We start from the raw sequence: 72,089 nt of genomic DNA on the forward strand, positions 1-72,089 counted from the left end.
CTGTTAAGGCATTCGATTTCTTATTTATTCAAGTTAATCGACGGTTGGCTCACGCATGCGCTACCGCTATTATCGATATGGCATGCATCAACCATTAGACGCGCTTCTTCTTTCCTGTGAATGAATGAAGTTGGCGAGAGCACGAGCAAGTTTGCAAGCCGTCTTCTGATGTTGTTGTTTGTGGTTATGTAGAGGAAGATACGCTTATTTCTGCAGCCCAGTCGGGAGCACGGCGCAGCGTCTGTCAAGATAGTGCGCGTCCTTCGAACGACACAACCCTCCCCCCTCCCTATAGCGTCCCTTCATGCTCCTGACGAGAGACGGACGGGCGTTTCCTCTCTGCATGAGGAGCAATCGAAGGCAGGCCTCGCACGCGGGGTGATGTTATCGCATGCGCCCTCCGTGTGAAGAAGATTGCGTGCTCGTTTCATCTCTGCTTCAGCCGCGTTCGTCGCCAGCGCTCGCGAGCTTGTACTCGCGGGTAGAACATACGATGCGCGGGGTGGTGTTATCAATTTGGACTTTATGTGGAAAATGACGGCAACGACGACGCCAACATTGATGTCACAAACCCGTCGAGAGTGGCCATATAATTGCTATCGCAATAAAAAATGTTCAAATGTACTGTAGTTGGACAAAACGTCACAACATGTCGTTACCCGCTATGTTACTGCCATCGACGGCTCCGGCATTCGCAAACATTAAGAAGTTTGCGGACGAACTACATCACTCTAACGTTTTAGCAGCAGTTGAAAGGGCATTTCTCAAAAGTGATTTTTCGGCAATTGTATCCATGGTCTCCGAACGTGCGAAGGCATCTGGGACAGAACGACGGCTGTGGTTATTTTCACAATTTGTTATTGCATTCTGTTCATCAGAAGTCTTTGTACTAAGAATTGCATGTAGCCATCACGAAAACAAACATTATCTACCATTCTTTTAAACACGCTGTTAATCCACCCGGTCTTGCTAACTTGCTTTTTTGAACTACGCTAGATCTGCGGTAGATACGAGCTTCTTTTTGTGAAGTGCTTATTTTGTAGTGAATTGGCGTACACTTCAAGTTTGATGTTTCAGAATGCGCGATACATGCGTGGCACTTGTGATTGCGTCTTATGTCCATACATTTTTTAATGTCCCAAATGATAATCACTGCAAACATGAGTCTTCGTTGACGTGCTCGCTGGAAAGAGGGTATATTCTGCACCAAATACTCTCTGGAAATATAACTCAACAACGTTGCATGTTGGGCGAGTTGGAATAGGTCAGTCATAATGGTATTCAGCGCAAACACTAGACAACAGACAAAGGAGAGAACCTCGACGCAGCGCCTCTCCTTTGTTTGTTGTCCTCTCCTTTGTAGACGTCTTCTCCTTTGTCTGTTGTCTAGTGTTTGCGCTAAATACCATTATGACTCACTGGAAAGCAGCACTGACGTCAGCCTAAATTGCCATTTCTAAACTGTCACTGCGCTGCTGTTTAGCGAGATAGATCACGTAGCCGCGATGTCAACAAAGAGCAGATGGAACGACGTGTACGACCGCCGAGACAGTTTTTTTTCCCAACATGGGGACACTTTTAGCAAGGCGAAGCAGCGCCGAGGGGCCGAGGTTTTCTTATTGATACACAGAAAGGAAATATATTCACACGCAACGTTAAAGCACGTGTCAGCACCTAGATACCTTCCTTCCAAAGAGCATTTCTCAATTCTCTTTTCGAGAGTGATAATGGAGTCTGGCTTATACAGTTAGTACATTTGCCTACGGACTAGGGACTGCCACTCAGGCACACGGCAGCTCTCTTGTGCGTTTCTTGAATAAAATGTTTACCACCACCTCCTACGCCCCCCCTCCCTCTCGCGCGCCTCATTCTCTCCTGCGCAACGCCGCGATGAGCGCCAGTGCATGCGTGTCCCCTCCCCCTCTCTCTCCTCTCCTACGCCCCCCCCCCTTCTCGCGCGCCTGTCGACCGCTTTCCCCGCTCGTCCTGTGAGAATTAACGGCCTGGCTAGAGGGAAGACACGACGCGCGTAGCGTTCCTCTTCGCGTTCCACGACGCTTTGAATGGATGGATGCAGCTTACGGCGCGGGACATCGCCCCAGCTTAAGAACCTGGCGAGCCAGCTCCTAAAAAAAATTACACCATCTCTCGCTCAAGCGAACTATTTCCCCGCTGCTTCGCATCCACGCATGGTTCTCTTTAGTGGGAGATGGTGTAATTTTTTTATTTTATTGCGTGCAAAGGCTGTCCGGCAGCCTAGGGAAACACGTGTGTGTGTGTGTCTGCGCGTGCGTGCGTGCGTGTGTGGTCTCACAACGTCAACATGCGCCGTGCGTGCATGTGTGGTCTCACAACGTCAACATCTCACAACGTCAACAGTCAGGTCTCACAACGTCAACATGCGCGACCGTTGAGGTCGCACTCGTGCGGGAACGGCCGTAAAACTCCCAAAGAACATCCCCAACACCTCCGCGATAACAAAATCATAACACAGGACCGTGGTTCTGCAATTTTGTGGTCTTGATACATCGCGTCAAAGCGCTTCTTTTGTTACTTTCACTGCAGTACTCCCCTGTCATGCAAAAAAGGTTACTAAAATTTGGAAGGGGCTACCGCTGTAATGGGTCAAAACGCACGTGGTTCATTAATTAAATACGCGCTTAAGGGCCGTATATTTACGAGCGCTGGTATGATTGTCGACATCTAAAAACTTAACTGACAATCATTCAGGGTTCTTCCTGACGTTAGAGCGGTCCTGAAAAACAATAAATGAAAATGTACGCCAGCTTTCTTTTGCCGCATGCTAATTTTCCATGCTTTCTGGTGATACGAATTTTGGATGATACGAATATTTTCGGTGGTCCCGTGAGATTCGTATCACCGAGATTTCACTGTACATCTTTTTTTTTTTTTTTTGACGCGATAGCGTCAAAGAGCTCGTTTCGCATAAATTCCGCTGTCGGCGGCGTCGGCGTCATTGGTTCTGAGCGAAAGAGCAGCGTTGGTCGTGAGCGAAAATTCGAGGTAGATGCAAAGAGAGAGAGGGCGTTTGCACTTTGGCTTTCCTTGCGGCACTGTGTATACGTCTCCATCGAGAAGCGAAGGCAAGCTAGCAATTGAAAAAACGATAGCGCGCGCGCGCGTGTGTGTGTGCGTGTGTGTGTGTGTGTGTGTGTGTGTGTGTGTGCGTGTGTGTGTGTGTGTGTGTGTGTGTGTGTGTGTGTGTGTGTGTGTGTGTGTGTGTGTGTGCGTGCGTGCGTGCGTGCGTGCGTGCGTGCGTGCGTGCGTGCGTGCGTGCGCGCGCACGAGTCTGTTTTCGCAATCAGGGATCATATTCACAATGCTTGTCTTGGATAACAGCGCTTTTGGACCGGGCAGCGCTTGAATGCTAGCCAGCCATGATGCGATCGGTGCAACAGCGAGACGACCATCTTGGCAGTGACCAAATGGGCGTCCCACTTACGCAATAGAAACGTTGAGAATAAGGACCGCGAATTCTTTCGTAATATCTTTTAAGCAAATAGGCTTCCAAAACAACGTCCAGCGGCGCCACTGCTCTTATTGCAACTGGGGGCATCCACGACCACAACACTGCCGCACGCGCCAAGCTCTCGGATTGCATCTGTGGTGCGTCACAATGTAACTATTGCCGACTAGCAGTGCTCTGGGCCGAATGAGGAGCGAATGCGCGCACGTGTCCTGCGACAAATCCGGCGACAAACCGCCTTCGCGGACAGCGTCTGCCCCGTCTGCCCCTACCAACGCATAGCTCAGCCGCGCAAACGTCGCGCCCTAACTTGAGCTTGGTACAATTTAGAAACAAGCTTTTATACTAGCATATTGAGATACAGTTACTGCTTTTTTACTTGTATCTGCTGAATATGTTGCAATGATGCCCCTGTTTGCATAACTTGAATTTGTAATGAGTACGTTTCTTATAACGTTGTCGGTCTGTTTTCTTTTTTTTTTTTTTTTTGTCGATGAAGCAGTGGGCCTGCATTCACAAAAACGTCTTTTGCAGGAATTTTAAGGGGAAATTTCGCGCAATCCAGATGCTGGGCACATCATTACAGAAACCGGCTGACCAATGGCAAAGAACACATACGAACTAAGAGCTTTGTGACTTTTATCCCTGATGTGAGCGAGTTGAAATTGCGAATCCATTGTAACTTTGAGCGCAGACATTAGAGTTTCAGTACAGCGTACGTAACGTCCGTAACGGCGTAAGAACGCCACGTTTAGCACAGAACGCGTACGCAGCTCTTCTGCACATGCGCACTATGTGAAACGCAGCGTTCTTAAGTACGCAACGCCTTTACGGACGCTACGTACACAGTACTAAAGCTCGCTATTTACTCGAGAACGCACACTGGCCGCCCGCTAGGCGTGTTTTTACTTGTGGGACTTTTCTTTGTGGGAGCTACAATGAATTTTAACCGCGGAACTGTTAAAGCCGGGCGTAAGGTGTAATCCGCGGACAAGAAAAACCATTTGGCGGGTATGCGCCACAGGAATCGGGCACGCCCCACTACAGAGTACAAGCATTTGTGGGAACCATACACTCTAAAAAATCCCACGCTGAATATCACGCCAAACTGTTATTTGAAGCGTGATGCTCATGTAAATGAGCTGTGGATGACGTTTCAAGCACCACGTGACCGAAAATAAGCGTGAGGTCCCTTCAGGTCAGCGTGGAAGCAAGGCTGCATGCCGTGGTTCAGTCATGTGCAAGCGTGAGCGAGCCGTGTACGCGTGAGGAGCGGAAATCGCACGCTTACAATCCCGCGGAGCTCACGCGTAGATACTCACCATCACGCGAAGTCGCGATATGCCACGACAAGCCGCCGCCGCGCCGTCGCCACGAAGCGCAAGCATGCGCAGTCTCAACGACGAACGTGGCGGGGCGCATGCGCATACGCGTTCTCCCCGCGGTCGTCGCGCCTGTTGCGAGGAATACCGAACTTTATTTCGCGAGGCTGCCTCGCCAGCCACACTGCCGAAGAGCGTCTGTATCGCCATGTTCACTTCAGAAGATATTCTCGGCGTGCAACGCGGGCAGTGCAAGTACACGGACTGTGACTGTTCCGAGTTTATGAGAAAAAATCCACCGAGGTCCGACGGGTCAGGAGCGGCCTTTCCATTCGGATGGTGTATTTACTGTGGCCACGCACCTGCCGTTCATGGGCGACTGGAATATATAGGTAAGAACGTTAGTCACGCTTCGCTCGTATTCAATGGGAGCAAACAAATGACTTACAACGCCTTCTCGTGTCTGCTTGTCACATGTGAGTTGCGAATTGTGCCTTAACGACGCATTTTGTTTAGCGGAGTGCGACAACCATTTAGGGGAGCATCAACTGTGTTGAAAAAAGAATATTAATAATATCTGGGGTTTAACGTCCCAAAACCAGAAAAAAAGAAGAATATTCGCCCTTATGTTACAAACATCTTTTGAGCCAGACCATGCAGTGAATTTCTCAGAGCATTTTGTGTTTGTTGTGGTGAAGTACCGAACGGAAAATTATATTAACAGCGCGTTAAAGCAATTCATTTTCGAAAACGTGTGCCTCTTTTCTTTTGACAGCTTCGTTTTTCGTGCTCGTCACCTGCATCCTCGCTTATTTACAGCTGCGCTTTCAATGATGACTCGTCTCTTGAAAGGCATTCCTTGCTTGTGCATCTTTCATGTGTAGTTTATGACGCGAACATAACGACATCTCTTTCATTAGTTTCACCCTCCAGTTCTCCGCACCGAGTGACATTTAAAAACGGGTTTCAGTGGCGAGCTCAGAGTTACCATTGTGCTTTCTACACCGTGCATATTTTCAAGATTTATAACGTGGTTACTGGAGTATTAAGGTTCTTACGCCGTATTGGTTCGAACTTGTAACAACACAATCGACGCTGTCGTGCAAAAGACCGCTCTTCATGTCGCGCGGTGCACGGCCACTCCATCCGTGGAAGCCTTGCCGTGTTCGATTGTGACACGGGCATTTCTGAATGATGTGTATACTCTTGGGCGAGTTGGGAATCCATTTTTCTATTTTAGCGCGCTTGTTAACAAAACAGAGCTTTGAAAAACGACACAGACACAGCCCATGTGTGGACATATCGCTGTGTCTGTGTCGTTCTTCTGTCCTCTGTTTTGTTATCTGCTGTAAAAGCAAGCGATCATTGGTTACCTTAACAGTGTAGTTGAAGTGTCTTTTCCACCTATAGCACTGAGGTTTGGTTAAGGAAATATTTTTTTTTTTTACAGACGCCCCCAAGTGATTACATTGGACCGTGCATTGTTTGGGGTGAAAGAAAGCCCCTTATCTGCGGCAGCGAACAGGAGACCATTCAAATGAGGGCAGAGACCTCTCCAGAGAAGGCACTAGTCATGTGCTTATGCATGTATTACATGAAAGACCTAACGTATCCGGCAGTGTATGGCCAATTGCTTGGCTTCGTCCAATCAGTCGTCAAGCCGGGCTCGAGCAAGGAAGTGTCATGGGCCCACACAAGATTGAAGAACTTGCTTACCGCGTTGCGGATTTAAAGAAACGACGTCTTAAGCACTATGAAAATATTTCAGGTGTCAGCTCTGCAACTTCTTTGAGCCATTGCTTCGTTCCATCGCATTTTGAGGGAGTTTATATTTCACAAGTAAAAGGAAAAAATATATGGGTCGTATTTCTTTTGCTGCTTACAATCTTCGTGTTTGCTTGATAGAACGCCACGGAAAAATAATATGAAAATGTATTTTGGACAACGCGGAAACCTAAATTCTGGGAATGCTGTCCTATCATTTAATATAGGGTGGTCATGGTTCACTATCTTCGAACGCAAGGCGCGGCACAGCGTTTTTGAGAGGGCATTACCCCTTTGTGCGAAGAAATAGGTATAGGGCTTGTTTACAGACGAAATTGTCGATCAGGGCTTACCCAAACCGCTTGTTAATGAATTAGTTTCAGTGTCAACGGCGGGAGTGTCTTGCGCAATCTCTATGCAGAACATTCAGCACCTACTTCGCCTGCCTACTGCCAAGGTCTAGAGGAAAGGACAGGTTTGTGAGCAAAGCTCGCTTCGGGGAAGCGACCGAAGCCGACAGCGACCGCTGCTTCAAGCTGGCTAGTATCTGCGCCCAAGGAGAGACAGGAGAGGGAGTGGGGCTCGCCCCACTCCGTCTCTTTCCTCCTCTGGCGCAGATCCTCGGCGCCGTCTTTAAGCGTGAACAACGGTCACGCCAATATAAACGTGGGAAAAGCGGCCCATGTGACGCCTGGCATGCGTGAAGAGGATGTCGCCGGTCAACGCTTATAGGCGTTGTCCGTAAGCGTGTAAAAATTTCGAAAATTCACGCTTAGGTAAGCATGGGATTTTTAGAGTGTATAAATGCGTTGCTGGGGGGAAAGGGGAGTGAGGGTGAGGATGATGACAAGACGGAAGGAAAGAGGGTGAAGCACAGTATAGTATTTTGATAGTATAGTACAGCAAGGGGGTGGGAAAGGGAAGTGACAGTGAGGATGAGTGATGTGAGGAGCAGGAAAAGGATGAGGGGAGAGGATGAAGCCCTGCATAGCCATGTACAGAATGCTAAAGTAAGAGGATGTGGGGAATGGAAGTGAGAGTGAGGAGGACTGAATATGAGGGTCAGGTGGAGAGAAAAAAGGGGGAACCATAGGCGTGCGCAGGGTTCCCCATTAGGGGGGGGCAAAGGTTCGTCGCACCGCCCCCCCCACCCTACTAAGTCAATGTGTGGGGCAGATTTTGCGCCCCCCCCCCCTCTTAGGTGACTAGAAGGGTCAATGTAAGGGGCAGATTTTGCGCCCCCCCCCCCTCATGGGTGATTAGGGGGGGCGGCCGCCCCCCCTGCCCCCCCCCCCCCCCTGTGCGCACGCCTATGGGGGGGAGCGCGACCAGCTACGCTGTTTCCTCAGTCTTCGCACCACTAGTGCTTAGCTGCCCCAAATTTTTTTATGTCGCTTTTGAGGTACGTATTTAGTGAGAACGCCTGCAGCAACAGTGCGACGTCTTGACTGCTGCCATGGCCGGGTGCGTGGGTGGGAACAAATCATGCCTGCATGTCATGTACGGAGTGCTGCCGTACGATGCGTTCCTTCAAGCACAATGGAACGAGGTCAAAGACCCTCTCGGCGCTGCCAATCTCCCTCCGTGGGGCCTTCTCTGCGTCCTCGTAATCGTTCAGCTGCACTGAAAAAAGAAGGCCTTCGAAAAAGACACGAAACCAGATGGTTTCTTATCTTCCTTCTTTACAGTACCTACAGGGCAGGGGCGTAGGCAGAAATTTTTTTCGGGGAGGGGGGGGGGGGGCACCTCCTTGATTTGAAGTGGGGGCCAGGCAGGCAGATGTGGTCATTTGTCATTTTGGGCTGTGTATGCCATAGCAAAAAAAATTTCGGGGGGGGGGGGGGGGACCGGGCCCGGGCACGGGCTCGTCGACGTGTGGCCCAAAGGGGTTTGTTGGCAATCAAGGCAATTAAACGTATAGACGATCACAAGCGAAGTAGGCTAAGAAACAGAAACGCTGTATAGTACTCGGGAGGGCACTTACTGCTGTCGAACACGTCCGGCGTAGACATACAAGGACTACGGAGGGGAATAAACCATCTTGCTGACCTCGGAGCAGGAGACGGAATGAGGTGCGCCGAAAAAGGCCACCGTATCGATGAGCTGAATACGTCCAAGCTAAAGTAAGGAGCGAGGCATAATGACGCTATTGTTTGCAGTTTGCAGTGATGAAGGCAAGATAACATTCTCACGAAGGAATAAGCAATTATTTAAAAAGGTGGCATAGCTTAATCAGGATACTCTAAACACCGAAAAGTTCAAAGTTACTGTGTTTTCAGCAATGAGCGGTCTGTCACCGGAATTGCCAACACCGTCTATCTGGGCGTAAGTGTGCGAAGAAAGTTTCACTTCGGCATAACGACGGCTTTATAATCTGAAAGCAAGTGCGATCTAAACAAAACAGCAGCATGAGCAGGGGTAGAGGGAAGAAGGTTAGAGGCACTTAAGTCTGCTTACGTGCACTGAATTCGAAAGCAGCACGGAACGTACGAAACAGAGAGGCGCGGCTGGCGAGGTCATACTACACCGTTGCCCATGCCATGTGACATTGTCGCATCGCTTGAGAACTCGGTCATGCTCTCTAATTGAAAAAAAAAACAATTTTGAGGCTAGGCTGCCGAAATTTTTGGTGTGGACCAAGCCAACTTTGCGATAGGATCAGGTCGGCTTTAAACGTGGGTCAACTAAATTTTCGAAATGATCCCAAAACCTACGTCATCACTTTGTCACGTGAATTTTCATGCCATCTAATAATGTTAAAGCCGACGAACACCGGACGGACGCTGGATTTCCGGCGTCATGAGCGTATAATGCTTCAGTAATAAATTCAACAGCTTACGTGAGTTCTTGAATGGTAATCCGGGCAGTAATCGCAGCAACAGGGATAGTTGGTTGGTAGCGCACTCGTATACGGAGTAACAGCGGAGCCAAGGGCGCCATTACTTTTCCAGCAAGTGACAAAGTTCCACGGAAACTAATGAGACTCATTAATGGAACGCGTGCTCTGCATGATGTTCCGAATATTGTGCGCCTCAGTCAACACGTTGATTAGATGCAAATTCTGTCTCACAACGCAGACATCGCGATACATTTGCTCCCAGGAGATTCGCCAGCTTTCGCTTTGAAGTGTCGAGCCATGTTTTCTAATGCAATCCACCTTTCTGAACAAAGCCGCGGGGGCTCAAAGAGCGCTCCCAGGTAGCCAGGTTTTGAGACGGCTTCATTACTACAACTTTGATAATGCGCTTGTACTTATCTGCAGTAAGCCACTCTTATACGCATCATTCTCTTCGAAAACGAGTACTATGGAAAAGTAGGTATACGTCCAACATTGCGTTCGTTCGAAAAAGCTACAGGTGATCCGACAAAATACGAATCATCCCATCAGAGAAAAGCTTCATAGTTGTTCTCTGCAGTGATGCGCCATTCAACTGGTCGTGATGAGATGCGTTGCAGCACGGAAGAAGGCCAGGTCGCTTTCACTGGGATGAAAATGTGCCACCATACCGTAATTACATTTCTATGAACTTTCATCGCTTCACTCAATACACGTAGTTATTGTATTTTCTCGGCCACACTCGCAGAGGTCCTACACGGCCCGTATAAAGCACGGACACGCATTAGGTACGCCAACTGCGACATGTTCTTCCGTCCCTCAGCCATCGCTAGATAGTGGTATATTGCATTATCAATGCAGGGGCAGTTTTCTACGCTTCGTTTAATCTCGCCTGTGATGAATAGGTGCTTTATATATATATATATATATATATATATATATATATATATATATATATATATATATATATATATATATATATATATATATATATATATATATATATGGGTGATGCGTGGGTAAGCCATTTGGCGACCATCACAAATGTGCTCGAAAAACATCGCGCTGATTTAGAATATTTCCGAGTGAAAAAAAATTTTGGCCACGCGGGAGCCTCCCGAATTTCGCGAAATATCACCCGAGTATTGTTTGTCAGAAAAATTATTCTGAGAGTATCGTTTCTTGTTTCAATAACAAATTTGGCTTCGATATTAAGAAAAGGGTACGTTTGTGTAAGGTGTTCGCAACTCAGTAATACTTTTATAGTTTTTCAGTCATACGCACCTCCAGCAAATATACCAAAAGGTTCAATGTTTGCATTTTTCGCCTTATAAGATTATGCTCTGCATGAATATCTGAGTAATGAATATTTACTCTACATACCGTATATCTTGCGTTAAAAAATATTTTAAGACCGCTGATGCTTCTAAATTTTACGAGAAAAAAATCACAAATTAGAGAAAATCATCATTTTGGTCCACATTGACACGCGATTTACACCACGTGGAGCTACAATTAAAAATCTCCTTTATATCTCAATCGAAAGGAAATAAATAGTTCTTTTTATATGGGAAGCTTTATCATTACAATTTTCGCTTTAAGGAAGAAAATAATTTTTGAAGGACCACACAGCGTTGCCTTGTTTTAGAGGCAACGAAGTCTTGCGCAAATAAAGTTTTGTTCTTTCTTCTTCCCCATTGCTGTCATTGCGGTAGTTCAACGAGGAATCTGCCGTACGACCAAATGTGAACGCAGCTATCAATAAGGAATTTCAAAAATTATTTTCGAAAATTATTTTTTTTTTTGGGGGGGGGGGGGGGCACGGGCCCGGTGTGCCACCCCTTTGGCTATGCCACTGGCTAGACGTGTCGCTCGACGGGGAGTACGAGTGGCGAAGGGCCCGTGCTTCGCTGTACCAAGCTTCGCGCGACTTAGTGCGAACTGCCCGCATTTTTTTATTTTTTTATTTGTCCCAAGCGTTCCTGAGCTGCGGCCATCGACCTGTGAGCCATGAATGCGCCCTCCTAGTCATTTCTGTACAGCATATGCTGAATGCCGTAGAGCATGTCATACATATGATGTAGTCTAGCATTTATGGCTCCTATTACTTTACTAACACGTTGTCCCGTCTAGCTGCGCCACCAAGAAATCCGCGCATAGCGCTCGTGTAAACACATATATAACGCGGGCTCAATTTCGACCTGCACCGGAACACTTTTTTTTTTCCCTCGAAGTGCGACGCATACCCAGTGACGCATAGGCCGTGAAGTAAGGTGGTTTGATTGTTGTTTATCATAACGACATTATGGTGTCGTCATAGACTCTGTTCCTCTCTCATTCTGTTACATTATTTCATAACCACTTTCCCCTCCTCATGTATAGGGTAACCGAGGTCCGGACTAATCAACCTTCGTGTCTGTCGTTTTCCTTTCTTTCGATATTTCTCTCCCTTTCTAAGCCGGTTTTCTGAGCACAGCGACTTGTCTTTTCTGAGGCCAAATGGTCATGGTCTGATGACCCATTAGACCATGACTGAAGTTGGCAGGAAATGCCGTTGAACGAGACAGGCATTCATATGAAGTATTTTACTATAAACACGTTCATAATCACTGCTGTACTCAAAGGCGCACTGCGTATGACCGAGCTTGCCCCGCCACGGTGGCCTAGTGGTTATGGCGCTCGACTGCTGACCCGAAGGTCGCGGGATCGAATCCCGGTCGCGGCGGCTGCATTTTGGATGGAGGCGGAAATGTTTGAGGCCCGTGTACTTAGATTTAGGTGCACGTTAAAGAACCCCAGGTGGTCGAAATTTCCGGAGCCCTCCACTACGGCGTCCCTCATAATCATATCGTGGTTTTGGAACGTTAAACCCCAGATATTATTATTATATGACCGAGCTTATTTTTCGACAAAATACGCCCAAATAGATACGAAGATAAGTTTTGGTACAGAGAGAGGGCGACGACCAAGAGATGAGATGGAAGATTTTAATGCTGTGGGTTAGCCGCCACACTCGCAATTAGCTGGCATAGATTACACATGCGCATTTGGCCAATTAAATCATGGTAATTCGCAACGCGATTAAATTTGCATGCTTAATGTTATGCCCACATATACAAAATTGTTATTGCCTTACGTGAATAACAATTAAGTGCTGTTTAATAGTTTTAGGCAGTTCAGTTACGCGATTACTATATGAATAATTACTCGACCATTTACAATTTACCTTCGACCATTTACAGAACACCCGTATACGCTGCATAGTTTCTGGTGCAGGTTGCGGCGTGCCTCCTGATCACATCGTGGCATTCGCGCGTAAAGCCCCTTGATTTAATTAATTTAATGAGGTTAAGCCTACCAGAGGTGCCAACATGTATGTATACGTGTAACACTTCATATTCTCCCCGAAAAGTTCCGTTCACGATGTTTACAAAAGCCATCACGCAAACAAGTCCCAATAGTGATCTAATGAAAAACATACATTAACTCTTAAAAAGAAAAAGGGGGACACCGACCACGAAAAAGAAAAGGAAGAAGACGTTTCAGCTCCCTTAGGGGAACCTTGTTCACAATCTGGATTGTGGACAAAGCTCTGGTCAAGGCAGCCTAAACGTCTTTTTCGTATTCTTTTTCGTGGTCGGTGTCCCTCTCTCACTTTTTAAGACGTTACTTCTCGACCAGACGGGCTTTCCGTCAAAACATCGACTTCATGCATTAACTCTGCAAGCAAGCTGATGAGCAGTTGTGTCGTTTAGAGTATCATCAATAAAACGGGCATCGAGTTCGGTGATATTGCCTCTTATTTATCTTCTGCAGCCGTTCCTAATGCGGCGGGGAAAAAACGCCCCGAAAAGCTAGTTTTTCGAAAGAATGAATTTTCGAGATTCCGGCGAGAAATTTCAAAAAGAAAATCTAGCAAAGGTCGTATTTTCCTTTGTGTGCCGTCTATTGACCGTTAGAGCAGATTTTTGATCAGCAATTCGTTACGGCTCCATTTGGAAAGTCCTTGGAAGCGAAAAGAGGCGTTCACTTATTGGCAAACGAAACCGCAATAATCTGCTGCTTTCGCCGCTCTCCCCAGTGCTTCTTCGTCTTATCCCAGCGCGAAGTTCCGACGCCGTTGCCGCGTCCTACAAAACCTCTTTCTTGGAGCTAAATAAGAACAGACGCAGCAAGTAAAGCAGGAAAATAATTGTAGGAGTAAAAACAGGATACGACTGCACGGTAGGTCAGGCGCGTTCTTTCAATGAGTGCATTTGTGCTGACTGCAAATGTGGCGAAAGGGCATTACGCATGGGCGCCCGGTTTTCTAAGTGCTTTGATCTTGTGGGGCGTTATAGAAATCCAAGTGGGCGTTGTCGTGCATACGTAAGCTTAGCTTAAAAATACCAAGCCGGGGTTTCTTTTCTTCTTCTTCTTCTTGAATCCTTGCTTTGATGACAACAAAATAGCGAAATAGGATAATTCCATCATAATTTACACAAATGGTAAATAATTCGCCATTTGTGAATGCGACAATCTATTTGCTTGTTTCACAAAAGTCTTCTTCTTCGCGGCTGGACTGAAACCCGCAAAAGTGACGTACGCACTGCTGCATTTCAAAGCGCGCTTTGAAATGCACCAGTTGCACCAGTGCGTACGTCTCATTTGCGGGTTTCAGTCCAGCGTGCGTGCGTTCATCCGTGTGTGTGTGTGTGTGTGTGTGTGCGTGTGTGTGTGTGTGTGTGTGTGTGTGTGCGCGTGCGTGCGTGCGTGCGCACGCGTCACTTTTTTTTTACACCGATGGCGTATTATCGACGCCCGCGCAAGCAGACGTTGCGGCATGACCACATAGGATGACAGTGCAATTTGGCCCGACTCCGCAGCCATTTCGCCAGAATAGACCTATATATATGGCCGTTCATCAATTCAAGATACATGGAAGGGCACAGTACGTGGATTACGTGTTCAGTGACTTAGCTTATAGCGCCACCGACTGATTGCGCGATAACGCACAGGATGACAGCTTAATTTGGCACGATGCCGCAGCCATTTTGACAGAATAGATTTATATGGCAGCTCATTGATTCGAAATACATAAAATGGCACAGGCACGTGGATTACGTGTTTAGTTAGCGGCAGCTTACGGCGTCACCGACTGACTGCACGATAACGTATTACCTGACCAGCCTATGGTTTTTACGAGGGCCACAGCACTCGCAGACATTCCATTACCAGTCTATGTGCTAGCTTTGCTATAAGGCAGGGAAAATATGTCACGTTCTGCTGATATTCGAAGCCAAATCACGCTGCATGGGGGCGTAAAGGCTCAAAAGTTTTGAAATATTGCGGTATGGTCTCGACGCGGAACATGCGCCTGTTGATGGTGCTATCTATCTGATAATGCTCCATGATTGCCCAATTCAAGAAGTATTTAGGAGAATTAAACATCCAAACTTGACACATTCCGCTGAAACTGCAGTTACAATCTCGTCATAACGCATCCTAATAGGCTCAGAGGATTCGCTTTGTTTAGTTGCTTCTCTAGTCTCCCCTTCTGATATATATATATATATATATATATATATATATATATATATATATATATATATATATATATATATATATATATATATATATCATGTGTGCTGATCCTCACGCCAATGCATGCACCTTACAAGTGAACATGTTACCGGACACATTACTTTCATACCATACACTAGGTTTACGCTGCTCTTTAGCCAAATAATCTCTTTCGTTGACCCCCACAATCAGTTTGACTCCACTTTCCTATGTTGTCGCGCTACGCTCAGTTGAGTTGGGGCCCGTTCATTTCACTTGTCCATTGTTTCACTTTATTTTTATTACTATAGCAATTACATGGGCAATCCAGGCGCATTTTTTCCGTCGCCGTGAGGTTCCGTGTAAGGTCCAAGGACGATAACATAAGCCCGCGCGTCGTAGGTTCTATGTGCGAGTGAAAGCGTGAGAGCGCAGCCAACGTACGCGGCTTTATAGTAAACTCGTCGGCTACCTTCCGTAGCGTGAAAAGCCCGGGAAATGTGGGGGGGGGGGGCAGTCTCGGATGGGGAGGGGGCTGCGCGGCTCCGGCAGCAACTGCGTGCTTTGAGCAGCCGGGAGCGGTCGGGCGCGCCCTATCTGGACAGGTCTCAACAGATGACTCATACCTGCGTACTGTGTTCTGACCGCTCAGTGTGCGTTGAAGCAATAGACAGCCCGAAGGTGACCTCGCTCGCCACAGCGGCCGCGTTTTCTTACGGCAGCGATATGTTGAATTACGCCAGGTCGGATGATGAAGTAGTTAGCCGCTAGTGTTCGTACAGCATTCCAATTTGGTGCTATCGGATTAATTTATTCGCCCTTGCGGCGAAACTGTGCCTTTTTACCTGATGCAATGTGCAATGTAACGCAGAAGCGGATTTTTGTGTAATTTTGCTTTGTGAAAGACAATATTTGAAGAGATGGCGCGTTCAGGATGCGCAAAATATCATTCGGGAATTCGTCTTTAGCTCAAACCGCAGAAGGAAGAACATCGTTTTAGAGGAGGCCGTGTATACTCGAAGACGTAACCGCATGCAGAAGATCAATACCCCGTCAGCTCTGGTGGTATACATTGTCATCAGCTCCTAGCATAACGAAAGTGAATGAGTTCTATTTCAAGCTGTTGAATCCTTTTTTTTTGTGACTAGGAAGGATGGTGGCTTCCTTGAATAGCCCGGCGCCGGATACTTCGACATGACGCCATCAGACGTGTGTGCTGTGAACGGCCCATTGGGCAAGCATATACTGCTTTTTGCTTCTCAAATCTCATACTTATCAACGTCATGTCCATCAGAGTGCCTTTATTTCCCCAAACAAGCGTGTATTATCTGATTTAAATTAAAACGTCATTCGGCATTGAGCAATATTTCAAAACACTGAAATTCACTGCCACTTTAGTTCTTTACTTCGGAGATAAGGAGCACCAGGCCATGACCTATTGCAAACTATACAGCAACAGAAAGTTGGGTTTAGTCAAGCTTGACTCACCCCGCTGGCCCAATGGCTATTTCGTACTGCTGCCATATCGTGTTTTGGTGCATTCCGATGCGGCCCGAACGAAACAACACTGGTCCACGTGAAATGAACCGCTATGGTCGAAATTGACCGCGAACGTTTCTTATAACCCGAGTTGCTTTGGTACCGCTAAAGACCCTGTAATTTAACTCACTTCTCTTACGGTCGATGCCCCTGTTTCTTAATCTTTCTTTTTGTCTGCTGGAGGCGACTGTAAGGCACATGCAAACGTTTTACACGCCAGTGAAACTGCCAAATACTTTTCGAAAAGGTCACTATTCAGCCAAACAAATCTTTTTCAATTTCCCTTAAAAGTTTGTCGCCTTTGCAATTGCACATTCATTACATATTACAATAGCCAACAGTCGTTGAAACTATAGTCTAGCTCATAGATAACACTGTGGGGCATCTGTTGTACCACTGCCCATCTTCATATATACACTCTAAGAAAAAAATCGATTATTTGGGGAGTATTTCTGCCACACAACAATAATCGTCATCTGGCTTTCTCGCGTTTCCCGTCTTAAAAACCCGGCTCTCGTCACTTTTCTATCAAGAATGCCATGTCACGCTGATAATGCGCGCGCCGTTCGTGACCGGGAACTGCCGGGACCGCGGTGATAACGCGAGGAAAGTACGCGAGGTGGATGACGATTATTGTTGTGTGGCAGAAATACTCCCCAAATACTCGATTGTTTTTTTTTAGAGTGTATCATCATCATTCTCATCAGCCTGACTACAGCCACTGCAGGGCAAAGGCCTCTCCCATGTTTCGCCAATGTACCCGGTCCTGTGCTTGCTGCGGCCTTGTTATCCCCGCAAACTCTTTAATCTCATCTGCCCACCTCTTTCTGCCTCCCTCCCTATGGCGCGTTTGCCTTCTCTTGGAATCCAGTCTTGGAATCATATATTTCAATGAACATTCGCCTACTAATGAGCTTCGCAAATACGATGTCACGCGCGCACAGGCAAGCATAAACAGTGTCGCTCGATGACAGCGAGCACCCACTGTCCCAAAGCTGGCATGATGAACAGCGCATACAAATATTCGCAAATGCATCGCGTCGCCTTGCCCTTTAAAGAGCCTTGAATCTCGGTGATGGCACCATATTCGCGCGAAAAGACGGCGCACATGAATCAACCAGCCAGCTGTGTTTGCTGAGCCTTTACATCCGGCACACATTACTTGCGAGATGCGGCGCATGGGGCTCTTCTGCGTTCAGCTGCGCGGAGCACGCACAGCACGGTCGCGGCCGGCAGAACTCGGCCAAGCTCAGCAGCAAACGACCGCGCTGACTGGAGGAGGAGGAGACATCTCACCTGCAACAGCCCCCACTATTGTGCGCGCTCAACTATCCCCCAGCTATGGCCGCGATATCCTGAACCTTTCCCGCCCACCCCAGCACGGGCACAGCGCTCGCATTAAACCACGATCCGTCCCGGATCACCCCCTTCCCTGTGTAGGGAAGTCGGGACCTTACCGCACTTCCCTATGGGTGAGGGCAGGCGAGCGTAGTACGCCTCCTCTAGTTCTAGCAGCCCGATGTGGCGGCTGCACTAGCTCCCCGCGCGGCTGATCGCATAAGTGTCCAGAGCGTACGAAGAAGGCTAAGCGGGGGAGGAAGGGGAATTAAGATAAGACGAGTAGCGCTTAATGCTGGAGGCCGCGTTATCTCCAAGTTTCTTAGGCATGTCGAAGCTTTTCTCTCTTTGTCCTGTTGATCACGCCGGTGTTGGGACACTGGTATATGTTTGCGGTCATCATGTGCGACCTGTTCATGCTTTCCTGTGCGCGCATGACCCCGCACTTGTTAATTTTATTAGTAAGTGAATTTTTACTGCAATTATATACGCCCGATAAAAGTATGAACAATGTTTTCAATTACTTTGTGTAGTTGTCTAATGCAGTACTAACGCTTTCAGGCCGTCGTCTTGCGAGAAACCGCATCATTTTTAATGTTATGGCGACAAACGTCGACTGGTTAAAGAAAGTAGAGCATCAGATATGGTAAGTAAGTAAGTACGTAAATAAATAAATAAATAATATGTAAGAAAAACGATATATCATAATAATAATAATAATAATAATAATAATAATAATAATAATAATAATAATAATAATAATAATAATAATAATAAATGCATAAACTCCATTCAGTGCACAACCCTCGCCACAGACGTTAAATTCATTACGTAACCATTAATGTACTTCATGACACTTAGAACACTAAAGCCGAATTGACACGGACTTGCTCTTCGTGCACTGTTTTATTTCAAATTTATATATTCTAGAGGCCACTGGAACTAAGTAAACTTATGACAACGTAAATCGGAAGTGCATCCAAACTAATTATTAATAAATATTAGTTCCGTATAGCTACTGCGTTATTGAAAGCCAGGAAAAAAGTGCTTTTACACGAACTCGCATCGTTGAAATTATATTCCGCGATGTAAAATATACTCTACAGCAGTAAATACGTTGTTATTGCGACCAAGAGAAGCTTTATGATAGTGCAGCTTCATGCTCAGGCGGCACGAGCGGCATCCGCTCAGCCTTTAGTATTCTCGCTAATTACATGCTTCACATATTTCTTGCTCATCATCACACGCTTTGCACCTCGTTATTTCTCTCTCGTCCTTCCCCCAGCCCAGATCATACAGCTGGCTACAGAAATGAGCCTCAGACAGACATTTTAAGGTCTTCTTATAATTAAACTGTCGAATTATAACACCCTCTCTCAGGTGACTATATTGCGGAGTGCACGAGTGCCAAGCCTAGAGGTTTACATTTTATCTCTTCAAACTCCGTGCACTGAAGGACTGAAACATGAAAGTGGTAGGGTAAAAGAAAAGAAACAGCAACGCAGAATGCCCACAGTGCCCTCGTCATAAAAACTAATTGCCTGTATATCGAGATCGCGTGAATATTTTATAGGCACGATTACTCATCGCCACGGTCCGCTGGCGCGCACCAAATCCATCGACGCGAATTTTCCGTGCAAAAAGTTGTGAGAACAAGTCTAGGCGGATTAAGGGCAAAGAAAAAAGTAACGCGCGAAGCCTGTACAAAATAGAAATCACGTTACTTTGCAAGAATACCGTACATAATACGGAACAGTATGGTATTCTTGCAAGCGACGCACGACAAAAATGTGTGCGACCGCGCAACACCACAAATGAAGTTCCGAAAGAAGCGTCCTGTCGTCTGTCGCGAAGTTCGAAATTTAATACCGACCTTTTACCGGTGTCTGGTCGCGTGGTCGTGCTGACGGTGGTAATCCGAGCACCACCAGAGCCACGAGAAGGGACGAAGGCAAACAGGTGGCCCTGCCACCGGCTGTCCAGTGTGCATGACGTGCCATGCGGCGCGGAACGCAGCCCGGCGCGTGGTCCGCCGGCCGCGCTTCTGCTGGCATGAGCACGCTCGGGGGTTCCTTTCCCCCGATAGTACGAACACCTTTAGCTAAGGGCCCGGCTCTGAGAAACACACGGAGCTGATCACGCGCGATCGATGTCCCTGCTAGCCGGGCCACCGCGCTCGTTCTGAGCCCGAGCCGGGAGCTGCGGCGGCTGCGGCTCGGCTGCCTGTTGAAGTCCAACAGGGTGTCGCGCGCTGACAAGTTGTGTGGCGCCATCTGTCGGTCCTTCGGTCAAAAGCGGCCGCACCGGAGTACTGACGAGAAAAGATTACTTCAAGTTAGCGCAATAAGCGCGCAGGTTTGGAAGCGTTCATTGCGCAGTTCAGTATTCTCACGTGTCTCACCGCGCGGTTGGCGCTGAGACGTACGTTCTTTCGCTGCATCACTGGGGCTCTGACTGGTCTACCCGCGATGGTCAGTTGGGGCCATTAAAGGAGTACTGACACGAATTTTAAAAATTTTCTGATTGTTGCTCTAAATAAAAATACTGGTGTCGAGAAACCTAAAGCGAGTATTGTTGTGCCTGGGAATACATCGTATATATTTTAATTACCGCTACCTTAGAAGGCACTTTCGGTTTCGATATCGAGGGGGCGGCTTCTCAGTGGCGTTTCATAGCAGTGCGACGTCACTGGGATACAGAAACTCGCGAAGTACTAGCGGTAAATCCGTCATCGGCTCGTGGTGCACATAAACAACGACGAGTGAATTGTCGTCCAGTAACCCTGACAGTGATTTCTACGATTTAGGGTGCATGAAGTACGCAGAACTCGCAAACTCGGGGGAACTGTCTTGACTCGTCGGGATAATGCCCATTGCAGTGGGCTGGCTTGCAGATGCTCAGCGGCGAAAACTTCAAATTCAAATAAAAATATTTTATACGTGTTCTCCGACTCCGGTGTGTGGACAGCGTTGACACTGCATACCAAGGAAACGAAAAATGTCCCTTTTGCGATGTCTCAAAATCGTGTCAGTACTCCTTTAAGTTAAGCGATGTGCCATATCTAGCCGTCTCTAACATAGGCTAAGTTCCGGGCGTCCCCCTTACACTTGCCATCACTTGTGTCTGGTGTCAACTGTACGAAGACAGGGGAGAGGCTTTCTCATCGCGGGAAGATTTCTGCGGAAGTGATCGGACAACGCAGGGTATGAGTTTATGCATGTTCCTCCGTATAAGATATCGTTAGTCATGATGAAACAGAGAGGGTCAGAGAAAATGGAAAGAGGAGTTACAGACGATGGCAAAAAGTGAGTATGGTTTTCAGCAAGGTCATTGTTGTGGTCCTGATCATAGGCGCCTAATGATCAATTTCATTCCTCCTTATTATCGGCAACTTCCGGTGGAGATGCTGCAAACACCCGTTAGAACCAACAAGGTCCTTGTGTCCACTGGCGTAGCCAGGGAGGCGGGGGAACCCCACCTCCCTGGCTACGCTAGTGGCAAATTTCGATAAATTTGACAAATTTGTCGACAAACGTGGCAAACAGTGACAAAAATGAAAATGACAAAAACACCGTACGGAAGCTCGGCCAATTTGAGTTGGTCCATCGGTGCGCCAGCGAACGCCAGTTACGGTCCGAAGACCGAGTCAGAGCCTAGAGTTGACAAAACACACCCAAAAAAATGTATATTATCAATTCAAGCAGCTTCAAATCTTCATATAAGTGTACACTTGGCTGGTTAAAACGCAATAAATTCGCAAATGGATCAACAATAATAATTAACGCTACAGTGCTAATACAAGCATTATATAGCGCATGTTCAAGTTCTTCCATGTGCGCTTCTTAGTCGAAATATCTTTGATATTCTCCAATGCTTGATTCCAGTCAGGAGTCCACGGCGTTGAAGTAACTCTTCTTTCCACTCGTTGTCTATAGCGCGGGAATTCTCTCCTTCCACTTCGGGGCTGGTCGTATGGCTGTTCTCACAACTCTCTTGCTGCCCGCTCCGTCGACTCCGCACGCTTATATCGGCTACTGTCTAGATTATCGAGCTTTCATTCTGAGTCCCCCGCCCACAGTACATGCAAAGGCATGCAAAAGCCGGGAAAGGAGGACAAGCCCTGCTCGTACGGTGCCGGTTGCAGACAGTTGACGGGCGCGATGGCGATGCGGTAGCGTCATGATGCGATTCTCGAATGATCTCCGTGTTTCGCCTCCGGGCCGTTTGAAGCACGAGGGCCGTGTTCTCGGCGACGCATCTCTTTGCCGGCGGTTGTAAACTGAAGTGCCCGCTCGCGATTTGTGTACTTTTGTGAGAACTACGGAGAGAGAGACGTATGGGAGAGGCAGGGAGGTTAACCAAGCACTTGCTGGTTGGCTACCCTACACGTTGGCAGGGAGAATGCTAGATGGGATAGAGAAGAAGGAATGCCACAGGGGCTAAACTGGGAATCAGCGCAAATTATAATGATAATAATACATGCTGCGGGAAAACTTACTGTGCTTTAATGATTCATCTTATGCCCAAATCAGTTATTTGCTTAATGAATGCTATACTATCAGTAAATCTTAAGTTAGAACCTAATTTCATGCCAAGCAACGACACACACTCTGTCGTAGGAAGGAGATGAGTGCCGAGTGTTACTGTTGGTATGCACGGCAGAAACCTTTGTTAACAGGGAAATACCATAAAGTGCGCTTTAAGAGGGTTTAAAACCAAATTATATAAGTGGCACCATTCCACACCCTTCTCAAGGTATTTGTTTAGTCTGTGTAGTAAGATTACTAAGGACTTAAGTGACATGGAAATAGTGGTGTACCATGAGCGTATAAAATGGTATTAGAAAGATTAAGAAAATCGCGTACGTCGTTAATGTGTATACAAAACAACTAAGGTACCAGTACTGAGCTCTCTGGTGCCCCTTAATTAAAGACCCTTGGCTCGGAATAAGCTCCCCTATAATATAATTGCTAGGGTTGACGTCCGAAACCACTATATGATTATGAGGGACGCCGTAGTGGAGGGCTCGAGAAATTTCGACCATCTGGGGTTCTTTAACGTGCACCTAAACATAAGTAAACGGGCCTAAAGCATTTTTGGCGACTCCATCGAAAATTCGGCCGCCGCGGCCGGGATTCGATCTCGCGACCATCGGGTCAGCAATCGAGCCAAAAAAAAAAAAGGACCCCCAACGGTGACTGTTTGTTCCCGATTATGTTCCCGAACTTTTAGGAGCGGAGCTCTTTCAGCTTTTCGTTGCACTGGCTAATGTGAACAGAAACTATCATTGTCATGAATCACAACGCCCTCTCTTCGTCCTCTTCTGCCGCTCAGTCCTCTTCTGCTTCGCTTCTAAAACACGTGCGCCGATTTCTCCGGCGCGAGGTGGAATAACTCTGATGGGTGAGAGAACGAGTAGAGAGAGAGAGAGAGATAAAGAAAGAACCAGAGAGACAGAAAGAAATAAATATATAGGGAGAAAATCTTGGCGACAAAACAGTGCCGCATGAGGTGGCGGGATTCGAACCCGCGTACCCACGATCCGTAGGCGAGCGTCTTAACCACTCGGCTGTCCAGGCACGCTGATAGAACATAGCATATATAGCCTTGTGACCTTGTATAGTGTAGGTGATGGGAATGGGAAGTGAGCGTCAGTGGGAGGGAAAGGATGACGGGAGAGAGTAAAGCATAGCATAGAAAGAAAGAGAAGGAAGAGAAACAAGGAAGGCCGCCCAGCTCCGCCCTTCCTTCAGGCTTGGCACCACCAGTGCGAAGCTGCCTTAATTTTTTTTTTTTTTATAAGAGTTAGAGTTGGACCTGTTATGCCTCATGACTCAAGTTTGCCAAATAAAATGGTATGATTGATAGTATCGAATGGTGAACCAATTAATTTACAGTTAGCAATAGAAGACTTTGTGTATTCACTTAATGCTATAAAAGCGAAGCTGGTCGAGCTACCCGGATGGAAACCGAACTGGCAAGGATTCAATCATTTATATTTTGTGGGGTGACTATAAATACGTTTAGAAATAGGCTTACTAATGGAGGATAAAATCGAGACAGGGCGATAATTAGAAACATCTGATTTACTTCCCTTTTTTATAGACAGGAATTAATTTCGCCTTCTTAAGCGAGTCCGTAGAGACACCGCCTTTAAGGATTACATTAATTATGCTGCCAAGTGGTTCCGCGTGCAATATAGGAAGCAACAGCTTTTAAGTATTAGGCAGACATTTTTCCTAGGCCAGGACTAGTGTTTTAAAGGTTTTATATAGTAGAACAGACTTAATCGGCTGAAACGGGCCAAAGGAAAAAGGTGTGATTGCAACGGTTAAGCGGAAAATGAAGAGCCTACCGCGCTATTACTGCAAACTTCATCGAAGTAATTACTAAGCGCGTTTACTATACTAGCTGATTCAGTGCAGGTTTAATGTTTATCTATTTTATCAATGGTGTTGTTACCATTGAGTGAGTTCAAAAAATTATTTAAACTTGCCATTGTTTCTTAGGATTCTTCTTATCTTTGCAGATTTCTTTCTCCAGTACAGCGGTTTAGATTTTTTGTCACCTGTTTTCATGCAATTATTACGAACAAACCTGAGCCCTTTTTTTTTTTGCATTTAACAGTCTTAGTACTCGCATAGACTGCTTTCAAAAATAAAGAGCCGTAGTTTTCTAGGGTCATTTCATGGTCACATTCAGCACTAATTAATACCTAACTGGTACCTATTATGGCATTTACAAAGTCATCCTTGTTGAAACTGGAAGCGAAATAGCTAGTGTCATAGTGAGATTTCTCTGTGCCGAAGGCAAAGAAAATGGTAATATGGCCTGTGATAAGAATGTCAATGTACCTGCACTCGGAGACGGTGTGCTATTACTTAAGGCGCGATCCAGAATAGTATTGGATGTTGAAAATCGGGAAGGAGAAGTAATTAAAGATTCCAATCCAAAACCAACAAAATAATCGCTGTAGGATGATACTAGAGTAGTATCAGTAACCAGTAAGTCAATCGATATCACCAACTATTAACATCTGCTTATTTTCGGCAGATATTTTAGAAGGAACTGCGGGAATATTGTGCAAGAACTCGGTAATATATGAAGATGGGGAGCGGTAGATGCAACCAATGATTGGACTGTCACTATTACTTGAACGTGACAAGTTAGTTTCAATCCACACGGACTCGCAGTTCAGTGCGTCTCAACACAAGTCAGCTGTTGGGGTTTTACGTCCCAATTTTGAAACACGATATGGTTACGAGGGACGCCGTAGTGGAAGACTTCGGATAATTCGATCACCTGGGGTTCTTTAACGTGCACCCAAATCTAAGTACATGGTCCTCTAGCATGTCACTTCCAGCGATATGCGGCCGCCGCGGCCGCGATTCAGTCCCGCGTCCTTCGGGTCAGCCGTCGAGCGCTATTGGCCGCGAGATCGAGCAGAGTCGGCACCTAGCGGCGAGCGGATGAAACCCCGCGGTGTGGACGGTTCCTTGCGTCGTCTGCTAGACACGCCGTGTTCGTATGTGTGCGTACGTCACGCACGTCCTCAGATGACAGCTTATTCCGTTGTGCTAGCACAGCAACAAATGTTTGTACTTGTGCATACACTATATACACAAGCATTTCCCCTTCCTAGACTTGCATGCACTCTAATAAGTGAGTGCATACACGTGTCGGTATGGCGCTAGGTCAAACCATCGTACCGTCCATTCGAAAAAATCATTTCAACGTGGGTGCCACATTGTCGTTCAACCACATCACATAGTGCACTTGGCGTCGTTTTAAGCGAAAGAAGTACAAAATGTCGAGTTGCGAATGTACAGTTTTAGCGACACCGTCTCGTAAAGTGTTGGCGATTCTGAAACCTTTGTGATGCCGCAAAGCATGAACTAGCATCTGCAAAGGCCGGTTAGCGGTAAAAAAGACCGCAAACCAAGCATTTCTATAGTGGTACACGCGTATTCAAGCAAACAGAATAGCAGATTGCGCAAAGTTCTACTTGATCTAATTACGCAGTAATACAGGCTGTCTGTTTTGTAGCCGCCAAAGCAAGAAGTACATACTTAATTAGCTCAGTCGAGCAACGCTATTTATATTGTGGTATAGGCTGAACGCAAGTTAAACACGTACAAATAGGGCAAGAAAAACATCGAGAATCGAGCACACTGCAAAACATGACTGTGACCGAAAGCCAGTACCCCATTGATTGGCAGATTGCGATTCTCTGACACGTGATAGGAACGCTAGGCCGGCTTCGTGCATTAATGTGGCAATGGATGGCGTATATAGCACCATTAGGCTGTAGTCAAAGCGCGCGCTTTATTTGCCGACAATCAACTCAAACCGCCTACGGCGAAGCGCCGCTGCGTACAATTGTATATGTGCCGTCGACCGCCTATCCACACTAACACGGCGACGGTGCTGCCACCTATAGCCTGATCTCGCGGCGAATAACCACCACACCACCGCGGCGGGGGACGCTTTCATGTGTAGTATAGTGCAGTTAAAATCGACAAGGAACGTTTTCATTTCTTCTGTTGAGAACAATGACATGCTAAGAAGTTGTCGGTAGTAAATTTATCGAGTGGCACTGTTTGGAATGCAATCTACATGAATAAATGCAAGTAAGCGTCGGAACTAGGGGTGTGCGAATATGCGAGTTTCGAATTCGAATCGAATAGTTCCTAATCGAATAATTCGATTCGACTTTCGAATAGCTACAATTCGAAGTTTCGAATAATTCGACAGGACGAATATCTAAAACGCGACAAAGGCCAATGGTGCAACTTGGTTAGGGTGGGGTGGATAAAACTAACGCTAACGCTAATGTCAGTGAAAGTTTTAACGAAAGGCCTATACTTAGGGCCAAACAACGAAACGTTCCTTTCCTTCGACCAGGTCCTCACCTTACGTGAGGCCTCCTTACAGCCAAGTACCGACGGAGGAAGCAAGCGTACTCTGAAAGCTCCCTTCACCCGTCCTCGCGGGAGGAATGGTTGCCGCGCTCCTGCGTTCGAGATTATCGAGTATAAGCTTTGCTCACAAGCGTTTATTCTGTAAAAAAAAAGTTTGGTCACCACATCACTTCTAAATTGAAGTGTTTATAATAGAGACGCGCGTACGCTTTCTTCCAACTGCGATTACTAAATGTGAAAAGCCACCGTAGTCGAGCGCAAAACGTTGTGCGTTCTAGCAACACTGAAACGCCCGCCTCTTTAAACGCTGTCCATGCTATAGTGTACCATAGTCATGCAGTCTAAACGCGCTTCACCGTCCGTGCCGTGCACGCATGCTCGCGTCTCCCCGCAGAGGTGGGGTGGGAGGGTTGCCTCGGAAACAAGCATCACGTGGCCTATCTCATCACGTGGGCTAGCTGTGAGATGAAGCGCTCGTTCAGGGCCAGGAGCGGACCTAAGGGCGCACGAAAGTAGCCCTAAAGCAACCTTAAGCTGAGGAAGCGCCAAGGAAGCCTTCACCGAGGGCTCCTCAGTGAGGAAGCTTTCAGAGTGACATAAGGCGGCCTCACCAAAATGAAGGCTTCCTTACTGAGGAAAGGAACGTTTCGTTGTTTGGCCCTTAGGCCTTTCGTTAAAACTTTCACTGACATCCTGGTTCAAAAGCGAGCGCGTGCTGATATTAAAGGATATTATATCATTTCCGCACGTAGAAGAACACATGTGAAAACTGTCAAGTCCTTCACAACTTCGTTCCCAAAACGAAGACACGGACTTCTTGCGTAGTTCGGTCGCGTATGTCGCAAGCGCCATAAAACGTCCTGACTTTGGCCTGCGAAACCCTCAGTCATTGGCTTTGCATGTAAGAATGCGTTCACGCTGGGCAGTCGCCACGGCCGCACCGAACCACTCGTCGATTAACTCCCATCGTTCCTGCCCGCAGTTAAAACGCTGCTGTGAACACGCGCCCGAAGATTTTTGGGCCCGGAGCACCCATGGCGATGAAACACAACATTAGCGTTGTCAGGTGAGCCATATTGCGCGACCATGGGGAAAGAAAACTAGCCACCGTACCCCCCTCTGTCATGAGGTTTGGAGTGGCGCTGCTGACTGGAATGGCGTAGGCTCCCCTTGCGTCAGACGCCACCACGTGGCAGGAGACGCAGAGGGGTGACACAACGCGCCGCAGTTTAAAAGAAAAAGAAATATCTGAGAGCGTCGGGTTCTGCATAGTCGACACTTCCAGCTCAAACAAACAGACGTTACAACTGTGACAGTTGTTAGTTCGCGCTTGTCCTGTCCTGTGCGTTCTTTTCGAACATCCTCCTTTGTGCTTCAGCTGCGCGCTGCAAATTTCGAGCTGCTTGTCGTTCTTCGCGTGACATTCCAGTTTCTTGCTATCGCATTCATTACTTCGCCCTTGCGGCGAAACTGTGACTTTTTCTTGTCAATGATAGGGTGTTCGTTGACGTGGGCAGCATTGTCTGTACTTCCAGTTTGACCTAACCGAGAAGAGCGCAAACGCGCCTTTCGAGCTTTCCTAAAAAAATTCATTTTTCTTGTCACGCGAGCAAAATCGAACGATAATGCTCTTTTCTGATGTTGCGCTAGCTACACAATAGACTGCGTCGATGTCTGAGTATGAAATGGGGCATTCAAAAAATGTTGCAGTGGCTTAGCTAGGCTATGCCAGGATAACGTAGCGTTAGCAAAGATTCAGCTAATTATTCTTAGCTTGCCTGATTGTCTAGGATTAGCTTGATTATCATGCTTACTGCTGCTCTAATGACACACACAATGTATACGTATTATGTGGCACATGTATATTTATTTTGCCAGGCAACTACTTCGGGATCCGATGAGTTAAGCTTTTCCGCTCTTCTGCGCCGTTGAGCAGCATTTGCGCTCTCCTTCTACATGGCTATACCACACTGGCAAACGCCAGTCAGAGGCGCTATCAAGCGGCTCCAGCGCAGTGTCAGACGGCGACTGCACAGCGAAGGCGAATAGCTGCGCGCGCGCCGGCGCCTATACATCTGCCAAGGCTACGACGTCACTCCTCTGGAAAGCGCAGACCGGCGGCAGCGAGTCGCGCGCGGCGGCGACGGAGTGCGCGGGAGTTGCCGGCTCCGGTGCGTGACATCACTGATCCTCGCGCATGCGTAGCACGGCTCTCGAGGATCCACGCGAAACTGGCTCAGCTAGGCCAGTGTAGCTAACGCTACAAAACTCAGCAGCTGCGCTTAAAATCGCAACGCAATCCTCGCCCTGCTTACAGGAGACGCCTTTGATTTCGACATCGTTTATCCTGCCGTGTTGTTCCATCTCCGCAATCTTATTGGCTAGTGCTTCATTTTCGGCCCTCGAGTCTTTGTTCGAAGTTACCAGTCCATCGACAGTCGTGCGCATTTTCTCGCATTACTTGATCATGAAACGCTCGCCGTCAACCAGAGACGCAAGGTTTCTGAGACCCTGTTCATCAAACTGCTTAATTTTTGCAGCAAGGTCGTCAACGAGGTTATTGAGCAGGCCACAGCATAAGTATGAGGTGGAAAAAGCACATAATAAAAAGGCGTCATTGCTCCTGGAACCGCTGCACCTGTGCAGCACCTCCTCTATTAAGATAGAGGAGGCGTTGACCTGTGCTCTCCTTAGCATTGCGTAAAAGGATCTGTGACTTTTTTTTTATATGCCTTACTTGGGCGCGCAGATTCGCGTGATATGGTAGAGAGGTAGAGAGAGAGAATTAGGCTTTATTTTCTTGACTAGGCTGTTCACGCTTGGAGGCGGGCGGCCATCTCATGCCAGGTAGCCGTGTCCTTGGGCTGACAGCCCGGCCCGGTTCACACGCTATATCTAGTCCTCGGTACTTGGGCTTGACAGCTCTGACTCCCACTGGAAATCTGTTGGTGAGTGGTAGTTGCAAAAACTAGAGCCCGTCGGTTTTTGTAATTCCTCGCCATTTTTCGGCTCAATTCGTTCGTGAGTCTTCACTAGCAGTTTGAACCTTTCAAAGATGTCTAATGTAGCGTAACTTATAACGCACGGAAACCGAGGCGGATTGTCGCCCTACCCTGAACGCTTTGAGTATTACACTAAAAAAAAAACGAAATTGCAGCCTTATTTATAACTGTGAGCTCGAGGACCAACATCTCACCGTATCGGAAACCGCATTAAGTGCAAATCACTTGTCGCTACGCTATTGCCGTATGCTGATTTAATTGTGCTCTGGAGCGCGTGTCGAGGGGCTAAATAGGCTAAACGAAACTCGGATTGAAGCCTCATGAAACTGAAATGTTGAGTTATCAAAGATGTTCCGTGATCTCCACGCTACCAGTCTGACGCCTCCTACTGAAGATTTTATTCTGCCCTGCAGTTAAATCCTAGAACAAAAATGCTGGAATAGCAGGAATACGGCGAAACGCGAGAATACGAGGGCTTCGTGTTCGTTATAAGCCACCGCAATGCGTATGCCTGCACAGCACATTCTTACACGACGCCAATCAATATCATAAAATAGACATGTTTAATTCAGCAACTGAAGAGGCATTCATGGGATCCTTATTCAATGCTTCCGACGTCAAATTCAATAACGGTGCACCCATCGTTAAAGAAGCATTGCGTACTGTTTCCAGCAGGATGTTCTTGCGGCCGCAGAATCCTAGGAAGTCGTCGGCACTGACGTCCCACACGAGGATGCCCGCAAGTCCTTTCTCCATGAATTTTGCTGTTTGCGCTGCCAGAGAGTGCTCGTCTTCGTATATGTACCATGAGCGGCCGCGGTGCAAGAAAGTGATGTCTCCATCCCTGTGGCGCTTCCATCCTCGCTTGACGCACAACTCGTGGTACGCGAACGTGTTCTCGTTACCTGGCACGGTGCCAGTGTAACTATCCCTGTGGTTTAGCGTGTATGGGATACCTTCGAAGCGGATTGCCCCAACAAGCTGAGAAGGAGGAAAGCCGCTGGAGAGAATTTTCTCCAGCGCACGGCTGAGTCCAAGCCACTGTGGTGGCAGCACGATCTTGTCAACCAGCTGCGCAAGCCTCTTGCCCGCTTTAGGCCTGCTTAATAAGGAAGACTCGGGGGGCAACACGAGCATGAACTCCCTGTGGCGGAAGAGAGTCGCCATTTTCTTGAGCAAGCGTACGGCGCAGTTGCGTAAGCGGCTGTCTGATACTGGAAAAAGACCGGTCACCATGAGTCCGTCTAGGTGGTTCACGAGAGTCCAACGGAGTAAGTTCCGTGAGAACGCCATGCTTCTTTCTTGGCTCAAGGCAAGGTGTTGCAGGAGCCCGCTGGCATCTTGAAAACTCCCCAGCCCTGCGATAAGCCTGAGGTGCGGCTTAGACTTGACGAGGGGAGTCAGATCGGCAAGGTGAAACGGAGGGTTGGCCAAGCTCAGGCTGTCATAGTTCTGCATGTCGCTGAAGAAGTCTGGTAGACCTACAAGCGGGAGCACAATGTGCGAGCACAGGTGAATAGGGATGTACCTCTGGGCGTACGTCCACGGCGGAGGCCTCGAAAAGCTGTGCGGGTCCAACTGGCAGATCAGGAGGGGTTCGGGACCTCTGCTATCCAGCTGGACGTCTTCCTTTTTGGGCACTTCTCTGATAAACCGAACCCGGGTCAGGTAGGGCATCAGTGCACCGGGAAGCGCCACGAAGAACACCAAGATCAAGATCATGCACGAGCTGATGGAGTAAACACAGGTGCTCTTGAGGAAGGGATCTTCGTCGAGCCCGATGCCGCCCTTGAGGGCCGAGGCCTCCTTCTTGGGCATGGCTGCTGTTGCCTGCCTCGTCTTCCTCTTCCTCGGCCGCGGCAAGCAGCCGGCAAGCCGGCGCTCACAAGCGTTGCTTGACTGCTGGCCCTATGTGAAATGGGCGCAACCCACTTTTGGTGTTAGGCCAAAGAACGGCCTATAGCATGCAATGGGATAGAAAAATCATTTTGTCAAGGGGTAGAAAACAAGGACATGAAAATAATATATAAGAAATAATAATAATAATAATAATAATAATAATAATAATAATAATAATAATAATAATAATAATAATAATAATAATAATAATAATAACCAATTGACATCAAGCAATGTAACATACTGCCCTTTTCTTATTGTAGAGTGAACTTGACAATTCAGCGCTGTGTCTTCTTTCTTCATCACTCTGTCCCCGTTTGTGTGCGCTGCACCCTTTCTAAGATGCAATACCGGCTAGCCCACCAAGCCAACCTCTTTAAGAGTGCAAGAAAGAAGAAATTACATAAGTTTGCTACCTAGTGCTAACATTATTCAAGTACACACAGTAGTATAGTTGGCATGAGAGTGCCTTTGTCTCAGGTACAAAATTAGCTGAGGATTCCCACACGGCTCTATGGCAAAAACGAAGTGCGAGCGCCCAGAGAAAGGGAAAAGAATGAGGGGAAGACGACCACCATTCCGGAATGGTGAAAACCAGTTCAAAATGACGAAGAAAATTTCCATAAGGTGTTCCTCTTGTATTTCAAGTCAACGGCATACTAATATTATCTGTATATTTAGTTTCGTCGCAAAAGCCCCGATGATAGGGTCAGAAACGAACCAGATCTGTGAAACGGTCACCTTCTTCGAACTTCATTCTCTCCACTAGGTGAAGGCGTGGCAAAGTAGCCACAGCGGAGGATCAGCTGAGCTGGTACGGCGGCATTTTAAGGTGACTTTTATATTAAAATCATAGAAGGAAACCATGAGGAATTTGGGATGAACAGGAACCTGAAAACCGCTATCACCTATTTTATGAGGCAGTACGTGCATGTTTTAACAAATACATGGGAAACTGACGCAAGCAAAGTGATACACATGGCGAAAAGGCACAAGTTTTCCGCGGAATTTCCTAATCAATCCATCCGATCCGATGTAAATGCCCATTAGAATGGGATTTGGGAAGACAACTGTGTCCGTTGTGGTTGTAGGCCTTCAAATGTACGGCTTTAAAGCCTGCTATGAGCTATAATGTATCTAAAATTGTATACCGTTGGCTGGCGCCTGCTCTCAGAAATATTTCTGTCGTAAGAACCTTTTATGAGAATATACGTTCATGTTAATAATGGAAAATTATAGCAGCAATGAACCTGTGCAATTAGTGAACAGCAAATGCTATCAGCAATGTGTAAGTTGCGTGCTGCGAAGTAAAGCGGTAAATAGAAATAAACCGAGGAGCGTTGCATTGACAAGTAATATTTATGCGGATCCAATGTTCGCGTTGTAATCACTGTTAATATTGGCTTTCGTGAAACGGTTGTATTAATGTTATAAAGCTGATTCTGAAATTGTCTTTATTGTCATCTGTACAACGTGTTTTATACCATGCAATGAGCTACACAGGTCGCGGCTTTATGGAATGCCATGTTGATGTAATACGCTACACCGTTGACAGTCTAAGCCTAAAGGCAAAACGCACGTTTATGCCAAAGCACAGCGTGAGACCAGCGTTGCGAGGTTTGGCTACTATGAGCCAATTCGGCTGCTTTTTTAGGCTGGTCGCGGTAGAAAAAGTGGATTGGCTACTTGGCTACTTTTTTGGCTACTTTTTTTGGTCCCTTGATTTGAACCAGGCATTATGTGGGCTAGTCACGTAATGCGAAGAACTGACAACCAATGGACAGTATGAGAATGGCTACCGGATTGGAAATGCAGCCAAGGAAGGCGTAGAGTTTGATGGAGTGACGAAATTCAGAAATTCGCAGGGATAGAACGGAATCAGCTCGCACAGGATAGGGAGATCATTGGGACAGGCCTTCATCCGGCAGTGGACTAAAACATGCTGAGAATGATGATGATAATCAATATCTAGTGACGTAGCAGCCGTTTGCGTTCGAGTATGCGATGCCAAAGCATGGCGGCCAAGACGTGTTTAAAGCTCCCAAAATTGAATTTGGCGCTTGAATTACACAAAAGAAAAAGGCCTGTAGATACGTGGCTGGGTCTCAGGGAAACCTTTCGCATGGGGCCTCATTTTTCAGACCACCTATTGCTGAACGCAACCTTAAACCGTAATTGGAAGTGAACAATACAAAAGAAACGGTGAAAGTGCCTTTGGTTCGCTAGGAAATGCTTCGCGTTCAAAACAAAGTCAGGCGCCACCCTTAGTAAGTTCCAGAAACTGCTGGAACGTACTAAAGGCGGAGGACATATGTTCGGAGGCATATGTACGGACTAGTCAAGCCGCCTATAGGCAGCTTTTTTTTTTCGTTGTCCTCCATCTGTAAAATACACGGTGGAAATAAAGATTTGATGTGATTTGATTTGATTTGATTTGATTTGATGTAGAAGGAGCGTTGACGCACAGTTCAAAGAATGTTTTGTAAGTTACTGATATTTAGGCCGTAGGCCCGGTCTTCATTGGAGTGAAACCACTCCGACGATTTCAATCCGACAAAAGCCGGTGCCACATACGAAAGGTCAGTAGTTAATTAAAAATTATTTTCAACTGTGCTTCAACCCTACCCCCTTTGTGAACTATTTGATGCACCACGAACACTGCAATATTGTTCCATTTGTATCGGAATCATTTATCGAGAACTTGTCAATTGGTGAAGTCGCAAAGCCTTATGAAAGCAGAAGCCAAAACTCCATGGTTTACAATTTATTGTTAAGGGCGGCACATATTAAATTCTAGAGGAACAATGCCCTCAGCCTGGATGCCCACAATGCCCACAACCGGGATGCGATGAAACAATCTATAATCGATCACGTCACAGCGGCGTAGTTGCGTTAAAGTGTCGGCACCGAAGACACCAACCAAAGCGACGCTCTTGTTGTCGCCGTCCTGTTCTCGTCTTTATTCCTTGGCGCTATTCAAATTGAATGTAAAACGCAAAATCTGTCCTCAAGGCTATTTGTTTTCATTAAATGTCATATTTATTCTCATAATCGTGCAAGAAATAACATTCATAGAGAACTTTGCATTTAAAATTGTGTTACTGAAACAACACAAAGTTCCTAACCTGCAGTATCGACTTGTGACAGCAACGACGTAAAAGGTTACATCTGATGTCCGTATAAAGTCCGAAGCGCCGCTTTCATATAGCTTAGGGCAACATGTGTTCAGGCGCGTGTATCACCTAACCTAACGTGAATTGACACAACCTAGCCTAAACAACATAACCGAACCTGCTTTCGTAAGCATTGCATTTCTTACGTGATTATTAACTCCCGAGCAGTCTTGGCGTTAACATATTAGTATGATATTGATGACGTAAAAAATTATTGGATTTTCTAAAATTTGTATAGTGAAAATGACGTGAAAAATTACCAAGTCGAAAACTGTTCTCTTCTCGTGCGAATGTATTACAGGGGGTTGACGTCATTGAGGCACTAGGCAATTAATGAACTTTATTTATTTCTCCTTTAGTTTAAATTTTAATAAAAAGAGCGGTCCCCTAGTGTAATAAATGCTTCGAATTAATTTTAGTGTATGACCTATAAGCCGAGTTTCCAGCTCCATTTGTACTTTTTTGTAACGCATTGGCAACTCGCCCAGCAGTTTATACTTCTTAGTGACATCAAAATTAACCTTCATTCAGCAGCAGTCAGCATTTTTCGCCAATTTCAAAAAGGTATGGTTCACGAAAGGCTACTTTACCAACCCAATGTTATTTGAAGTCGCTGTTCGTATTCTATGTTTAAAAAAAAGGAAGGTAACGGAGGAACAGGGAAAGACGATAGCTTTCAAGCAATTAGATAGCACTGCTGAACCTTAGACGCATAAACAGGACCATGAAAACAATTATAATGTTTACGAAAAGAGCTATAGAAAGTTGGGGAGGTTAACCAGGGGGTGGCAAGCTTGCGTGCGGAGTAAACTGGAGGAGAAGCACTGTCACAAGTTGGTTAGGACGATTGCAGGTAATTACGTTGGAAGTAGTAACGAAGTAAGGTTATCTACCAGCCTAATTGGAATAGAACGAGTGGATGGGGATTCTGTCTGCAGATATTTCTCTATCTTGTCTTGCGCTCTGTAATATCAGTTTCCTTCTACAGATGTCACGTCGTGGCTATTTTGTTTCAATGTTAAATTGGCGAATGTGGCTCTCTGAATGGGCGCATGCGTTAGAAGTCTGTACACAAGCAGACGACAAACTCGGCAAAGGAAGGGCAGCCTCTCCCTCCAAGCATACTAATCGATGACGTCACCTCGAATATTATCAGAGTCCTGTACCCTGGGTCTACCACGGGAAGGCCGTGTCGAATGTTCGAAAACCTCTGCTCCGGCAGCCGTTGCGCCCGTCATACTTTGCATATGCACTTGGGGGAACACCGTCCGTAAGTTGCGCCCATATAGACTTTAAGAAAGGATAAACGTAACTTCTGAGCGATTCCTCTTGGATAATGTGTTTTACAGTTCATCGTTGCAGTATCTGCAGGAAGCGAGCCTCCTTGCTTACTAATAATTTAATGTCACATTTGCCGCGTAAAACCCGCGCAAAATCTGGGGAGCTGCCGAACGCGTCATGCTTGTGGCCTCAGTGTGGAGAGATACCGCACTTTGAAGCCAGTCGCCCATTTCCTTGGCAACATCCGCTTATAAATACTCGGCTGAAAGATACATCAGAACCAACAACAGATACATCTAGTGGTCGAAATTTTGTATCAATATTTCACTAAAGCAAAACGAGCCGAACAGAGAACATGTCACACTCGGTGAGGCCATTTCTGGGCCTGGCAGCTAATAGATTTCTTTGTATTCAGTTTCACGGACGCTTTATGTCCAATGTCGGAATACTGCACATTGTACTTAGAAACAATCACAGTTAATTTACTAAACTGCCGCGGTGGCACAGTGGTTACGGTGCTCGACTGCTGACCCAGAAGACCCGGGTTCGACCCCGGACGCAGCGGTCGCATTTCGATGGAGCGAAATGCTAGAGGTCCGCGCACTTATATTTAGGCGCGCGTTAAAGAACCCTAGGTTGTCTTTATGTAGAATTTACTGACATTGTCCAAATACTAATAGGAGGTCCCCCTGACAGTTTTGTAACTTCGGGACCTCCTTCTGTACTAATGCTGAATAAAGAATCTAATCTAAAGAAGAAAAACGATAGGTGGTCCAAAATTTCCGGAGGCCACCGCTGCGGCGTGTCTCATAATCATATCGTGGTTTTGATACGGAAAACCCCAGAAATTGTTAAAGTTAATTTACTGGCAGTCACCTGCGTGGTGTTCCCATTTCTAAGGTGCACGTGAAGGACGTCCCTGTAAGCGTATTAAAACCGTAGCACAAAATACTGACGGCGTCAGGCCACGCATGATGCCAACTTCAGAACGCGCCACCGAGTAAGTACTCGCCGCTGATGCCTCTGTGTTGTCAAAAGCTCCGGAGCCGCGGGCGACACGCTCATGGTGCCTATAGGTCACGTGTACTTTCAAGTCATTTGATGTATCTCATATGACTTTATAATAAGATGCTATAGAAGAAAAGCTAGAACAACAAACATGAGTGAATCTTGCGTTCTATTGATTCTCCGCGGCATCACTACATTCGGAAATAGCTGCTGCCGGGGAGTGGGGAATAAACTTTATTGAGACCAAATCGGAGTGGGAATGGGTGTCCCTATCTAGCAGCAGCCGAAGGCTTTCGAGGAATGGCGCGAACCCACCTCGTGTCCGAGCGTGGAGAAGAAGAAAAAAAATACGAATTTAAGAAACGCCAATAAATGAAACCAAGAGAGCGTAGGAATTTGTGCTTATGCTCTCAGAATTGTAAGAACAGGGAATGGGTTTGGAAAGCGTGCAAGCTGTCATAATCATAATCAGCTGGCGCAAGCTGAAGTCTAAAAGATGAAGAATAATTTAGCACGTTCTGCACCTGGTTGTCCGCCATTGCTCCTGGCACGGCTGCGCGTGAAGAGGACGAAGGCCGGCCCACCCGCCATCGCGCTAGCTGGTTGCAGGGACCTGTCCAACGCCCCAGGATGCGGTTCTCTGAGCAAAACCTTCTCAGCCGGCGGGACCTCAGGGCTGGTGACACGGAGGACCCCTTCATTAAGACCTCCTACGTGTACACCGTCAGTTCTTGCATGCTCCTTGTGGTGGTGTTCTTTGTCGTTCTGCCCGGTGCACTCGTACCTTATTTCCGCAAGGTAAGCGCTGATCGACGTCCCGTTTTACCGCAGCTATAGGTGCCGTTAGAACTCTCCTAAAGAAAACGGCATCAGCTATATTTAACCTATAAGGACAGGACTCCTTTTTTTTTATTGCGATAGGAATTTGCTCAGACATTCCCGCCCTGTTCACCGCCGCCGTGCTGTTACGGTATCGACGACGCTCGTCCGGTTTGCGCTGGATAGATAGGAGGCATCCAGAGATGCGATGCGCTTGACTGCATGTGTAATCAAGCTAAGTTTACGCACTCTCGCGCTTTGCTGAATCAACTCTGCAGCTGTGCCCGGGTAGCTTTGCTCGTATGAGCGGTCTGGGGAAAACGCTATAGCTTACCTGCTGTGCAACTGTAAGCATATGGCGCGCTATAGTGCTATCGCGCTCAGATTGAGCAACATCACGCGAGCGCGTGGCCGAGCGCTCTGCAAGGGTGTACAGTGGCGCCGATCGTGGCATATTTTCGAGTTATCTGGAGCGAGTTTGGCTGTTCCTGCGAGCATGCATCGCCTCCACTTGCTTTCGCCCTCGCCCTCGTTTTTCCCTGCGGTGATATCAGCTTCGAAAACGATAACTTCGAGGGTGAGAGCAAGCAAGTGGGGGCGAGGCGCGCTCGCACGGGCAGCGAAGCTCTCTCCCGCCAACTCGAAAATATGCCATTATCGGCGCCACTGTACAACCTTGCAGAGCGCTCGGCCACGCGCTCGCGTGATGTAGCTCATACTGAGCGCGATATTACTTACACGGTCTCAGTGGAACCAATGGTTCACTTCACGCTACAAAGTCTGTTTTGCATGTCTCATCTCGTGCACCGCTGAGGTATGACCCCTACACCACGCCGGGGGCGGCCGCCCTCACTATGCCAGCGTTATGGGACACCTAATGCTTGCCTCGTGTTAGGTGTGGCACAAGCATATTGTCCCCGCGTAGTCTCAGAAATGTCTGGTAAACTTCAGCACAACGTTCAGCCTTACTGTTTTATTGTTTTGACCAGCAGTCAAACTGCCCGAAGTTATTTCTCTTATACATTTTTTACTTCGAGTTTTACTGTATCTGATATCACATTGGGGTGCGCATTATATTTAAGAAAGTCATACTTTTCACACCCACAAGCGCTCTCCAACCGCTTAAAAAATTCGTTATCATGGGACATAGCGCGATTACTGCTGGTTGGCCAGAAGGCTTGAGGGAAGCAACGTAGCATCGATATGGCACGACCAACTTTCGACTAATCGCCGCTGTTATGCTGTTTGAATCCATAAACGTCGTTGATATATGTACCGAAGATTCTTTTTTTTTCTTTATATTTATTTAGATACTTCAGAGGCCTCGTGGGGTCATTGCGAAGGGGGGTAATGCAGACAGATAGTTACATACATTGAAAATAAACTACGTTTTATAACATCATTACATACCCATATTTCGCGCGGGGGGGGGGGGGGGGGAAGATACGCTATGAAAGCATAAAGGTTGAACAGCAATATATTGTATATATTGCTGCATATATTGCTATATTGTATATATAGCTGTATTGGTGTATATTTTATATATTGTAGGCGTAGAGCAAGAAATTTATAGATTACAACGTTATGTAACATCGATACCAGCATTTCGCTTGGAAACCAGAAAAAATAAATGCTTTACAAAACCGGAACAGCTGAGTAGTGGTACAAAAGAGACAACAGTACGATAGAACCAATTTATATAATGCAAAATGTAACAAGATAAAGTTATAAAAAAATGTGTTGTACCAATAATACCAACATACCGTCGCTAAGCAGGCACGGTAACGTTTTGATTGGCAAAGTGATTGTTAGGTTACGGTGGAAGAAGCAACCTGATCCGGGAGACTCTTTCGTGGACGGATCACATTTGTGTAAGCGCCGAGTTACTAAATGCATGTGTTGAACCGTAAATGCGGGCACAGCTTGGGTGATTATGCAGTCTGCGCGAGGTGAAACAGGGTTTTTTAGAGCTGCCACGGCTATGTTGCTATGCATCTCATGTTGCTACGATCAAACCTTGATGAAGCGTAGTTACAATTTTATCAATATAACACCGTGCGTAAGGGAATGATTAAAACAGAGCATGAAACAGCGCGATTAGAACAGGGACAACAAAGGAACGAAGACCACGGCACAGGCGCTGACTGCCAGCTGAATGTTTATTACTAGAAAGCCAGCCTCTTCCAGCAGTCTCGGAAGAAACATGCACACATCGTACAATCGCTAATCATAGTCACAGTCTTTCTTTCAAAAAGTCCATTTTTCTCTCCGATAGTAAGAGAGGGCGAAATTACACAATTGTAACCTTCGTTACGAATTGAGAAGGCCCCTAAACTTTTTCTTTCCTTCTCAGATTTACCCTTCTCATGGGAAGCAGAGGCCAAGCATAGGTCAAGCATTAAGACAAGGAAAGCATAGGGGATATTATTTGTTTTTTTTTATGTAGTTTAATCGTTTTGACCTAAATTGAAAGAAATTATAGTCGACGAAAAATCACCCTGTCCGTCCGTGGGTCACCCTACACAGTGGACTACCCTAAAAAGTGGACAAGGGAGCGCCCTCCGTCGTAGAGTCAATTGGTAGAACATCGGACGCGTAATTCGAAGGTTGTGGGTTCCGATTCAACCGACAGAAAAAGTGATTTTTCGTTCACTATAGTTCCCTTTAGTTTATTTCAGAATCATTAAACTGTAGTTAAAAAAGAAACAAGAACAAATAATGTCCTGTATGCTTTCCCTGGTTTAATTGTCTGTTGGTATCATTAGCTGTGTCTAACAAAGAAATCAGCCCCTCGAACAATTCCCTTTCTTTCGTACCGAGCATATATACAGTAACTCCATCGGAGACTTCAGAGAAGTATGGAACTGCTACAAGCGTCTTCCCAGCTTAGAGAAACCGATGAGGTAATCAAAAATCGTTTTTTTTTTCTGTATCACTGTTTGTATTATGTACGCGGGGAAAAAAATCGGGAGCGTATTCATACCAAGATATCGTGCTCCAGCATGTGGCTCCAGTATCAAGAAAACGCGTTTAAGCGCTCTATGTATTCCCGAACCGCCGGAATTTGCTTCGCGGTGGTGCTGTGACTCGAGAAAATTTTAAGCGCGCAATTCTTGTACTGATATGGGTCACCACGCTGACCTCTGTCTTGAGAGGTTTAACGCCCGATCCCAACGCACGCAGTTCATTGTTAAAATGGTATCTGTGCTTAAAACAAAAAAGAATAAAGAACTTGTTTATCATTGTGCTTTTAACTTCAGCGACTATGCTGCATTACCATTGTTAAATCTCTGCCTTTTCTTTTCGTATCTCTCTCTCTCTCATTCGATCACTGTGCGGTGGTCTTTGCATAATTTTCTGCTTATCTATGACGTTGCGTGAACTTTCTCCATTGTATTTATTTCCCGATATACGGGTAATTTTAAACGTGTTTCTGGTGCATGCGTTTTGCCACGCTGCCACTGCATCACCACCTCTTCCACCAATGCTCTGCTCCAGCCGCCCATTCATTCTACTTACGTGAGCGATGATTCCCCTCTTTTCTCCTCTTCGAGAGGTACTGCTCAAAATGCTTCGAGTGACCTGATAAACGTGAATGTATAAATAAGAATGCGAAAGCCTAAGAATAACAAAAGAAAGCACTCACACTGCTGCCACGCACTACATGAACCAGAGAAGACATCACTTTTCTTGCCCGGTGGTATTGCCTGCACACGCAGCACATTCTAAGGCATTCATGAGACGTCCATAATTATGATTAACCACGCAAGCACGTCTCTTATCATGAACGGGGCAACACATTGACAGAGTTAAGTATATATGATGCAATACATCAACCACGTGAGCCAAGGAATGCGAACGATCATCTTTTCTCTCCGGGTCTGCAACGTGCATTATAAACCATGTAGGCATCTAAAACAATAGCCGCCACGATCAAACTTCGCCTGTGTGAGAAAGGAACTTTTAGCAATGCCCAAGCTGCACAGCATCGTCAATCTTTTTGAATAGAGAAGAGAGGATTTTATTGAAGATTACTGCACGCGCATTGTTATAGAAGGTGCGTATGTGGCTCAAACGGTGTGTCCATTATAGGTTGACGGGCTTTAGTTATATGTATAGAGGAAATTTGGGCTGATCCCGATGGCGCAAGAGCAGCATGGATGCGATCGTGACATATAATGGTTAGAGCAATGGGCTCCCGCGCTGGAAGGTGCGAGATTCGATCCCACCATGCAGCCACAGCAATTCTTTATAGCATTATGGGCGGTCTTACCCGCCTGAAAAGGTATACATAACAGAAAAGTGAGTTGAAAGTTCCTGAGTGGGTCAGGCATGCATACATAGTATAAACGGCTCTTTAATAGCAGAGCGCAAGGTCACCCGTGACGCACTCACACGCAGCTATAGGGATGTCATAATCATGACAATCTAAATATGGAATAGCGGCGCTAAGTACTAGCCTGCTCTTCATTACCTAGTTGTGTGCTTTGTGTTGTCGTAGGTATATATATATATTATATATATATATATATATATATATATATATATATATATATATATATATATATATATATATATATATATATATATATATAATATATATATATATATATATAATATATATATATATATCATGGTGACATATATCATGGTAGTTGTCAGAGGCGTAGGTTTCTCAATTGGCCGGGGAAGGGAGGCGGGCTGCCCCCCTGCAACTGACGCCTCTGGTAGTTTCAAGTCAACGCCTCTCCTTGTTTGGATCTGCTGTCTAGTTTTCCATATAGTTACACAAAAGCTGTCGGTCTCGCTAGCAGCAAGATAGCACGATAATGATTCGAGAGCGTTTGCGCTGCGACCACGCCGTTGCGTCTTTGGCATGCGCAGGTCCGGTACCTGTCCGACCTTCCGAAACTTGAGGACCAAGGCCGACTACGACAGCAGGGCTTGCAGGGACCTTTAGTGTTGTGCCAGTTGAACGCGGAGAGCTTTTCGCGACCCGAGCCTTGGGCATACCGGGCGGAACACATACCGACCGAGCACTGCACCCACATAGTGTTCTCCATGCCGGGCCTCAAAGACTGGTTCAACGACCTCATCAACTACGACGTGTACCACGTGGCTACGCGGCCTTTCTTCTGGCGGGCCGTTGACCTGCTGCTTGAGCGCAAGAACGCTCACCTACTGGTCAGCGTAGGTGCGTTCGGCGACGTGACCAGTCTGATGGCCGACGTTGCGGGCAACGGTGACACCATGGCGCGCTTCTCACGCAACATGGTGCGATGGGTGCTAGGCAACAAGCTGGACGGCGCGTTGCTTGCCGGCGTGTTTCCGGCTCCTGCCAACATGCGCAACGCAATGGTCAAGATGGTTAAAAAGCTCGGCACGTTGTTTCGCGTCCACCACATCAACCTGGGCCTTGTCGTCCCACCGCAGGCGCAGCTCTTCCATACTCACGGCGCCGGGGTGAAGCTGGCACAGTTCGTGGACCTTGTCGTCGTGACGGTGAGCTTCTAGATGTTACGGAGGCGTGACTGTTCGTGCCGCTTCGGGTGGAAGCGTCGCATGCAGCATTGCCTGGTGCACTTATTTATGCGTGCATGAGTGATGTCTCGCGATGCACTGTCAAAGCCAAGCGAGGCAGACCCCGCATATCACATGTGCGTTTAATCTCAGACGTGGTGTATTTCAACTATGCCTTGTTGAGAGTTATTCTTATTGCCTTTCTCAAGCTTCAGCTTGGTATCTTCGTGTGGTGGCCGCCGTGACTAATTGGTCTTTCGGATCTCTTCCAAGCCCCCCCCCCCCCCCCCCCCCCCATAAGCATACCTATAAATGCCTTAAGGTCGCCTTTCGTACCTAAACATAGTACTTTACATGCGCTTTATGGACTGAGACATGTGTTTCAATGTCATCTTCAACATATGCTTGTGCTAGTGACCACCGCTTGACGTCGTCGCCGTTGTTGGTGTGACGTTCATCCAGAATATACAGTAACCGAGCCGTTGCAGCGGTCAAATAACTAAGAAAAGGCATAACACATTGATTTCGTTTAACGTATCCGTCTTTTGAAAGCGCTATTTTAATTTCTCATTTCATGAAACCGTTCACTTGACTCGCGTTAAGTGTTTGTAGAGTAGCATAGTCATCGTGCTTAGCGCGTTGTCTGGGTCAGGAACAGTGCTTAATGCCAATTTTCGCGCCTTTGTTTCGCGGATACGAGAAATGTGCGTCGAGATAAAGGCCATTAGCTTTCATCTCTTGACAGCAATTCTCAGGAGCCCTAGGGACATCTTCCTTGCAGGTAAATAAGGAACCATCGGTGCGAAGCGCGGCCGAAAGCGCGTTGAACATCGGCAGTGCGATCGAGCTCCTGCGAGAGTGCGGCGTACCGGCCTCCAAGTTGGTGCCCACGTTCAGCATGGAGGTTATCGTGTACAAGTTCCTGGACACACTCGACTCCATCAACACCACATCTCCTGTGGCATTGCCATACTACACGGTTTGCGAGCGGATCCAGCAGGGAGGCTGGGAACTCATGTTCGACTCCAGTACCCATTCCAACTTCCTTCACAGGTCAGTGCTTTACGCAAATGGCGCTGCAGTCGCTACTGAGCTACACTATAGGTACATTTAGAACAGACGCTTTTGAAAAGACAACAAAAACTAATCAGAAAAAGATAGAGAAAATGACTGGGATAATTCCACACACTATAAAAATAGCCCAAGCAAATAAGCGGACTCTTTATTTGGCTTCCTTGTGTGTCACTGGTCAATGCTATCGTAAGCATAACTTTTGTGTATTATTCGTAGATAATAGGATCTATGAAAATCAAGACATAAGAGAAGTCGCAGTTTCGCCGCAAGGGCGAAGCAATGAATGCGATAGCAAGAAATTCAAATGTCACACGAAGAACCAGAAGCAGCTCGAAACTTGCAGCGCGCCGCTGAAGCACAAAGGACGCCAGAAAAGAACGCACAGGCATGTACAGGGCAAGCGTGAACTAACAACTGTCACAGTTGTTGCGGCAACGCGCTGCTAGTGTCGACAATGGAAAATCAGACGCGCTTAGATATTTCTTTTTCTTTTATTAAACTGCGGCGCGTGGAGTGACCCCCTGCGCCTCCAGCCACACGGGGGCGTTTGATGCAAGCTGTGCTTAGAGTCACTGGAAAATTTCAGAGTACCGCAAAGGTAGGCTGCACGCGGGCAACATTGAGCGGCGGCGGCCATTTCCCTTCCGGACCGTCCGGCGCGTGGTAGCGTGTGTTGAGAAGTGACCGATCTTTTCGCCTCGATATCGTGTTACGCTCGGCGTAACTGCAATATGTGTGTGTGTGTGTGTGTGTGTGTGTGTGTGTGTGTGTGTGTGTGTGTGTGTGTGTGTGTGTGTGTGTGTGTGTGTGTGTGTGTGTGTGTGTGTGTGTGTGTGTGTGTGTGTGTGTGTGTGTGTGTGTGTGTGTGTGTGTGTGTGTGTGTGTGTGGTGTGTGTGTGTGTGTGTGTGTGTGTGTGTGTGTGTGTGTGTGTGTGTGTGTGTGTGTGTGTGTGTGTGTGTGTGTGTGTGTGTGTGTGTGTGTGTGTGTGTGTGTGTGTGTGTGTGTGTGTGTGTGTGTGTGTGTGTGTGTGTGTGTGTGTGTGTGTGTGTGTGTGTGTGTGTGTGTGTGTGTGTGTGTGTGTGTGTGTGGTGTGTGTGTGTGTGTGTGTGTGTGTGTGTGTGTGTGTGTGTGTGTGTGTGTGTGTGTGTGTGTGTGTGTGTGTGTGTGTGTGTGTGTGTGTGTGTGTGTGTGTGTGTGTGTGTGTGTGTGTGTGTGTGTGTGTGTGTGTGTGTGTGTGTGTGTGTGTGTGTGTGTTTCTTCAAAAGGATATCAGAAGTGATTCGAGTCATCGACAGTCTGAATTGTCTGCGCGGTAAGCGGTGTAGTTAATGAAACGTGCGGCGAATGTTGCCATGTGCTCGCGAACTCTCTTCGTGGCTTCATCGGTCTCTTTTCGTTTCACGGCCGGGTGTGTTCGCAAGGTCCGGAGCTGTAGACATAGTTGCATTAGCGAATGACCGTGCGAGATGCCATTTACTTCGACACTTGGTGAATGTTGACTGTATGCGCTAGCTTTGCAGTCGGTGTTCAGGTTCACTTCATAGCGCATTCGAGAACATTATCGAACATCGAGAACATTCAGCATTGCGTCCTTCGACTGATCGCTGACGCATACCTTACTTGCGCACCATGCTTGCTGTTCAGCTGTGTGTTATCTGTAATAGAAGTGGTGTGTGTAAGGTAAGTGGAAGTTGTACGTGAAGTATTTTTCTCGGTTCGGAACGCCAGCAGCCGAACGCATGGGTGAATCGGCGTGCGGTAGGTAAGGCGCATCTTATTTTGCGAATACGTTGTCATTTCCTAACAGATACGTAGAAAATAGGCCTTCAAAAATTATTGACGTCACTACTCAGTTGTTTCATTTCCTATTTTTTGTCTTCTTAATATTCCCGACGTTGCAGTGCATTTGCAAATATTTTGCTGTGTTCCGACAAAGTTTTTCTTTTCTTTTTTTGGCGTTGCCAGCGCGTAAACGGCTGGGGTTCGGTTTCTGCACTGCTTTTATTTTCAACTTTTTTTTTCGTAATGCACTCTTGTTAAAACTTCCTCGGTGCAGTGCTTTATGTTATTTTTATCAGAAATAGCACATCCCGAAAAGCTTTAACGCGCATGCTACTGCAACACATTATGTATATAGATCTAGGGCTCGCATGAAATCGATTCCCTCAATGCGTGAGAGGATAAGCCTTTTTCTTTTTTTTTTTTTGCTGTGACCACTTCTCACCCACTAAACAGTATTGTAAGGGTACGCTAGGAGCAATGCAGCATTAGCAACATTCTTTTTTGAAAAAAAAATAAAATACGCTTAATAACATTGCCTTATACCAAGTTTATCAACAGAGTTCCACGCTTCAGTTTTGCACAGCGGCAAATGATCATGCGATAATTGCCTTCAAGGTATACAGTAAACAGTTATTATTTTAATAAGTCTTCAATGTCGCTCTCGTGCGTGACACGCTTATAACTCGAAATGCATGCACAATCTATTCAACAGATCGAGATACAAACAGCCGAGCAAATAGTATGTATGTAGTTTTCAATAGCGCTGAACATAGCGAACCGAAAAGGTGAAGTATCCTGTTGCATGAGAGCTTTTCCAGCCAAGTTTGTGTAGTTCACTGCAGAAAGGAGTGTTCTTCGATGGGGGCGAATTCATTCCGCGGCCAACTATGCAGCCACGTACAACGACGCTCTTTGACGTTAATGTTTCCCACACGGAATGCAAAAATATACGAAATTCCCGGAGTAGCTCACCAGCAACGTTCGGTTACTGGTGAGCTACTCTCTGGCATCTGCAAGACGTGTTTAAAGAAGCGACGAAGTACTTCTAGAGACCGTGGTACTGCTAAATGTCCGGCCGCACTCTGCATTCAACGCGCCTGCACCCAAAGCGCTTGGAAGGGATATGGCGGCGAGAGGTCACGTGATGCGAGTAAGCCAATCGCGTCGCCGGCGGCGCGCGGAAAACAGATGCGATACTCTGAAATTTTTCTAGTGACTCTAGGTGTGCTCGGTGTTCTTTTATTTATTGCGATAGCAATTATATGGACAGTCTCGACGGGTTTTTGCCGTCGCCGTCATGTCCTTCCGGTGTGAAGTCCAAATTAATAAGATCCCCCGCGCACTGTATGTTCTACCGCGGGTAAAAGCGCGCGAGCGCGGGCGACGAACGCGGCCGAAGCAGAGTTGAAACGAGCCGGCCCATTCCCGTCGCTCGGAGGGTGCATGCGATAACATTACCCCTCTCGAGAGGACTGCCGTCGAAGCAAACAGGAAACACCCCGGCCGTCTTTAACGAGCCTTAAAAGACGCGAAGACGCAAGGGGGGAGGGGGGGAGTGTCGCTCCAGGAGCAACTTTGAACTTTTAATTCTAAGGGCGCGGTCGCGATCGCTGGCGCGCGCGCTATCTCGAAAGCCATCGCAGCAGGTGGCTCGTATACCCTTCTAAGTGTTGCGCTCTCAACGCGAAGTGACTATACGGAGAGCATCGCTCCCTGGAGCGGCCGTATTCTCTTACACCAGTGTTTTGTAGTTACGCGAGATGGGATACAAAACAGTTAGCTGCCAGCCTCACTTCGTGTAACACTAGTAACACTACAATTTGTTGCTATCGCATTCATTGCTTCCCTCTTGAGGTGAAACTGTGACTTCTATTTTTCCTTCCACATCACGAGTGGGTATTGAAAAGGGCCACTTTGTCGTGCACGTCTCAAGGGCAGTTTTCAAACTCAAAGAAAATTAGGAGCGTTGCGTGATAGAAAACACGCTCATGCTCCTAGGAGATTTGCTTACCACCAGCGGTGCATGGTGTATATAAATAGCTGGCCGTTATTTCGCCGGAGCATACATGGCGTGTGGTTGAGTTGTCTAACGCAGCGCGCTGGGGAGCGAGGGGTTGCTGGTTCGAATCCGCGGTCGGGTACTTCAGATTGTTTTTTTCTTCCGCTTATTTTTCTTTGTGCCTCTTTATATACAGGGTGTCCCAGCTATCACGCAGCACAATTTAAAAAAAGAGGAACGGCGTTACGCGAATCAAACCTACAGCATATTGTTCCTAGTACACTAGAGTAGCCACTGCTATTTTTTTCGTTAATGAGGTTTAATTAATTAGTCATAATTATATTTCTAACTCGACAAGTACTCGTCTAATTGTCAAAATGTCAATGAGGCGTATGTAGGCATGTTCAAATGGCATCTAACTGCGCTACTTTCAACAACGTGCTAATTGCGCGCTCATTTTTTTCCGCCTGATCAAGAAAGCCCGCGAAATATGAAAAGTGACACGTGACTAGAGTGTTGCGCGCGTCGGGAACTAGCGCCCTCAAACAGGCTCCCTATGAGGCAGACAGTATCAAGGAAAAAATGCAGAAAGAAAAAAAAAACGTATCGCCCTATCTGCCACACCCCGGCCTAGAAACCCACCGCTTGGTTTTACAGAGTCAGGCCGTAATCGGAACACCTGCCGCGTTATCAATGAGAAGAGTCGGCCGTGAGATATGGATGATTGCGTCGTACTATCGAACGGATTGAATTCCAGCGAAATTGCACGCATATCGCTGGCGCCCGACCTGTACCCTTGCCAAAATGCGGAACGCTGTCTTTCGCAACAGGCAACAGGCAAAGCGGTTGTTTGCAGTAAGCTTATTTGAGGGCGCTGGTTTCCTTTGCGGGTGGGAGCGTAGTTACGTGTTATTTTTCATATTTAGCGGGCTTTCTTTCAGCCGGAAAAAATGAGCGCGCAATTAGCACGTCGTTGAAAGTAGCGCAGTTAGATGCCATTTGAACATGCCTGCATACGCCTCATTGACATTTTGACAATTAGGCGAGTACTTGTCGAGTTGGAAATATAATTATGACTAATTAAACCTCATTAACGAAAAAAAGTTAGCAGTGGCTACTCTAGTGTACTAGGAACAATATGCTGTAGGTTTGATTCGCGTAACGCCGTTCCTCTTTTTTTTACTCGTGCTGCGTGATAGCTGGGACACCCTGTATATGCGTACATATACCTATCCGGGGCATGACAGCGACGGCGACGGAAAAAATCAGCCGAGAGTGTCCATATAATTGCTATCGCAATAAAAATGAAATATGCTCGCATAATGAATTGCAGGTATCACGGCAAGATTGACCCAGTAGCGTGGCAGCTGTTTCAGAAAGGCTTGCGCCCTTGATTTTCGACATCGCTTCAGCTTTTTGGGACGTAGTGCATGTCAGATATAGATGAAAAGCTAGAAACAAATAGGCCATAGTCTCGTACAAACAAGACAGCATAGCAGTCGAGCTACGTCGGCCAGATTTGCTGCACGCGGACGGCGCGACATATATATTGTCAGGTATCTATTTAGGTTACGAATCCGTATCCGTAAAAGCGTGGCAAGGTTGAAATGTTCGTAAGAGAATTATGCAGCCAATCTCGGTGCTGTACATATCTTCAGAACACGCCGGCCAACCAATAAACAAGAGCACACTTACAAAGAGGAGCTCTGTGAAATGGACTGGGCCATGTTTATGCGGAAGGATGGGGAATTTCCAGATTTTAAGTTTGATGGAAATCAATTTCGTGGTGTTTGGCGAGGCCTCTGATTGCGCGCTCAAAATCCTGGGGAATTGAATGCTCATGATTGAAGCATACAGATACTGAGACGTACGAGAAGTACGGACAAAAGAGTAAATAAATACCTGAATGGGAGGACATGAACAAGTACCTAAAGCGAAAGGCAATTGAAACGCAACCACAAAAAAAAAAATGAAAATGAAAAGTCGGTGTTGCGTACAGAATATGAAGCGTGATACTGACTGCAAATAATTGAAATGGCCGGTGTAAGACCTTTGGCATTAGGTGCGCACGAGATGATTATGAACGAGGATGCACACAAACAAATAGGCGGTGGATCCTTCGAATTACGATGGGCTCATGACAATATCTGCTTCGAAAAACGTTCATGGGGTATGAATGAAAATAAATGAGGACAACTCGGTTATCTAGTTAATTATACAGGAAAAACTGTAGACTCACGGTGTAGGAAGAGAACCTGAGCACTAATTAGTAAAAATACGTTAATGGCATGGACAGTGGCAGAAGCAACTGTCTAATGGAAAGTTAGAGGGCCGGAAACGGAAGATAACATAGCCACGATAGAGGGCAAGCTAGCTGTAGTATACAGAGCGTCTAAAATATCACGCAGCACAGTTTAAAAAAAAAAAAGAGGAACGCCGTTACGCGAAGCACGCCCAGTGCATATTGTCCCCAGTATACTGCAGTAGCCACTGCTAATTTTTTCGTTAATGAGGTTTAGTTAATTAGTCCTAATTATGTTTCTAACTCGACAAATACTCACCTAATCATTAAAATGTCAATAAGGCGTATGTAAGCATGTTGAAATGACATCTAACTGCGCTATTTTCAACAACGTACTAATTGCACGCTCGCTCCTTTTTTTTTTTGGCTAATAAAGAAAGCTTGCGAAATCTGAAAATGACACGTGACTAGATTGCCGCGCACATTAGAGTCACTGGAAAATTTTCAGAGTATCGCATCTGTTTTCCGCGCGCCGCCGCCGACGCGATTGGCTCACTCGCATCACGTGACCTCTCGCCGCCATATCCCTTCCAAGCGCTTTGGGTGGAGGCGCGTTCAATACAGAGCGTGGCCGGACATTTAGCAGTACCACGGTCCCCTGAAGTACTTCGTCGCTTTTTAAACGCGTCATGCAGACAGGGGCGTAAGCTGACATTATTTTTTTCGTGTGGGGGGGGGGGGGGGGGGAAGGGGGCACGGGCCCGGTGTGCCACCCCCTGGCTACGCCACTGCATGCAGATGCCAGAAGAGAGTAGCTCACCATCAATCGAACGTTACTGGTGAGCTACTCTGGAAATCTCGTTTGCCGTGTGGGAAAAATTAATGTTAAAGAGCGCCGTTCTACGTGGCTGCATAATTGGCCTGTACGAATTCGCCCCCCTCAAATAACACTCCTTCCTGCAGTGAACTACACTAACTTTGCTGGAAAAGATCTTATGCGACAGGATACTTCACCTTTTCGGTTCGCTATGGTCAGCGATATTGAAAACTACATACCTTTCTATTTGCTCGGCTGTTTATACCTCGATCTGTTGAACAGATTACGCATGCTATCCGAGTTTAAGCGTGTCACGCACGAGAGCGAAATCGAAGATTTATTAAAATAATAACTGTTTACTGGTATACCTTGAAGGCAATTGTGGCATGATCCTTGGCGTTGCACAAAACAGAAGCGTGGAACTCTGTCGATAAACTTGGTATAAGGCAATGCTATCAAGCGTATTTTTAAATTTGTTGCAAAAAAATGCTGCTAATGCTGCATTGCACCTAGCGTACCCTTAAAATACTGTATAGTTGGTGAGAAATGGTCACAGCAAAAAAAAAAAAAAAAGCAGATCCCACGCATTGAGGAAGTCGATTTTATGCGAGCCCTAGGTCTATATACATACTGTGTTGCAGTAGCATGCGCTTTAAAAATTCAGGGATGTGCTATTTCTGATCAAAAGAACATAAAGCACCGTGCCGAGGAAGTTTTAATAAGAGTGCAGCAGTGCAGAAACCGAACCCCAGCTCTTTACGTGCTGGCAACGCCAAGAAAAGGAACTGTTTGTCGGAACAGAGCAAAATATTTGCAAATTCATTGCAACGTTGGGAATATTAAGGAGACAAGAAATAGGAAATGAAGCAATTAAGTAGTGATGTCAATCATTTTTGATGGCCTATTTTCTACGTATCGTAAGATAAGATGCACCTTACCTACTGCACGCCGATTCGCCCGTGCGTTCGGCTGCTGGCGTTCCAAATCCAGACGTCGCGCTCAACTTCCAATTACCGTACACACACAACTATCAACCAGTTGAACAGCAAGCACGGTGCGCAAGGAAGCTATGCGTCAGCGATCAGTCGAAGGACGCAATGTTTAATGTTCTCGATGTTGTTCGATAACGTTCTCGAGTGCAGTGAACCTGAACACCGACTGCAAAACTAGCGCGAACAGTCAAGATTCACCAAATGTCGAAGTAAATGGCATCTCACACGATGTCACTGCGCTAATGCAACGATGTTTATAGATCCGGACCTAGCGAACACGCGCGGGTGTGACACGAAAAGAGACCGATGAAGCCATGAAGAGAGTTCGCGAGCACATGGCAACATTCGCCGTACGCTTCATTAGTTACACCGCTAACCGCGCAGTCGATCCATACCTGTCGATGACTTGAAATCACTTCTAATATCCTCTTGAAGAAACACACACACATACTGCCGTTCTGCCGATCGTAACAAGGCACTGAGGCTAAAAGATCGGTCACTTCTCAACACACGCTAGCAACGCGCCGGACGGTCTGGAAGGGACATGGCCGCCGCCACCCAATGTTGCCCGCGTGCAGCCTACCTTTGCGGTACTCTGATTTTTCCAGTGACTCTAGCGCACATCAGGAAGCAGCGGCCCCAAACCGGATCACTGTGAGTTAGCAAGTCAAGACTACGCTCCCACCGTTTGCGGGTGAGAGCGTAGTCGCGTGTTATTTTCCATATTTCGCGTGCTTTCTTTATCAGCCGGAAAAACTGAGCGCGTAATTAGTACGTTGCTGAAAATAGCGCAGTTAGATGTCATTTGAGCATGCCTACATATGCCTCATTCACATTTTAATGATGAGGTGATTACTTGTCGAGTTATAAACATAAATGGGACTAATTACCTAAACCTCATTAACGAAAAAAATAGTAGTGGCAGCTGCAGTATACTGGGAACAATATGCACTAGGTGTGCTTTACGTAACCGCGTTCCTTTTTTTTTAATCGTGCTGCGTGAAATTTGGGAAACCCTGAATATAATGGTAAAGATACTTTCTCGCCATAACAGCTGACTCCTAGAATGGCTTGAGGCCATAGTTGCCTAACTTCGCTGTTTAGAACGTAGTGCGTGTCAAGCATGCAAATGAGGCTATACAATGGAAGAACAGCGAGAGTTCCACGGAGACCCTTCTGGTCGGCATGAAACATGACGAAAGCAACTTTGGTCGGTTTGCTTTCTTTCTTTTTTGAAGAACATTTGCCGGTGTCAGATAGCCGGTGTAGAAGCAGATTAGAAACTATCAAGTAGGTTGTGTTAGTGTTTCGCAGTACCGACTCTAGGCAAAATGATTTCTCTCGCTCGAGATGAGGGAGAATACGTTTGGAGTAGCGGCGAGTGATCAAGTTGGTTAAGTCTTATGACTGGGAGCAGCACAAAGGAAATAATACAAAGCAAGACGATCATGTTTCAGCGCCTTGTTTGTCGTCTCGCTTCGTCGTCTCCTTCGTATAGCATTGGACGCCTTATCCGGAGGTTGTTGGTTCGGTGCCTACGGGTGGCAAGTTGTTGTTTTCGTGCACTTTAATTCGTTTCCATTTATGTCGTAATTACCGCACTACAGGCAAGCGCTACAAATAACGCCCCCTGTGCCTTCCTTGGCTTCGTTGTCTGCGGGTTTCATTAGATCGTGTATAAAAAAGAAAAAGAGCCCTTGACACATTCCCCTTCTTTCGTTCTCCCAATAATGAGGAAATACGAGCGAGTCGGCGATGAATGACATCGTAAACGAGAGCTACAATAATGGTGCCGTAAAAACAGGGAACACACGGAACATAAACCCATTACCTTCGCACTAATAAACTTGAGAGATTTTGATTGTTTCGATAGGCCCATGGTGCTCAATGGCCGACGATTGACTTCTGGGGTTTCGCATGCCAAAACGACAGTATACTTATGTGGCAATGGTGGGTCGATCCTCCTGCAATGGTGGGGGGTCTCTAAATTAACTTGGACCGCTTGGTGTTCTTTAACATGCACCTAATTATAAGTACACGGCTGTCTTTTTTTTTTAATTTTGCCGCCATCGAAATGCGCCCAGGGTGGCCGGCAATCATATTGGCGCACCCGTCCTTAGCAGTGCGATGCCTTAGCCGCTAAGCCACTATGGAGAAAATGTAGGGCACATATCTTCAACCTTCCCTATAGGCGGCTGTCGCCAAAGCATATTACGGTTCGAGATCCTATATCATAGGGAGCCGCTAGGGAATCTGGCGTCTTGTGTTGCTGTCCATCAGAAGCATTTTATTTCATTCCATTTGCACATTCAGAGAATGACAGAAAAAAAAAAAAGGTTCGTTCGTCTTGTCTAGGAGGCTGCCACGAAATCACGAATGCCTGACGGAGTATCCTAAACACACATTACTCATTCAAGAGAGGTAGTTTGATATAATGTTAACTTGAAACAAGGCCATCGTAAACTGACGGCACGGAATATTTACGCAATGTCCTCTTCAAGGTGCCCCCTGTACATGGACATAAACATACAGTACATGTATAATAAATGTACGTAGCAAGCTTTGGATCACTGATTGGTTGCGACTAAATTTAAATGTAATCTTAATATTGCATCGCAACTGGCTTCTTCTAGTATGAAAACGGCCAGTGCTGCATATAATCGTGTCATCATCTTTAACTTACAAAACACCACTCTGCGCCGGTTCGTCCCCCAGACTAAACACTTTCAAGAAGCTAGCACGACCACATTAATTCAGATGCACACTTTATCAATGCACACTTTAAAGGTACCTTTCGAGCGCGAAAGGGTTCTTATGCATTATGAGTATTAAGCCTTGGGCAGGTATTTATGCCAGGCAAATCTTTGGTTTAAGATTCTATTCTAATTATTTTTGTCAGTGCAACTCAACTGTCATTCGTCTAGTATAAAATCGGCCACCACGACGTTAAGGCTCTGTTATAGCACTCCAACGTCGTGCGTGTGGGTGCGCAGGCTCGTAATAATGGCTGCTCGACGACGTTAAGATAGTATATGGCGTGCCAAGGTAACCAGCACAAACTTGCGCATTGCACTGCTTAGACGACGGTAGCGTGGTTATAGAAAGTGTTCTGTCTTACCGGCTGACGTTGGCATTTTTTTTATCGAACACAGTGGGTGGCCGCGCCCAAGCATGATGCCAGGAATCAATTATGATTGTTTTCTGCCATTGATTCGAAGCGTCTTCGCACAGCGAAGCCAGAATAATGACTGTGACCCAGTTGAGGAACTGCAGTATATCGGAATATATACGAATGATAGATTGAATAAGAGTCCTCGCCACAACTGTAAGTGATCCCCACTTCGCCGTCGATTGTCCCCGCGGGATTCATTTCTGGACCGCATATTCATGACGGAAAAGGGAGAAGACGTCTCTCATAGCCTGAGTCGCTTTGGGACGTTAAACCCAATAAATCAACCAACCAACCATCAAGCCGAAAGAGGCATACATTACGCAGATATGAGCCCGTTGCGTCGTATAGATGCAGTGCGGTGTCATATAGTGATTAAATTTAGAAGACCAAACGCGAATATGGTGCTGCCTTGACTTCATAATGAGCTGGTGGCGTCGTACAGTTGGAAACTCAGTATATCAAATGCTTACACAGCAATTTGACGGGAAGCCTGTTGTCACAACGATACCGCTTACCTGTCTATCGCTACGCTTCGTGCTCAATGCATAGCTAAAATGCACAGGTCCCATTGGGTCAGGCTTGCGACTCGGAGTTGAAGGGGAAGAAAAACACCCTCCAGGAATTGTATGCTCGACTGCATGGTCGTTACCACGCTCCGTCTCACTGCAACGATGCAGAACACTCTCTTCCTCGTAGTCGAAGGAAGGGTGACCGAGCAGAACATGCAGCCGTTCGTCAAAGCAATCGGGCGCCTGGTGATGAAATACAACAGCGCGTGTTCTTTTGCAAACAAACAAGGCGTGCAGACGCCGTAGTGTTACTGTGCATGCCGCCGCCAGTTAGGAGAGGGGATTGCCTATAACACGGTTGTAGCCAGAAAATATCAGCCAACACGTCAGAGTGCGCGGTATGTTTTAGTGCTCCCTCTCGACGGAAAAGTTACGGGTGCGCAGCCAAACAATTGCCCATCGACTATAATAACTATCGCGAAGCAAACGCTTTCGTTCAATACGCTGTGTTGGTAACGTGTTGGGCCGACTATGGGACGGGAAAAGCAAAGGAAATGACTTCACTGAAGGTTTGATTTGAGAGGCGGGCTGCTTAAACCGATCCTTTTTCTTGGTTTACGTTTTCTTCTATACCACCACCATAAAGCTGATTATGGCTGCAGCGGCTGACGTCGCGCCACAATAGGAGCCGCAGGAGCCATGTTACCGGAACTCCGACGGATTTTGGTCGGGATGCCAGGGCGAAGGCGAGAGTGCGGTGTTCTGAAACAACCAGCCCATTCTGTTACAAGCTCTTCGTTTTGTCAGCCGGACGCAACGCTGCACAGCCAGACCGCTGTGAAGTTCTCGAGACCGGTCAGCCAAATTAGCAATGTAACAATATAACAACCCACAAAATCCGCCTGGACAGCACAGCATTAGCAGGTGCCCGGTTAATAGAGGCTGCGTGGAACCGCAAGGAACTGTGATTTGCTTGCGCGCTGTCGTCTTGCACGCCTGTTGTTTGTTCTATGGCCGAGTATTTATTGCGTTTTGAAGAAATGCTGCGGAGTAACAAAATACGGCACTTGCAGACAGTGATGCGGTGTGAATTGTGTTTCGCATGACAGCGGCCGGAGCACGGGCGGCCGCGTTTAGAGGAGAAAAGACAAGGACGAGAGTTTGAACAGCGACTAGGCGGCGGACAGCTGGCGTTAGGGAACGCTCGCTGCGCTCGTTAAGGAGCTCGCTAAGTGTGTTCAGAGCGCGTGGGGAGATGATTGGAAGCAGGTGCGGTGGGGGACATTCCCGACGCCCTCCCACCGGGACCGCGCTGGTTCGCTCTAGCTGGGAGTGCAGTCAACGAACGTAACGTGGCCACGACAATAAGTGCGCCGAGAGAATAACGTCGTATATATGAAAGGCGAAACGGGAGCCCCTGGCAAGCAGCATGCTGCGTACACATACGTGAATTATCAGCTCGATGCCGTGGCTAACGTGCTGCGCCTTCTATATAAAGCTGCGCTCTTGGCCGGTGCTGCGGAGTGACCAGAGTTTGCTGATTAGGTGCGACGTACAAAAAAAAACTGCGCACTGTCAAAGCAGCTCACGTTATCGCATGCAATTCAGCCATACAATATCTCAAGAAAGTATGACACCTATTAAAACAGGGCCTGAAATTAGCGCTCATACACAGATATACAATATCTCAAGAAAGTATGACACCTATTAAAACAGGGCCTGAAATTAGCGCTCATACACAGATAAACTATATTGACGGCACGAGGTCTTCAACGTGGTTTCATCTATGTGCCCTGATATGTACGTTGTTTTCTGCCCGATATGAAGCAAGGTTCCTTCTGAAATTAGGCAAGACTTGAGAGCGAGCTAGCTTGAATTTCATTAGTAATAAACTAGAAGCACAGGGGAAAAGAGACAGGACAGACATGGACCAGTGCTTTTCAATGTCCATCCTGTCGTCTCTGTTTTACTTTGCGCGTGAAGTTCCTTCTCAAAGTTCCGGAAGAGTTCCATCTTTTCTTTCTGGCGCAAACGTAGGCGTACAGTTTGTATCCAAGCTGTTTTTAAGGATAGTGTTCTTAATGATCAACGCTAGACTCCGCAGTTAAGTGTTCACGCTAGCTATAATTTGGCTGCTGCGGATGCTTTCTCGGCGCAACTGAAATCTTTTTTTCTCGGCGCGCTATTTCTGCTGATTCTGTCCTGGCAGAAAGCACGAGTGGATCAACTTCGACGATGCACGAAGTATCGCTGAGAAGATGGAGGTGATTCGCAATGAATCGGTGGCTGGAATCATGCTGTGGGACATCAGCGTCGACGACTTCAAAGGAGCGTGCGGGCCCGTTCACCCACTCGTGGCAGCTGTGTACGCCAGCCTCATGACCCCAGGAAAGATGGCCGAGCAGCCACTACTCACCATCGCACAGGAGGCTGAGAACAGCACCGCTGACCACTCTTGACATTCCCGCGTACAACATGCCGCTGCACTTGTTGCTGCGACAGGCAGCAACGGAAAAAATAATGAAGAAAAGTGGGTATCGCGCAGCTTTAAGTGAAACGGGAGAGACTGCACTTTTTTTTTTTTTCATTCGCGCAGGTTCTGTGGTTTTCATCCATTAAAGTGTCCAAGCCTGTGTTTGCTGTCAAATAAGGAGCGCACACTCAGGTGTTGTCTTCGCCTATCATAAGTGCGACCAATCAATGTCTGGACGTAACGGCGCCTGCATGTTGATGGCATCAAAACATAAGTCGTGCGTGCTAAGTGCTTTGGGTGTCTCGGCATATGCGATGCTCTAGATGGCTCTGGAGTTCTGCTATGTATGCCGTTCCACGCGTCATGTCGTATTGACCCAAGGCGCAGATGGACGCTAGATCGGTAGCACTAACCCTGAAGACCATGCAGAAAGGTATCTTTGTTCTCGTATTCAGTGCAGGCCCGTATGAACCCCCACCCCCTATAGTTTATTCAATTTTGCATGTGTATGTATGCACGCACCTGTACGACCACACGCACGAATATACATAAAGGTTGGCTAATTCCCCCTCCCCCCCCCCCCTCCAAAAAAAAATTCTGGCAACGCCCCTGCCATGTACCAACGTTGTTCATTTGAACACGAGTACAGCGGTGATCTTGTTTATAGCGCAGCTCTCGCAGAAACTAGGATAAAAATACAGGGCCATACAGACGCACCAGATGCGAGTTCACAGTATCGTAAAGCTAACCAGACTCCAGATCACCGCACGACTGCTTCACAAGTCGGTACTTCAGCCACTTGACATCCATCATACGATGTCGGCCAAGACCGTGGCTTTGTATAGGAATGCTCCAGCGCAAGGCCGCTGGAGCACTCCAAGGCGCATGGTGGACAAATGGATTGAACACAGCTTCTAGCTTTTGGTAGGGTACTTTTATGGTAGTTCGCTACGTTCGGCTGTCATTGTATCGCACGGTGCTGCGCCTATCGATTGTGTGCATTATGGCAACTATGAAATTGTATTCCACTTATCCGAATATAGAAGCATGAAAGCTTCGGTTTAGCTAATTCCGACCATTTTAGCGTTAAAGTGCGTTGTATTTAGCTCGAGAAGAGCCTATGTGAGAGATACCCGCTGACGTGAAGAACGCCCCTAATGGGGTATGCGGACCGCAATGGCAAATGCTATAATTTTTTAACGCTCGCAGACACAAAATTTTATTGCGACAGCAATTATATGGACACACTCGGCGGATTTTTGCCGTCGCCGTCATGTCCCATATATATATATATATATATATATATATATATATATATATAAATAAAGGCTCAAGGAAAAATAAATCGGAAGGAGAAATTCGAAGCACCCGACCGGGGATTTTAACCAGCGACCCCACGCTCAGCAGCGCACTGCGTTATACAACTCTACCACGAGCCATGCGTTCGCCAGCAAAATAACGTCGAGCTATTTATATACACCATTTACCGCTGGCGGTACGTAGATCTCGGAGAAGCTTGAGCGTGTTCTCTATCATGCAACGCTTCTACATTTTCTTTCAATTTGAAAACTGCCCTTGAAACGCGCACTAAAAAGGGGCCCCTTTCTGTATACTCACTCTCGAGGTGGAACGAAAGAAAAAAAAGACGCCGGGCACACCTTTAGGCTCACCCACAGCTTCCAGGGTCTACTCTACTCTACCTAAAGACCCTGAAATTTCGTAGGCTGCCCTTGCGTCAGACGCCACCACGTGGCAGGAGACGCAGAGGGGTGACACGACGCGCCGCAGTTTAAAAGAAAAATATTTAAGAGCATCGGGTTCTGCATAGTCGACACTTCCAGCGCGCTGCTCCAAGAGACGTAACAATTGTGACAGTTGTTAGTTCGCGCTTTTCCTGCCCTGTGCGTTCTTTTTGAGCGTCGTCCTTTGTGGTTCAGCGGGGCGCTGCAAATTTCGAGCTGCTTGTCGTTCTTCGTGTGACATTCCAGTTTCTTGCTATCGCATTCATTGCTTCGCCGTTGCGGCGAAACTGACTTTTTTTCGCCGGACGGGTCCCCAACCATATATGCCTAGTGCGCGCCGACGGAAGCGGCATAGGCGGCGAACTCAATCATTGCTCTCGGGAAAGCAAGCAGACGGCCGCCGTGGTTTCCTAAGTCGTTGTACGTGTGTTTCCGCGTTGTTCACTTTCCGTAGTGAAATAAGCAACGTTCGTCGTATGTGTGGTGGCCGAAACTTCAAGGGATGTCGAATAAGAATTGCCGTGGAGTGGAGTGCTCAAACACCTACAAAAACGCGCCAGGAACACGGTTTTACTCACCTACCGCAAGGCCTCCTGAGCAAGAGCGACGGAAGCAATGGATCGCCGCTGTTCGTTGGCAAAGACGAGCCGCTTCGTCATTGTGCGGGTTGACACGTCGCTTCTTGTTCTAATGCTTTCGTTCATTCATATCGGTGCTCGCTGGATGCACTCGATCATGTTGACACTGGTAGACGACCAAAGTTATCAGCCTGAGCATGCGTTGGTTCGGTTCGACCGCCGCGCAGGGCACTTCGCTCAAACGTTCTATATTTCAGAAGTGTTGTAGTTCGGGCGAGATGGTCATCCATGAACTTAGCTTGTACTAGCGCGGTACATGTACCGCGCGATTACAAGCTAAGTTCTATATTTATTATTTACAGAAACAGAAATGCAACAATGGTTGACTTCAGAAAGAACAAGAAGTGATTGAGACGTCACCTTTGTAAACAAAACAAAGCGGATGTTCACCACGAGCTGCACCTTTGTTACGCTGGTCTGCGCGACGCACCTTTGATATTCACCGGCATGACCAGGGGCGTAGCCAAGGGGGGGGGGGGGGGGGGTTGGGGGGTTCAAACCCCCCTGAAATTTTTCAGTTTTGCTTGCGTATATATACACGCACACATACAAACGCACGCACGAACATACATAAAGTATGGTTGAACCCCCCCCCACCCCCCCCCCACCCCGAAAAAAAATTTCTGGCTGCGCCCCTGGGCATGACGATTCACTCCACGCGGACGTTCGTTCTCCTCCGCAGTTGGTCATCACATGTCTTCTCGGCGACCCTCTTCAAAACTTGTCACTGTCATCTCTTGATACTTAACTCACAGTACTAGATCATCAAACAACACGTCTTCTGCGGTCGAGCGAACGATGCTATCACTAGAACGACATAACTTCATCGCCGACTGTCTCCTCACTGACTGACTCTGACCCCGCGCGCTTGCTGCGCTTGCATTGCCTGTATCGGCTCGCGCCTGGGTTCGGGAAGGTGCGTATGATTTGTCTGTGCGTAGCACAGCGAAAGCTAGGCAAAGGGCGAGATCCTCTCACCGATTCGTCTGCGGAATCAGACGGCGCCGCTGGCTCGGCTTTGCTTTCTCGAATATCCCGATCTTTCGCGTTCGTTGGCTGTGTCGGTGGCGTCTTCTGCGGAGAAGGTAAGAGGCGCGCGGGCGCGCTCCCGGCGCCTTTTTATATTTGTTTTTTCGATGCGCGCGCTTTGTCACGCACGAACCGTCGGCGCCAGGCTTTCATGCCGTCGTTCGAAGTCGGCGACGTGCGCTTAGTTAAGCGCTCGTTCGTGGCAAACATCGTGCACAAGTTCACTTTCAATCGTAGAGGCCCGCGCCTTTCCTGCAGCTGCCAGTGCAGAATTAGTTGTCTGGCACCCGCACGAAGGGGAAATAGCAGCCGCGAACTTCATTCATTTCCTCACAGCAAGGCTGTGCAAAGCGCTGTCGTCTGCTCAGCTTCCCGCACGTACTCTCGGCGGCGCCCGCTAGGTGGCTATCAGTGGCGCCTCTATAGGCGGTGCACAAGGCGTATAGAAAAGCTTAGTACATGCTGAAGTGGCTGGAAATGCTCAGGGAAATGCCGCTTTTGACGTGAACTAGGCAGAGGAAGCCTCGTTAAATTAAACCAAGGCTTGTATATTTTGTAACGGTTAAATATTTTTGAGATTACTATTTATCAAGCTTCGTGCCTTGTGGCCGCTCCCAATCTATAAATGGCATAGCGTCTTCGATTTAGGTCCCACCATTAAAGCAAGACCTAAACGAAAAATGATTTGAACCGCTAGAAGGTATGTACCAGCTAGTTTTCTCGCCCTAACTGTCAACTCCGTATGCATTTATGAGACAATCACTGCCCCAGTGTGAATGGACTTGTCGCATTTGGGAGCGAAAGCCAAATCCAAGTGATTATAGCCAAACCGGAGTGTGATCGAGGGCCAGAACATTTCTTGGTAGTGTTGCTCAGAAGTGTTAAGTTAATCAAATTGGCGAAATTTGCAAAGTAGTAAATACCTACCAAAAGTGCACAACGTAGATCTTTAAACTGCATCTATGAGAACATGTAAAGTGGATAAGTTAAATAGTTACAATGTTCGAGAATTTTTTTGCAGATGTTTTGCTCATAAATTAGTGTTATATTTCAACGTTGTGTGCAAAAATGCAAACTTGACTTTTTATATCTCGATAAGTGCAACTTATAGATTTGTGAGATACTGTGTTGCTGAGCTACAGAGTTGTAAATTTTGTTTCATATGTTTTTCTAATTTGCAATTTTCAACACTTTCGTTCAATTAATAGTGCTCCTAATAAAGAAGACTGCTTTTCAAGCAACAATCAGAATTTTATTAACACGAAAGCGCTTTATGTCGGGGTGCAGTAAGAATTGACGCGCGTCATTTCCGACACGGGTGTATCGTCAGTGAAATGGCATGTGGGTAGCTCAAAGATATTCAGAAAACGTTACTGAGTTACCCAACCTGGGAACCGAGCCCTACCAATCTGCGTGGCTTTCAGGTATCCTACCACAGAGCCACGCCACTGCTTGAAACTGCTCCGGAAAAAGACCCTATAGGGAACCCAAGCTCAAGTTTGCGGCACGACGACAGCGCCGCGCCAGCCGCGCTGCGGCTCTGTCGGAAAGCTCTGAACCTTAGGCGCGGCCGACTCAGCCCCTTTCACGGTAGCGGTAGCGCACGTGCGCACGCGTTCTTCTCTCGGTGCAGAACTGGGGGGCCGTCAGCTGGGTACGTTGAACCGAGAGGCTTGCTGTGCGAAGCTGCGCATTTCCGCGATGGCAGAAGCGACCCCGCGGAAGCGCAAGCGTGGTCCGAAGTATTGCGCTTTAGTGGCCAGCCACAACAGTGCAGACAACACCAAGGCACACGATTCACGTGTTAAACTGTATCGGTTCCCGGGCGTGTCGCACGAGAAATAAAGGCGGCAAGCGTGGATAGCCGACAGCGCTGTCTCGCCTTCTATTTTGGCTGTCTGAGTTCATCGCTTTCGTTCGTTCCGACTACCTGAATCGGTAAGTAACGCGGCGCATGCACGCAGCGACTACTGTAATGATTACTCGCTGTCTTCTCGCATTGTTAAAGTCCAGTTACGGTTGTAGGTGAAGCAACTTTGTGTTTTGATTCCCCGTGCTCGTGAGACCTACCCGTCGTTGTTGAACGTTCACATTCGCGTTATACCATTAGCGTTGCGCGGTTGGTTGAATTCAACTGAACTCGGCACATTGTCAGAAATTCGGCGCCTGCATTTCACGCGTCGGGAAGGCTGCTTTATCACGCCGGAACGGACGTCTGTGCATTTTCAGCAAGCTTTGGCGTCGTTCTGCAGGTTTGCTTTGTTTTTGTCAATTTATTAGGGTGATATATATTTAAGCCGCTAAATATAACTGGCACTTAATACATGCTTTGCAATTGCAACCTTGAAGTAACCACCTTCTGATTTTGTGCGATTTTCTAGCCGCGTTCACGCAACAGGTTTTACGCCTGTCAAGTCGATATCATAAGAAGAGACTGCAAGCATACGCGAGAGCCGAAAAAACGAGGCGAGCAGTTCATCTTGCTTCACAGTGGTTAAAGCTCAGCTAGCTGCCTCACGTCTTAATCGGCGGGTGATTCTCCAGCGGCACGGAGGACTTGACTCTAACCTTCTCAGGAAGCAGTGCCATGGCCGTATAATCTTTTTTTCGCACGCCGCAAACGTTTGTTCACGAAAGTACACGGCCGCTACTGTGAGCATGCCATATCAAAACAGCAATCATATGATTCGTAGTCCACGCCGCAGAACATCGATAGCGTGTACGGCTTCATTTCGGAGTGCATGTGGACCATTATTCATCTTTAACATGACAGAATGAGACTTACCTCGAGGTATACGTCCGCGGTGTAATCGCGACTTGGGAAATGCATTTCGCTTTGAGTCGGGCGTCGTTGTCGTCGATCGTCTGCTCTTCACCGTTAACGTGATTGACGAGCCTTTCTCATTTTATCAAGTTCGCTTTTCGTAAGTGCCAGTCAAGCTTGAAAATCCTTTTGAAGCCGCACTGCAAGCGGTACATTGTGTGGCGCCGCAAGTGCCCCGCGAGAGCTCTGCACGTGCACAGAAGTGAGCAGCAACGCGGTGGAGAGAAGGGAAAACGCGCGCTGCTTACACCCCAGTTTCTCCTTTTCTGCCAGAGATGGCGCTGCCTGTCAAGAGCAGCAGCGCCGCTAAGCGTTGCTTGGAAAGCCTATACAGGCGTCATGTCGAACGAGGTGTTGCGTTAACAGATGAGATATTGCGTGGCAGAAGTGCAGAATCACACCAGGTGTCGCACCACGTGAACTGCGCAACGAGAGAGTCGTTTAACCCTTACAGCCCTGGAATTTTTATTTTTGCCGGATACATTTTTAGTACGTATTCTTCTAATAGTTATGACCTCACAAGACCACAAACAAAGTATTCAGTCAGTGGTGTAAGTACTTATGGATTTACAGACGTGGCCTCAAATTATGCCATCGGGGCCTAGTGGTCAACAAATGAGCAAAATGGCTTTTTTTCATTCCTGTTACTCACTAGAGTACATAAAATCTGAACCAACGCCGTATTTTGAAGTGTGGAAGTTCTCGAAACAACTTCAGAACTTCATCCCAAAAATGGCGCTTACGCGCCTCAGCTTGCCCGCCTCGGCGTCACTCATGACTTCGGTCAATCTTCTTCTTTGCGGCTCCCAACTCCGGAAAAAATGCCACAGTCGTGATGTCGATCGCAATGGGGATCGTTGAATAAATACCCCCCCCCCCCCCCAAGAATTAGCAGTTTTAGTTTCGTTTCCGAGGTGCTAGGGGAAATTTTGTCTGGCGTCGTCAATTGCCAACGCTTCCAGCCCATTACAAAGGGGCTCAACCATAATTCATAACCATCGCCAGCCACAGCATGAAATAAGCGGGCAGCTACATAGGTGCGCGTTATTGGTTTACATACGCGTAGCTGGTACTTCGCTACTACGCATAATGGTGAATTAAGGCGTAGTGGGCACTTCGCAGCTGTACTTGCATTAGCCGCTCTAGGGGCCCTCGGAGAGTTCACAACGGCCAAGGTCACGCGCACAGACGCTCCTTCCCTCGCGGCACGGTTGAGGTGTTTGCAATGAAGCGAATCATACCGTGCACGCAAATGAGAACGCGATGCGAACGGGGCCCGCTATCGCGTTCCGCTCTTTAAGCTTGGAGGACCTTTAACACGAAAGTGTTTTATTCCGGCGTGCACTAAGAATTTAAGCACGTCGTTTCCGTCACGAATGTGACGTCACTAAAACGCACGTGAGTAGCTCGTAAAGAAATTCAGAAAAAAAAACTTTACTGTGTTACCAAACCTAGGAATCGAAACTCCGACTCCACGACGCTCGAGCAAAGGAGCCAGATTCGCTTAAAACTACGCCGCAAATCCACACAGAATCTTCGGCGCGAACGCGCACCATATGCTTGCCACTTTGATAGTGATGGCGCCGCCATAGAGCAGCGGTGAAGCGAAATACTGGGCCAGAGCGCTGTGGAAGCGTCTCGGCGCGGTACGCGCCAGCGGGAAGCACAACGCTTTGACGCTTTATAGGCGCTCTATATGAACTGCGCCTCTCGCATTGATGGATCTGAGCAGGATGCAACTTTCCGGGTCGCCAAAGACGCTACGGACTCGGCTGAAAATGCTAGGCACAGATAAAACAGTGGGTGTCAGTATTGGTGCATCCATGTAGAAGGCTGTCTGGCGGTCCAACAGCAACGCACGCTGCGACAATTGCATTTCTTAACATCCAACGCAGCCGCAACTATACTTCTTTGGAGACACGTTTCAGTTTTGTGTTATGAACGATTCCTATAAAAGAGGAGTCAAGAATATATTTTTTTTTCATTTCAATATAATGAATCTGAACAAATTTCATGAAACCACTGAAATTGATACCAAGCAAAACTACTTCCCCGTTCCCAAGCGTTTTTAGGGTGTTAAAGCTTCCTTTTAAACTAATTTTGCTGGCTGAATTTCGTGGTTTCGGGTTAGCGGAGTATATTTTCCATCATCTTCAGATATCCAAATTAGCTGGAATGGTGAAGAGGCACTGAAACAAATTTTTTATTCGAATGAAAAGCTCGGGGTCCTGAAACCGAGCTTAATTTCTATGTCGCCGTCTGGTTGTGCTAACACCGGCGGGTAATTTATTCTCGCGTATCGAACTTTTAGGGAGTGAGCTAAGATAGAAAGCAAAATGTAAGCGAAAACGCAATCACTTTTCAATATCATGGCGCATGCTCGCGTGCACTTTTCTTTCTCTCCTTTTTTTTTTGTTATTGCGCAGTGCAGATTATCTTGTGTCAATAGAACTACGCTGAGTAAATACTGCGAAACAAGACGTTGCCATAATACTGATACGTTCGCTGCCCGTAATTACTACTGAGAAACGCTAGCTCCGAAATGAAGGGGAAACAAATTAAATGGAAGTAATCCCTGCTATTCAGTGAAGCGCTTCATGGCAAAATGAAAAGATAGAAATGAACGGTGAGGGAATGAAAGCCTGCGGAGCAACATTTCTCGAAATGATCTAGAAAAAATCGTACGCCATTACCTATGGCATAGGGGCGCTGGAAAATTCCTGTGTGCTGCGCACTTTCTCATTTTCGAACAGATACATTAGCACACAACAGAGGAAAATCAGTGGGCTTGTTTATTTACTCTCGAATTATTTGCGAAAACCGTTCGGTTCCTTTCCCTCAGCATTGATAAAACAAAACACGAATATATAGTTCAAAATGATGCGCGGAAAACCCGGGATCGTGCGTCTAGGCGCGCTTATTGGATGTCCAAAATAACGGTATCGTAAGTGTATACGTCCGTTGTTAGGTCCAGATAAGTGTGTTTAATATTCACCCTTATAATTGGAATCGCGAATCAAACACCTTGTGGGCCGATTTCATCCTCTGAATGTGCACACGTTCTCGAGTATCTATATATGAAAATAGTTTTGAGCGATCTCAAATGATCTACATCTACGATACAGATTTCTTTTCCCTGCATTAGCCCTGCACGTAAACTAAATTAGATTTGCGCCAACGTTATTTGAACCACTGAAAGTACCAATTCGCTATGTGTTCCCCGTGAGTTCCCATTTTAATTCTCAGTAAATTTAGTTTGATAACTTTTTCAGGCTTCGCGCGATATTACTATCTCAGGGGCATCGCAAACAGATTATTACAGCATAATGAGCACACTAGCAACAAATGTCATTGCCACCGACGCACCGCAATGTGAGTAAACGTCTGTCAATCGAATATTTTGTTCAGCACTCAACCGGCATTTTTAATTACAGTTGTCTGATTTAGTGCGCCTCTTGCCTAGTTTACTGCGACACGTTTAGTTTTAGGCAAATTGAACCGTCCAGCCAGAATAGTTGTCGTCGTCTCAGAATCGCTATTTCGGTGGGTCCTCCTCTTTCCGCGTCTCAATATTCGTCCGTGTTAGAACTTGTTGGGCTGTCAGGTCCTCCTCGTCCAGAATGTATTCATTTAGTTCGGGTGCCTATACATGAAGTTCCTTAAACGAAACCGCCGATTCACAAAGCAAGGACATCGCCTTGCAAGCTATCATTTTCGTTGCGCCCACCACCATCACGCACACGTCGAGTCTGCTCGATTTTTTTTTTCCGATGCGTTCATTTATGAATACATTTTCAGTCCCAGCAATAACCGTTTCTCTAGATTATAAGCTCCCGGTGTTTTCCTGGCGAAGCGAACCCGGCAACACAATGATGATGGAGGTATCCGTCACGAAATTGCGTTGCCGCATTCCCTCCCTGATTTACACAGGTCAGGTTCGCTGCCTTCCCCTCTCGGCTCTTTTTTTTTTTTCTAATCAGAAAAGAACGATTGATCGCTTCTTTCTGTTTCGTCTCGGCGCTTATTGTTCCAAGAAAAAAATCGTATTCGAACTGTACTTCTTCAATATCTCGGCCTGGAATTACAGGACCGGTTATTCTTTCCTTCTGGGCCTCTACTTTGTAATTCAGCCACAGTTACGTTTACTCCGCTGTCGAGGGATTCGGTATAGAGTCCAAAAAGTTGTCGCGTTGAATTGTATCATTTTATGAACAATTGACTATTGATTTTTTCTGTTATTATTGCTGTATTTTGCTGCATTTAACTGAACTTACGCTAGCACATACTTGTTGGTCATTCCTCCGTAGTGGGTACGAGCGACGCGTGCGACGGAGCACAAAAAAAAAAAATTATGACGACGACGACGGCGACGACGACGATGACTCCGGACATTGAAAAATGGTTTATTTTATTTTGTTGTTATTATTATTACTATTTTTCTTTTACATATTCGATCGAGCGCCAAAATTTCCTATCAAATTTGTAATGTTTCTATTCTGTGACCTTCCTTCTTAAGTACTATAACAGTATATAAAACCACTCAATTCTTGGCCAATCCCCCACAGTGGGTGTGAGCCACAGTTGAAGGTGCACAAGAACAAGAACAAGAAGAAATCGCGTGCAGAACGACCTAGTCGTCGATGTTAATATATTACTAAAGCTGGTTTTGTATATGCACTGTTTCGTGCATGTTTTTTGACTCGCAACGCATTTTCTGGGCTAACCTGGTGCGCGCGAAGGACGAAACGCCCAAAGTCGAAAACGACTCTGCGACGCGGCTAAGATGGAAGCTAGCGGATGAGTATGTTGAGTGTGCGGGTCGCGATTTCATCTCCACGCTGCCGGTCCCATCCCGCGTCGATATTTTCCACAGCAGCCTTTCCAACCACGGGTCCCTTAACAGAAGTGAACGAAGTGGAGACACGCGATTCCCTTGTTCGATGGGCAAAAAGCGAGCGAAGACCGTGGACTTCTGCCTACCCGTGGCTCCGCCTGTCACGGCCGACTCCTCCTCGCACTCTGCCTCCGCTGAGGTCCCCAAGGTGGCCATCTTGGCGAGCACGGTGCTGATTGGCGTCACTTTGGGCGTCACGCTACTTGCCGAGGAACTTCACGCGATGGACGAGATGGACACCGAGTTGACTGGCGCAACTCCAAAGCCGCCGTCGCCAACCCCCGCACGCTTGGATCCGGAATCGAAGATTGTGCTCGACGCAGCCGCCTTGATCAACGCTTCCAGAAGGTTACACGGAGCGCAAAGGCGAGTATACGTCTCTCTCACGTCTCCTCGTCTGAATCTGGTTTAATGCAAGATCGTCCAATCCTAATAAAGTAGTTGAAAATGTTGGCCCTGAAAGCCAGCAATACGACGTCCTGTACATTACTTTTAGTAACGAAGTTGTTGGGTCGAGCACTCGCGTTGTCGTCGCCATTGCTTTAATATATTTCATGGTCTGCTTTTCGTATTCGTGAATTATTATGGGGATAGCGATTATTATCATTATTTGGAGCCTGCAGGCGGAAATTTGCCGTCGTCGTCGCCGTGAATTATTGCGTAATGTCCAAAACTCGCAAGGGCACGTTGTCACAATAGTTGGTTAGTATTCATTACAGGGAGAAGCGCAACACGACAGGGACCGAGAGAGAAGACACAAACGCAGCGCTGTGCTTGTGTCTTCCCTCTCGGTCGCTGTCGTGTTGCGCTGCTCCGTGTAATGAGCCCAAAACTCGATAACATCATATCATGCTCCGTTTGCCGCATGCTTTGGATGCGAGGGAAAATGCTCGAGGATGAGCCGACAAGGATGGCCGTTTGATGCGCGCTGTCTTCGCCCGCGTAGACAGGGAAGTGTGGGAGAGAGTAGAGTGAGAGGGAGGGGGCGTAAGATTCAGTGAGCACTACTTAGACTTGTTCTAGGTGGCGTTTGAGTGGGCGCTATGGGGAAGGGGGTGCGGGGCCAGGCGAGCGTGCGTCTCCTCCAATCAATACTGCAGTGGTGGTCAAATGGTTAGAGCATTCGCCTCCAATGCGGGACGTACTGGGTTCGATTCCTTGTGCCGGCGGGCACCTACAGGGTTTTCTAATGGGGAGAGGTAGCCTCAGCGCTCGGTATTGTGGATACTCGTATCTCGATAAAATCGTCTCTGCACTCTCTTCTTTTACTGCTCTCCCCACAACGACGCTGCACCGTGTTCCCTTATGAGCTCCCTTGTGAGTGTGATGGAGGCCACTGAAAGCCCACCATACCCACTAAAACTCGTTTGCCCGCGTTACCGGTAGCCACGCAGTATTGTACAATTTCGATCAGGAAGTATCCATATCGTGACAATAGCGCTTCCTTATTTATGCAGCGTCGTGCTGCACACAGACTGAGTGGTGACGGATATGCATGTGCGTCTCATGCCAGAACAGGCAACGCTATAGCCGACGAGGATAACGTCGTACAGGCATTGTATAGCCCTTGAGAAAATAGTGTATCGATATCCAATGAGCCGCCGCGGCCATGAAAAGTCTCGACGTCACAAATGAGGCGCGTGTATGAATAACGACGATGATATTTAACACGACATACCAGAAATAGAGTAGGCACCATTAATCAGGCAGCGGGGGCAGCTTCTACTGCGTCTCTGCTAACAGCAAAGTCGCAACAATGAAGTCACGGTATTTCATGTAGAAGCACCCATCAGCCAATCGCTCATTATATCAGCACTGAAAATGGTCTCAGAAAAAGAGGTCCTTCCTTCGGAGCTAATCTCATGCGTAGCATTGCATTATTTCGTACGTGACAATTGTTGTAGAAGAAGCTATGGCCTCGTCAATGGGTCACTGTCCTGGGCCCTGAAGAGGACGCACAATGGCTGAAAACGGGAATCCTTCGTTTAAGCGCTGGCTCTTCAAAAAATTTGGGCTTATCCTGCACACCAAACATACTTGCTTTCCGTTAGTGCACTATCCTATAGACTTGCACGATGGAACAGCAAATGGAAGTGCGCGAAAGACGACAAGACAAAATGAAAGGCTTGAAAACCGGAGGAACGCTGCTGTGGCATTATGCACGTATACTAACTTAAAAAAACGCCTGTATGTTACAGGACTCGGTCGCCTTTCCTGTGCCAGCGGCGGTCTTGCCAGCAGCTGGGCCTTGCTGTGGCCGCTCTGATCGACAGCGAGGGCGCCAAACCGTGCGACGACTTCGCTGCATTCGCCTGCGGCCGCTGGAATGTCACCGACGAGCACCTTCTTGAAGTTTTCGAGAGCCATGTCGCTTCGGCGGCGCTGCGCGACCGGGACTCGATGACAGCAGGAGTTTTCAGCTCGTGCCTTGACCCCGGCATGGATATGTTC

The 72,089-nt window shown here is 47.0% G+C and overlaps 2 protein-coding genes across 2 annotated transcripts; one reads left to right on the forward strand and one right to left on the reverse strand.

Annotated features, from left to right (window-relative positions):
* Window positions 1-30,296: 30,296 nt before the first annotated feature.
* Window positions 30,297-31,568, reverse strand: LOC119381763 (endochitinase). The gene has a single exon (XM_037649532.1). It carries the CDS (start codon window positions 31,566-31,568, stop codon window positions 30,297-30,299), a length of 1,272 nt encoding a protein of 423 aa, XP_037505460.1.
* A 6,173-nt stretch (window positions 31,569-37,741) lies between these two features.
* LOC119381774 (endochitinase) lies at window positions 37,742-58,661 on the forward strand. Its single transcript, XM_037649539.1, has 4 exons — window positions 37,742-37,909; window positions 42,815-43,432; window positions 44,232-44,503; window positions 58,248-58,661. The coding sequence occupies exons 1-4, from the start codon at window positions 37,742-37,744 to the stop codon at window positions 58,495-58,497; spliced, it is 1,308 nt and encodes a 435-aa protein (XP_037505467.1). The 3' UTR covers window positions 58,498-58,661.
* The last annotated feature ends 13,428 nt before the right edge of the window (window positions 58,662-72,089 follow it).

This window comes from Rhipicephalus sanguineus, chromosome 1, assembly GCF_013339695.2.
Source record: "Rhipicephalus sanguineus isolate Rsan-2018 chromosome 1, BIME_Rsan_1.4, whole genome shotgun sequence".
Classification (NCBI taxonomy): domain Eukaryota; kingdom Metazoa; phylum Arthropoda; class Arachnida; order Ixodida; family Ixodidae; genus Rhipicephalus; species Rhipicephalus sanguineus.

Coding starts and splice junctions, on each gene's coding strand:
- LOC119381763 (XM_037649532.1), bottom strand. CDS start 31,568: ATGCCCAAGAAGGAGGCCTCGGCCCTCAAGGGCGGCATCGGGCTCGAC.
- LOC119381774 (XM_037649539.1), top strand. CDS start 37,742: ATGCGGTTCTCTGAGCAAAACCTTCTCAGCCGGCGGGACCTCAGGGCT. Junction 37,910..42,814: donor TCGTACCTTATTTCCGCAAG/GTAAGCGCTGAT, acceptor TGGCATGCGCAG/GTCCGGTACCTGTCCGACCT. Junction 44,504..58,247: donor CATTCCAACTTCCTTCACAG/GTCAGTGCTTTA, acceptor CTGTCCTGGCAG/AAAGCACGAGTGGATCAACT.